The sequence below is a fragment of the Coenobita brevimanus genome, chromosome 112 (assembly GCF_032717465.1).
Source record: "Coenobita brevimanus isolate Jiangsu-jjx chromosome 112, ASM3271746v2, whole genome shotgun sequence".
NCBI lineage: Eukaryota > Metazoa > Arthropoda > Malacostraca > Decapoda > Coenobitidae > Coenobita > Coenobita brevimanus.
The window spans coordinates 8500978-8555977 of record NC_137065.1 but is presented as its reverse complement, the minus strand read 5'-3'; the positions used below and the strand labels follow the sequence as shown (position 1 = coordinate 8555977).

The window sequence follows — 55000 nt, the reverse complement described above, 5'->3', positions numbered from 1 at the left end:
CAGTCTTTCACCCTCCATCCTCTCCACATGGCCAAACCACCTCAGTGTGTTCCTCATAACGCTTCCTATCACATCCATATCCACACCACAACGCTCCTTTATATCCTCATTCGTCAGCCTGTATTTCCATGTGACTCCACAGGCTCCTATTAAATACCTCATTGGCACTGCTCTCATTCTTGACTTGTGTCCTTCCAACAACGTCCAAGCTTCACTTCCATACGTTTGAGTTGGTATCACAATACTGTCATGTAGTAACTTTTTCACTTCCATGCTTACTTCCCTGTTTCTTATCACTGCTTTCAAGGAACCAGCAACCTTTCTTCCCTGCTGTACCCTTTCAAGCACTTCACCCTCCAAACCTCCATCCTTACTCATCACACTACCCAAGTACTTAAACGTACTCACATTTTCCAATTCCTCACCATCCAATCTCGCTGTACATTCACTGACTTCACCTCTCTCAAAGACCATCACTTTACTCTTTTCTACATTCACCTTTAGATTCCGTTTCTTACACACTCTCCCAAACTCATCCACCAAGCCTTGCAGCTCCCCTTCGTCTTCACTCAACAACACAGTATCATCTGCAAACAACAGTACAGGGAGTTTCCAAACACTATTATAATTATTATATAATTATTATTATTATTAGTAGTAGTAGTAGTAGTAGTAGTAGTAGTATTGTATGGTAATGGTGATGATGACGTGCATTATTATTTGTTATTGTTGTTGTTGTCGGTGATCTTGTTGTTATTATTATTATTATTATTATTATTATTATTATTATTATTATTTATTACTTATAGTCAGAATCTTCTGATCAGTAGCAACTCCACCAACTTGTGACCTTCATTCGCTCCTCCTCCTCCTCCCACACACATGAATTCTCACTTATCAGTTAGTTTTTCATCTAACTGCCACTCTGTCTCAGATATACTCGTCTTAGTAATAAATTTAGACACATTAGCACATCTGATATTGCCAGTTACTCCTGCAATTGGCTGAATGGTAAGATAAGGCTGGTGAATTTAGGAACGTATTTCTTAAGGTAATGAGGTTAATAAGCATCTGCTGCCGTGGCGAGAATCATTTGCCTACGGTATGCGTGTGGAAGGAAGAACACATGTTTAAGTACACGGAGCAGAAGCCTGCAAGCTGGTGTTAGGTGCGGCCACACTTATTCGAAACATGTGATCGACAAGACAAAACGACGCACCGGGTTAAAGCCACAGTAGTATCTGAGTCTTAACGTTAGACGGACCCCTGAGCCTCGTTTCTTCTTGTCAGTCACATGTTTGGAGCAAGTGTGGCCGCAGACTTGGGCACACCTAGATACACATTAGACACCATTAAAGCATTCGGCAGCCCTCACACACACACACACACACACACACACACACACACACACACACACACACACACACACACACACACACACACACAATATACATTCATAACAGCAACCTGGGTCAGTCCACGTTAGGGCGAAGACCTCTCATGCTTTTCCATCCCGTCCTACTGTATTAGCTATTAGTCTGGTCCATCGAATACCAGCAAATTTCTGCATTTTATATCTCTATTTTGCTCCTTGTCTGGCTCTTCCTTTCACTCATCTCGGGCCTGCCTCTCTGTTGCCCTGGTTGTCCGTCTGTTGTCTGCTCTGCCTGGAACATGACCAGTTAATATTTCCTCCTTCTATCCCCGCCATCCATGAAGCTCTATTTTCATGTTTAAAACATTTCTTAGTTACTTTGTTAATAACTTTAATATGTCCATCTGTGTCATGGCTAAGAAACAGTCCAATTAGTTCACTTGGTTGGTCTCCATCTATCGCAGATCTCATTCATATTTTTTCTTGGTTTTTACTTGAAGCATATTGTAAAAAGTCTTCAGCTGCAAAGTCACATGTATCTTTAATGATATCATTTGTGCGATTGTCTTCACCTCCTTCTTTACCCATATTCGTTCCTCACAGGAGTATTTTTTTTTTTTTTTTTTCAGTTCTATTGCTTGGATTATCTTTATCCACTATTCCATATCCTGAACTTGATCTTCAGTCACAGTGTTACTCTTGTACACTTTTAAAATTAAAATATTCTATTTATTTCACATTTATTTAATTCATTTTTTCTCCAGTAAAATCTTTCAGATTAGACACTTGGTTTCTTTCCATCCCAATCTTCCACCTGGTTTCTTTCGACGTATAAAATTCCATGAAGTCTATTCAACCCTACACATAATATCCTTTCTGACATCTTCGTTTTCCTTTGGTTATTAATTATTTGTTCAGTTGCTTTTCCATGCCTCGTTAATAGCCAATGTTTGAACAGTGGAATTCCGTCACTTTTATTTACAATTGCATTCTGTTTTTGAAAATTAGCCCTCTTTTACCCGACCAATTTCTAACAACTACTGTAAATTTGTTTTTATTGAATTTAAGTGTACCTTTCCTATACAATGGCCATTGACTAAATTCTTCAGACGAGAGAGAGAGAGAGAGAGAGAGAGAGAGAGAGAGAGAGAGAGAGAGAAGCTGCATCAACAGTTTACCGCCTCATAAATCGCAGCACTTTAAATCATCTGACACCATCAGTTCTTCCGTAAATGACAAAATCCGTAAGTTTTGGCTTCCGAATTAGCATAGGTATTTATTAAGCTCACTAGGGTAATAACTTCTGGCGTTTATCGTTTGCATAAGGCATGCTTCTTGAAGGAAGAACACTTGTATAGTATACAGGAGCAGATCCGTCCAGGCTTCTGTTGAAGGACACTTGTATACTCATGACACACACACAGTATATATATATATATATATATATATATATATATATATATATATATATATATATATATATATATATATATATATATATATATATATATATATATATATATATGCACACATAGCAGCACCCATAGTCAGTCCACTGCAGCGCAAAGACCTCTCTCATCATTTTCCCTCCCGTCCTACAGTACTAGCTAGTAGCCTGTTCCATAGAATAGCAGCAAATATCCGTATACAAGCGAATTTCCGCATTTCATATCTTGATTTTGCTCCTTGTCTAGAACTTCCTCTCACTCATCTCGGGCCTGCCTCTCCGTTGCCTTGGTTGTCCGTCTATTGTCTGCTTTACCTGGGACAAGACCTGTTTATATTACGTACGTTTTTCCGTATCCAGCAAACGTTATTTTCATGTTTAAAAGTTTTCTTAGCAACTTTAAGATTTTAGTATGGTCAATTGTCGCTTGTCATCGAAACAGTCAAATTTGTTCACTTGTGTGGTCTGTGCTGCCATCCTATCTAGGTAAACTCTTTTGCGTATGTCTGTCAACTTGTGCCTTACCTTCTTGTTGGAAGTTTGCTGTCATTCAACCTCTTGCGAATTGAGGTGGTTGTTCCTAACCCTCTCAGTATCGATAAATTGCCTCAGTATGCTGTTTTTGTAAAGTGTTTAATGGTATGTTTAACTAGAAGATTCTGAAGCATTGTCCTCTCATAAACTCTTTTCTTCTAGGGATGCTCCACTGGTGATGTACACATTGCCTTATGATTTTTGGCCATCCTCCTTTTGGGACTGTGGTGAAACCTTTGACATTACACGAGTCATAATCGACCGAGTTTGGCAAAAACTGATGATTTCCAAAGCGCGCTTTTATGGTTTCTTACCTGTCTGTGCCTTCATCTCAGGCTTCTTTTGTGGTCGTTCTGTAGCTACTATTGTAGACTGCATATGTTCGTCCTCTAAATCTATCGATAGTGGTGTTCCTCAGTGCTCTGTGCTCACACCGGCTCTCTTCCTTATATCAATAAGTGATTTTCTAAACTTCACTTTTATCCCTGTCCACTCTCACTCAGATGGCTCCATCCTTCACATTCCTAAATGCTTGTTTCGGTGTCCGTTTCTTCAGTTCTTTAAGTAATGATGTGATGAAGCTGCGGCTCACCACTTTCTGACGACTATCATTTTTTATTCTGTATATATATCTACTTATCTATCTATCTATCTATCTATTCATCTATCTATCTATCTATCTATCTATCTATCTATCTATACATATCTATCTATCTATCTATCTATCTATATATATATATATATATATATATATATATATATCTATCTATCTATCTATCTATATATATATATATATATATATATATATATATATATATATATATATACATATACAGTATATATATACCGTACACACACACATATATATATATATATATATATATATATATATATATATATATATATATATATATATATATACAGTACAGTATCTACACCTTCTGTCCCGTTAAATTTTTCCACAGGAATATCCCTTAATATTCAGGAATACACAGCTCAGACCTTCATTGTCTCTTAATAACCTTGGGTTTTCTTTCTCTACGAGACTTGAAAAGATCATGCTACCACCCGTGCAAAATCTCCTTCTAAGGGTTTACGTGCACTAAACCGACTCCGTGTTTTCCGTACACTAGACAGTTGCTGACTTTGTATAGGGTCTTATTCGCCCGTGTATTGAGTACATCTAGCATGTTCAGCGTTGGAGTCGTTCCCCACATACCGTTCTTGTAAACTGGGTGGAATCAAAGGCTTATCGTCTATTAACAACCCTCTCTCACAGACTCCCTTCAACCTATCCCTCTTCTCAGCAGTGTTGTATCTCTATCTCTGCACCGTCGCTGCTTTGGTGTGTTTCTGAAACGTCAACTTGCACCTTTCCTCCATTATCGCAGTTCGTAGAACATTTCTGGCAGGACACTCTCACCTCTTCTCTGCCCAGCTGTCTAATGTAAGAGTAAACGATACTCAGTCATTCATGTATGCTGGAGGTCAGCTCTGGAACTGCCTTCTTCAGCCTTAATTTTCCTTTGTCTACGACCCCAGTCACATCTCAGATTAAGTGGATCTTCAATTTTGCATTGTTGTGTTTTGTTTCCCGTGTAAAGAAGAACTTTTGGGATTATTAGTCTTTCGTTGTTTCTTCCTTGCCTGAAAAAGTACGTTTTTCGATTGCTTGTATCGTAAACTTTCTCCTGGTCCATTTTAAAGAAGGGTTCTTTTTTTCTTGTTTCACGGGACATCTATCAGTGTTTTTCCATGTCTCTCCAAGCACTCCTACGTTTGTTGTACAACGACTTCGTTTCCCTCACTGTGGTAAAGCTGCAGCAGCCGACACTGATGATATTATATGTGACCGGGGAGTATCGTCAATGTCAATTGCTGCAGACTCACCATACTGACTTTCAAAATCAATGCAGAGAAAAACAGGAGAGACGACCGGACTCTTCATGCCCACTGCTCATCCCAAGATTTCGTTTCCAAAGGCGCCTACATTGTAAAAATTTCTATATTCTTGACACCTCTTTCTCCGAATATGCGCTGACTACACCAAAGTCATCTGCTGAATCGCTGCTGAAGATTAAGGACCATGGTTTGACAAAACTCGTCTCTGTGGTTTAGAAAGAGGCTGGTGCTGGTGAGGGACCCCTTCTAGTGGTGGCATGGATATAGCCGGACATCTTCGCTAACCAGTTATACGATTGTCTCTCAACTCCTTCCCTATCTAGTGAAATGAGCTTGGTAGACTGCAAGATAGTGAACTACTAGAAAAAGATTTGATTTGGTGCCTCGTATGTCCACTTCAGGCACTTAGTGTCAGGGGAACACTTTTCATCTGATCAGTAGTTAAGAAACTTCCCAGTGTGGTTGCACCTGATTAATATAGTTCCTTTGATGACTGGATTGCATAGGCTTCAGCACCAAGACAAAGCAGTGTTCTCTTGAAGGACTACCATTAAGGGTTGTGTTGAAAAGGGAATTATATATATTTACACATTTTCGTTCCATACAGTTTCAGTGGAAATGAATTCATATGATATTATTTATTACTTAAATTGCTTTTATTCAGAACTGGGTAAAAAATCATTATGATCTGTGTATTAGTCAGGTAACAAAAACAGTGTAAGATGCTGCATTGCATTTATTCACATACACTCGTTAGCGCGCGCGCACACACACACACACACACACACACACACACACACACACACACACACACGCACACAGAATGAAGATTAGTCCTGGTTCGGGTTCACGTGGGTTCAGGTCGGTTCAGCGGGTTCCATGTTATCCAACAGTTCCAAGAACTCCACCAAGCAAGCATAAGATGAAATCGATGAGCTGTGGGGGAGAGAGAGAGAGATAACTGTAGGAATTATGGATATTTTTTTCCAGGATAGAGAGATAAGTTACAGGGATTATGGGTCTTTTTCAGGTGTGTGTGTGTGTGTATGAGAGAGAGAGAGAGAGAGAGAGAGAGAGAGAGAGAGAGAGAGAGAGAGAGAGAGAGTGAGAGGTTATAGTGGTCATGGATCTTTTTTCTATGCTAGAGAGAGAGGTTACAATGGTCATGGATCTTTTTTCTATGCTAGAGAGACTGGTTATAGTTCTTTATGGACCTTTGTTTCAGATTAGGAATAAGCAATTGGGATTATGAATATTTTTTTCAGGTTAGAGAGAGAGAGAGAGAGAGAGAGAGAGAGAGAGAGAGAGAGTTTATATTGGTTATCGATTTTTTTTTTTCCCATTAAAGATAAATTAAAGAGGTTATGAATGTTTTTTTCAGTTTAGAACAAATACTATGTAACAAAGTAAAATTTCCACAAATAGTGATGAAGATCGTGAAAGAAAGCTTCGTATCTTAATACATAATCTTATTACTATATAATAACAAATATCAGATACCTTTCTCTCTCTCTCTCTCTCTCTCTCTCTCTCTCTCTCTCTCTCTCTCTCTCTCTCTCTCTCTCTCTCTCTCTCTCTCTATTTTTCTATATCTATCTGTCGTACTCACAAAGCCAAGCTTCGACAGCAGACACACGAGGACCGCCGGGAGGGTATCAAGGCCGAAGATTTGTACCAAGAGATCCAAGATGACCTCAGGTGGTGTGCCGACTGTGGCAGAGGAAGGGGAGAGGGTCGATTAGGTCAAGTGATTAGAGAAGCTGCCCGATGTTTGAAAGGACAAAGGCAGCGCAGGACAGGGCATGGTAATGAAGACGAATGCAAGGCAGAGTAATGAAGAGGAATGCAGGGCAGCATAATGAAGAGGAATGCAGGGCAGCATAATGAAGAGGAATGCAGAGCAAGATAATGAAGAGGAATGCAGGGCAGGGTAATGAAGAGGAATGCAGAGCAAAGTAATGAAGTGGAAGGCAAGGCAGGGTAATGAAGAGGAATGCAGGGCATGGTAATGAAGAGTAATGCAGGGCGGGGTAATGAAGAGGAAAGCAGGGCAGGGTAAGGAAGAGGAAGGTAGGGAAGGCCAGCATAAGGAAGGCAGGGCAGGACAAGGCATATGAGCCGTTTTAGTTGAATGTTGGAGGGGGGGTGCGACTAAGGGAGAATAAATGTTTCTCACTCTAGTTCTTTAGGAATCAGTGTGATATCTTCGTCATCGGCATCGTTATTGCCTTATCATTATCTAAATTCTACATCCCACAAGTAAAAACAAATTACCTGGAAGATTGAAAACATTTACCACACCACAGATAGAAGCAAATTTGTCTGGAGATTAAACAGATTCGCCACAGTGAACTACTTGATAAATCCAGTTTGCAAGAATAAACTGAAAATAAGTCTTCATATTAAAGGGAAGAAGTTTAGTGAATACAAGAAAAGCCGAGGTGATGTCGTCTAACAATCAGATGGAGTAGAACACTATGTAAGCTTGATCGCAAAAGATTAGGAGGAAATATAGAATTTTAGGAATCTGAGAGTGGCCAAAGCACCAGAGAGAGCTAAGGGACCTGAAGTAAGTCATAGGATAGGAGAAGAGGCATATTATGGCACTCTGAAGCATGGGGAATAAGGGGTCAGGGTAGGAAAGCAAAATGAACCTGACGGTCCTGTATTGATGCAAGCAGCGATCTTTGAATATTAGGGACAGAAAAAGGGAGGAGGTGCTGGTGACGAAATGCTCCAGGTCTGTATGTGTAGTTAGATGACAAACCAGAGTGAAAGAGGATATTGAAAGAGCTTGAAAGACTAGGGATGTGTTAAAGTAGACGTAGTGCAAAGGACTGGGCAGATCAGAGTATGTTATGATATAGCCAGTAGAGAGAAGGTGTTGTGGGAGACTGGTGACAGCATACAGCTCAGAAGTGGAATTAATGAGAGAAATGATGAGGTCTAGACGAAGAAGTAGGGACAGTGCTGAAACACATTTTTAACTATAAGTGTGATGGTCCAGGAGTGTGAGAAGCGGGCATGGCATAAAGCACATTGGAATGAAGTGGCCAAGGGTAGAACAACTCTACCAGTAATCTGTGAGGGTAAGAAGTGAAGCAGCTGGGGCAAACAGTGAATAAGAAGAGGATGAGGGTGAATTATTTTTAAGATAGCTTTACGTAGACAATTAAATAAGACAGCTGAGAAACAGAATAAGAGTGACAGAGGTTGCTTTCTCCTGCTTTCCGGCACCACCGACCTGGAATGAGTAACATTTAGTGAGAATAGAATAAAGTCATAATACTGCCAACAAAATATTATATACCAGAGTAAAACAGAATCACATAGAATAAAGCTATGGTGTTGGCGCCAGAGTAAAACAAATTGCCTAATTCTACGATATGAGAGTCAGAGTAGAACAGAATCACATAACATAGAGCTAGGGTATGAGAGCCAGGGTAAAATAGAATCACATAGCATTAAGTTAGGGTATGAGATCCATTGTAACACAAGAATCACACAATATTAAGCTAAGGTATGGGAGCCAGAATAATCACATAACATAAATCATGAGTATGAGAGCCAGATTAAAACAATCACATATCAAGCTGTGGTATGAGAGACAGGGTAAAATAGAGTATGAAAATCAGCGTAAAACAAAGTGACTATATCAAAATGAGCGTAAAACATGATAACTTTGAAAATCAGCGTAAGACAGAGTGACAATATGAAAATCAGCTTAAAACGGTTACAGTATAAAAACCAGCTTAAAATGAGTGATATTCAAATCAGCGTAAGAGAGAGTGACATTGTGAAAATCAATGTAAAACGTATGACATTAGGAAAATCAGCGTAAAACAGAGCGACATTACCGGTAATGTTAGCGAGAAGACACAGGTCCACAGTCAGATTCAACTCTGCGACGCACTCTGTCAAAATTTCTATTATAGTTGTCAGCAGGGATTCCGTGAGGTTTCCGCAGAGTATGTCAAGTTCCAGGACGCATCCCAACAAGTTGATCTCACACGCGGGTAACAGAAACGGCCCCTGACATACTATTTCGACTGTAGAAGGTTAGGAGAATATGGTTATTAGAGACGAGAAGAAAGGAGGGAGGCAACGAAGGCATGTGAAAGAGGAAGGAGGAAATAGGCAGACAGCGAAGGGAACAGAAAGGACGGAGAGAAAAGGAGAGGAAATAGCAGACAGTTGGAGTTACTGAATGCTCTCCTTCACCTATTGCTATGGCTGTGGAGGGTTAAGGGGGGTGTTAGTAGAGGGGCAGGTGAAGGAGGAGGCAAAGGAAGAACGGAAATGACTGAGACAAACAGAAAAGAACGGGAAGACAGAGAGACAGGGAGAAAGGCTCTTCATCATATGCTGCTTTGGCTGTGTGAATGGTTTACATTTTAGAGAATAGGAATATAAATCTAAGTGTATTATGTGATACAGGCTTTGGTAGAATAGACCCATCCATTACTAGTATAATAATGCAAATAAAGTAACTTCTTTATACTAAGCCTGTGACAGTAGAAGAACCTGAGTTAGAACATCCATGAAACTGTCTTTCTCCAATCTCCATAAGTGGGTATTGAGTAACTGAATGAGTGAGATGGAGCATCCTTTGGAGTATGAGTGAACCTGCATGGGGTGACGCGAGTGCGAGTGTCTGTGGAGTTAGTTAAGACTGAGGGAGTGGGAGTATATAGTAGAAACGTTCTTTCACCTGCGTTAGGTTTAGTGTGTGAATAAATGATATGTGTAAGTGAATCAGTAAATACAATACATACTTCTGAATGGATGTAGGTGTGTGTGTGTGTGTGTGTGTGTGTGTGTGTGTGTGTGTGTGTGTGTGTGTGTGTGTGTTTGTGTGTGTGTGTGTGTGTGTGTGTGTGTGTGTTAAGGTGTGTGTGTGTGTTTGTGTGTGTGTTATATCTGATATCATCTGCTACCAGCGAGTGTACGAATGCATATGTGTATGAATATACTTGTTAAAAGGAGAACCAGGGAATGAGATTGACATTCACACAGGAACCAAAATAGAACCACTAACGAATCCCAGGAAGAAGAACGTCAATGAAGACGTTGGACCCGCTGCAGGGCAGTAAACTCTGTGCCAGACTTCCTCCGGCCAGAAGACCCATTACAAAGAGGCTGAGAAGGGCCATCCGCATGGTGGTGGTGGTGGTGGTGCCTGTAGGGGAGAGTGAGAGAGTGAGTGTTGGAGTTGGGAAGGTAGGTGAAGGGAGGGAGCGTGGAGAGTGAGTGGGAAATTAATGAAAGCAATTAAGGGGAGGGAGAGTGAAGGATGTGTGAGGAGTGAGATGGTAAGTGATAAGTGGAGGGAGAGTGGACGATGAATGAGGAGTGTGTGGCAGTGGGGAAGTAGTATAGAGAGAGGGAAAATGAGGGATGGGTGAGGAATATCTTTGAGAGTCGAGAAGGAATGTAACCTGTGGGAGAATGGGGCATGAATGTGGATTGAGTGTGGAAGCGGTAAGGCAGGTAATGAAAAGGAGAGTGTGGGATGAGTGGGCAGTCAATGGGGTTGTGGTAAGGCAGGTATGGAAAGGGAGCGTGAAAGGTGAGTGGGGAGTGAGTGTGGGAATTAGAGACAGAAATTGAGGGAAGCGTGACGGAGCAGTGAAGAATTAGTAATGTTACCTGCTTATATTCTCTCTACCATTAATTTTTCCCAGATTTGCGTCTTCTTACAGCTTATTTCAAGCACATCAGTGATTGGATACGACAAAGCTTCGGCGATACATCCTTTCTTTGACTCTCGTCATATTCTAGTGTTAACTTCGTGTTGCAAATTAGCGTTCAGGATGGATACATGGAAATTTTAGGCCAAGTAAGAGAAAAACAATGCCAAGAGAACCAAGGATCAAACAACTTCCTGTATGTTTTTAAATTTCTTCGATAAAGCTGATTTCCTGTTAATAGATACTCAGGGGAAAAAGAGCAGTTTATAGAAGAAATGAAATCTGCTTAGTTTTAGCCCATCAGGTGAATTTTTCTGATTATTACGAAGAGAGAATAAGGTAAGAAAGTTATGGCAATAGATCTTGAGTGAGTGATTATCAAAGTGCCATCGATATTTTATGCCGCAAATATACACAGTACTAGTATTATCTTGATGAAGGATGTGAAAGCTGTCGGTTTTCTCTAAGTTAACATATGATTTTAGCCACTTCTATAGCACAGTTTTTCCCATAACAAAAGAAAATCAGATGGTTTTACCGCGTACTTGATAAAGAAGACTTAGTACTAGTGCGAGGGTAACCAGTTTTAATGGAGATTTTTACATTATTTCACCACGAGAAGTGCACAGTGGTGAAAAAATCTTAACAGGAAGCACGTATAAAATGGGTTGTATCTGAATCAACTTTACGAATGAGGTTACCTGATTTTTTGCTGTGGAAGGGAAGGTGAGTGGAGTGAAGTGGAGTGTTGTGGATTCCGTCTTTTATAGGGATATGAGACCGAGGATAATGTAAGGGGAGATGGAAGGGGGAATGTACAGAAGTAAATGTGAGGTAGTGGGGGGAGAATGGGGGGCGGAGGAGGGAAGAAGGAAGGAGAGAGGAGGAAAGAGGGGACGGAGAAGGGAGGGAGCGAGTTAACGGGGTGGGTGAGAACCAGAGAGGAGGAGGGAGGGAAAGGGGGAGCAGAGCATGCAAGGACCTTGAGAGAGGAAGATAATTAGGGAGAGTGAGAAGAGACTGCGATGGCGGAAAGGAGGAAAGACGGTGATAGAGAGGAGGGGAGATGGGGTAGTTAAAGGAGAGAGAGAGAGAGAGAGAGAGAGAGAGAGAGAGAAATAACTCTTTGCAAGGTGATCTGCTGTTACCATTTAAGATTTACGTTATTCCCAGACTGTTTTATCTCAGTAAGAAAAGAACTAGGAGAACAGACTTTAAATACACACACACACACACACACACACACACACACACACACACACTGTTTTATCTCAGTAAGAAAAATCTTGGAGAACAGTATTTACACACACACACACACACACACACACACACACACACACACACACACACACACACTGTTTTATCTCAGTAAGAAAAATCTTGGAGAACAGTATTTAAACACACATACACACACACACACACACACACACACACACACATACACACACACACTGTTTTATCTCAGTACGAAAAATCTTGGAGAACAGTATTTAAACACACACACACACACACACACACACACACACACACACACACACACACACACACACACACACACACACACACAGTTTTATCTCAGTAAGAAAAAAAGTTGGAGAACAGAATTGAAACACACACACACACACACACACACACACACATAGAAGGTTTAGGAAACTTAATGATAGGACATAATAGCCTCATAAAGATTTTGTGTTTGTTTTGTTCTAGGTATCTGCAGACGATTTTATATACCTTAGGAGAGACATGGATTAGATATTACATTTATTAACCTCATTACTGCCAGATTTGCCAGCTAAAGTATAAAAATAAAGACTATTCTGATGATAATGTAGTAAAATGCCTCGTCTCACCTTATACAACAATCAGTTCTTCTACAATAATATTTTCTACATTTATTCGACACATGTACTTGTGATAGGAGTGTGAGTTCTCAGTATGTAATAAGTTAACAGATACAGTTAATCAAAATAGTTTAATTACACAGGTGACAGGTCGTTTCATTGCATACGTGACAGGTGGTTTCACTTTGACTGCTGATTATTATTTTTTTTTTTAAGCCGAATAGTGAATTGTTTACTTCTTATGTGCCATAAAGTTTTTTCTTCATGCCGTACTGATTACATTTCTGGCCATGCATAACTATGGGGAGTTACTGGAAAATATGTTCATAGGTTCATTGTTTCAAAATGTAAAAAGGGAATGATGTAAAGATGATTTTTTGATACTTGATAAGACAGATACTCCGTGAAGGAACAGAACCCTGAGGAACACCACATCTGAGTGCTTTAGACGATTTGCGACACTCGACCTAAGTTGTCCATGTTATTATTATAAAAATAATTATTATTTTTAATATTATTATTATTATTGTTACTATTATTATTATTATTATTATTCTTTTATGGTGATGGTGATGTTGTGCATTATTATTATTATTTATTATTATTATTATTATAATTATTATTATTATTATTATTATTTTTATTATTATAATTATTATTATTATTATTATTATTATTTTATGATGATGGTGATGATGACGTTCATTATTATTACTATTATTATTATTATTATTATTATTATTATTATTATTATTATTTTTATTATTATTATTATTATATGGTGATGCTGATGATAACGTTCATTATTATTATTTATTGCTGTTGTTATTTTTCTTCTTCTTCTTCTTCTTCTTCTTCTTATTATTATCATTATTATTATTATTATTATTATTAAAGTTATTATTATCATACATGACAGACAGTCAGAGTCTTTCGATCAATAACAACTCCACCATCTTGTGACCTTCATTCCCTCCTCCTCCTTCTCCTCCCACACACCAGAATTCGTTCATATCACTTAGCTTTTCATATAAACCTCAATTTTTCTCAGATACACTCTCGTTACTCATAATTCTCGACACAGTAGCAAATCTGACACTACAAATCACTCCTGTAATTGGCTGAATGATAAGATAAGGCTGGTGAATTTAGGAACGTATTTCTTAAGGTAATGAGGTTAATAAGCATCTGCTGGCGTGGCGAGAATCATTTGCCTACGGTATGCGTGTGGAAGGAAGAACACATGTTTAAGTACACGGAGCAGAAGCCTGCAAGCTGGTCTTAGGTGCGGCCACACTTGTTCGACATATGTGATCGACAAGACGAAGCGAGGCACCGGGTTAAAGCCGGAACAGTATCTGCGTCTTATGGTTTCACGGACCCCTGAGCCTCGTTTCCTCTTGTCGGTCACATGTTTGGAGCAAGTGTGGTCGCCCACTAAGACACGCTTAGATACACATTTGACATCATTAAAACATTCGGCCGCCCTCACTCACACACACACACACACACACACACACACACACAAACACACACACGCACACACACACTATACACTCGTAGCAGCAGCCTGAGTCAGTCTACATCAGGGCGAAGACCTCTCACGCTTTTTCATCCCGTCCTACAGTATTAGCTATTAGTCTGGTCCATCGAATACCAGCAAATTCCCTCATTTCATATCTCTGTTTTGCTCCTTGTCTGGCTCTTCCTCTCAACCATCTCGGGCCTGCCTCTCTGTTGCCCTGTTGTCCGTCTGTTGTTTGCTCTGCCTGGGACATGACCGTTTATATTGCCTCCTTTTATACCCGCTATCCAGGAAACTTTCTTTCATGTTTAAAAGTTTTCTTGGATACTTTGTTAAAATCTTTAAAATATCCAATTGTGTCATAGCTAAGAAACAGTCCAGTTAGTTCACTTGGCTGGTGTGCATCTTTAGCAGAACTAAATCATATTTTTTGTTGATTTTTAAATTAAGCATATTGTATAAAGTTTTCACCTCCAAAGTCACATGTATCTTTAATGAGAACATTGGTGCAATCGTATTCTCCTGCTTTATTCATTTTCATTCCTCATAAGAGTTTTTTTGTTTTTTTCAATTCTATTGCTGGGATTTTCTCCGTCCACTATTTCCATATCCAGAACTTGCTTTTCAGTCACAATTTTACTCCATTACAGTTTGTAATGGTAATATCCTATTTAGTTCACACTTTTTTATTTATTTTTCGCCAGTAACATCTTTCAGAGGAGACATTTGGTTTCATCCCATCCCAAGCTTCCACCTCCTTTCTTTCGACTTACACAATTCCTTGAAGTTTATTCAACCCTGTTCATATTATCCTTTCGGACATCTTCGTTTTTCTTTTCCTATTAATTCTTGGCTCAGTTGCTTTTCCATGCCTCGTTAATAGTCAGTGTTTGAACAGTGGATTTCCAGTCACTTTTATTTATAGTTGCATTCAGTTTTTCAAAATTAGCCTTTTTGTACTCGACCACATTCTCTCAAAAACTGTAACATTGTCTTTATTGAATTTAAGTGTAATATTGCTATACAGTGGTCATTTCCTAAATTTTTCTCACGAGAGACAGACAGACAGACAGACAGGCTGACAGACAGACAGACAGACAGAGAAAGAGAGAGCATCTACAGATTACCGACTAATAACTCGCAGCACTTTAAATCATTTGACACCATCAGTTTCTCATTAATTGACGAAATTTGTAAGTTCTGGCTGCCGAATTAGCATAAGTATTTATTAAGCTCACTTGGGCAATAACTTCTGCTGGCGTTTATCGTTTGTATACGGCATGCCTCTTGAAGGAAGAACACTTGCATTGGTATACTGGAGCAGATCCTTCCAGCCTGTTGTTAAAGCAAACTTGTATATTCATCACACACACACACACACACACACACACACACACACACACACACACACACACACACACACACACACACAGTATACATACTGTACATACACATATATGTATACATGGCAGCAGCCTTAGTCAGTACACTGAACCACAATGACCTCTCTCATCATTTTCGCTCCCGTCCTTCAGTACTGGCTCTTAGCCTGCTGCATAGAATAACAGCAAATTTCCGAATACCAGCGAATTTCCGCATTTCATATCTTCATTTTCCTGCATGTCTGGCTCTTCCTCTCATCATCTCGGGCCTGCCTCACCGTTGCCTTGGTTGTCCGTCTGTTCTCTGTTCTACCTAGGACATGACCTCTGTATATTACCTACGTATTTCCGTGCTATCCAGGAAACGTTGTTTTCATGTTTATAAGTTTTCTTAGTTACTTCAAATATTTTAGTATGGTCAACTGTCGCTTAGCTTCGAAACAGTCCAATTTGTTCACTTGGGTGGTCTGTGCTGGCACCCTGTCTAGGTAAACTCTTTTGCGTCGGTCTGTAAACTTGTGCCTTACCTTCTTGCTGCAAGTTTGCTTTCATTCAACCTCTTCCAAAAAGGGGTGGTCGATCCTAACCCTCTCAGTATCGCCCAATTGCCTCAGTATTTTGTTTTTGTAGAGACTTTGAGGATATGTTTACCAAGAAGAATCTGAAACATTGTCTTCTCATAAACTTTTTTCTCCTACAGATGCTCCACTGGTGATGTACACCTTTCCTTTTGATTTGTGGCCATCCTTGTTCTGGGACTGTGGCGAAACCTTTGTCAGTGCACGTGTCATAGTCAAAGCTATCGACCGAGTTTGGCAAAAATTGTTGATTTCTAAAGCGCGCTTTCATGATTCCTTTCCTGTCTGCGCCTTCATCTCAAGCTTCCATTGTGGTCGTTCTGTAGCTGCTATTGTAGACTGCCTATGTTCGTCTTCTAAAACTATCGATAGTGATGTTCCTCAGTGCTCTATACTCACACCGGCTCTCTCAATTCTATTCATAAGTGATTTTCTGAACTGCATTTTTATCCACGTCCACTCTCACTCAGATGGCTCCATCCTTCACAATCCTACATGCTTAACCCATTTTGGTGTCCGTTTCTTCAGTTCTATGAGTAATGATGTGATGAAGCTGAGGTTCACTAATTTTTGACATGTCTATCATTTTTTATTCTCTCTCTCTCTCTCTCTCTCTCTCTCTCTCTCTCTCTCTCTCTCTCTCTCTCTCTCTCTCTCTCTCTCTCTCTCTCTCTCTCTCTCTCTCTATGTATATATATATATATATATATATATATATCTATATCTCTATATATCTATATATCTCTATATATATATATATATATATATATATATATATATCTACACCTTCTGTCCCTTTAAAATCATTAACAGAAATATCCCTTTATATTCAGCATTACACAGCTGAATCCATCATTGTCACTTAATACCCTTCGGTTTTCTTTCTCTACAAGTTTTGAATAGATCATACAACTACCTGTGCAATATCTCCTTCCAAGGGTTTACGTGCACTAAACCGACTCCGTGTTCTCGTTACACTAGACAGTTGTTGACTTTGTATAGAGGTCTTATTCACCCGTGTGTGGAGTACATCTACCATATTTCGCGCTGGAGTCGTTCCCCACATACCGTTCCTGTAAACAGGTTGGAATCAAAGGCTTATCGTCTATTAACATCCCCTCTCTCACACACTTCCTTCAACCTATCCCTCCTCTCTGCAGTGTTGTATCTCTATCTCTGCACCAACTTCACACCCTCACCCCTTCTCTGTCCAGCTGCCTAATGCAAGAGTAAACGATATTCATGAATGCAGCAGGTCAGCTCCGGAACTGCCTTCTTCAGCCTGTATTTTCCTTTGTCTGGGACCCGAGTCACATCATAGAATTAGTGGATCTTCAATTTTGCATTGCTGTGTTTTGTTCTCCGTGTAAAGTAGAGCTTTTGGGGTTTTTAGTCTGTGATTGTTTCTTCATTGCATGAAAAGTACGTTTTTCGATTGTTTGTATCGTATACTTTCGTCAGATCAATTTTAAAGAATGGTTCTATTTTTCTTCCTCCACGAGACATCTATCAGTGTTTGCTGTACAACGACTTCTTTCGCCTCAGTGTGGTAAACCCTCAGCAGCCGACACTGATGATATTATATGTGACCGGGTAGTATCGTCATTGTCAGTAGCTGCTGACTCACCACATTTTCAAAGTCCATGCAGAGAAAAACAGGAGAGACGATCCGACTCCTCATGCCCACTGCTCATCTCAAGGTTTCGTTTGGAAAGGCGCCTGATTGTAAAAATTCCTATACTCCTGACACCTCTTTCTCCGGATCAGCGCGACTACGCCAAAGTCATCTGGTGCATCGCTGCCGAAGATTAAGGACCATGGTTTGACGGACCTCCTCTTTGTTGTTTAGAAAGAGGCTGGTGGTTGTGAGGGATCCCTTCAAGTGGTGGCATCGATATAGCCGGGAATCTTCGCTAACCGGTTATACGAACGTCTCTCACCTCGTTCCCTATCCAGTGAAAAGAACCTGGTAGACTGCAAGATAGTGAACTACATAGAAAAAGACAAGTTGGTGCCTCGTATGTCCAATTCAGGCACTTAGTGGAACACTTTTCATCTGAGCCCTACTAAAGAATCTTCTAAGTGTGGTTGCACCTGATTAGTGTAGTTCCTTTGATGACTGCAATGCTCAGGCTTCAGCACCAAGAGAACGCAGTGTTCCCTTGGAGAACTATCATTAAGGGTTATGTTGAAAATGGAATTATATATAAAATTATACATTACCGTTCCTTATATTTCTCTTGAAATGAATTCATATGATACTTTTTATCACTTAAATTACCTTAATTCAGTAAGGAGTAAAAAACAATTATAATCTGTGTATTAGTCAGGTAATAAAAACAATGTAAGATGCTGCTTTGGATTTATTCACATACACACTCGTGCTCGCTCCCACACACAAACACGCACATGTACACAGAATGGAGATTGGTCCTGGTTCCGGGTCTCTTTGGTTTAAATAGGTTCAGCGGGTTCCATGTTATCCCACAATTCCAAGAACTCCACCAAGCAAGCATGTGATGAATTCAATGAGCTGTGGGGGAAGAGAGAGAGAGAGAGAGAGAGAGAGTTACAATGGTTATGGATCATTTTTTCAGGATAGAGAGATAAGTTATAGGGCTTACAGATTTTTTTCAGGAGATAAAAAAGAGAGAGAGAGAGAGAGAGAGAGAGACAGAGACAGAGACAGAGACAGAGACAGAGACAGACAGACAGACAGACAGACAGACAGACAGACAGAGACAGAGGTTACAGAGGTGATGGATCTTTTATTGATGTTCGAGAAAGAGATGTTTTAATTTTTTATGGAACATTTTTTCAGGTTAGAGAGGGATAAGTTATTGAGTTCTGGATATTTTTTTCAGGTTAGAGAGAGAGAGAGAGAGAGAGAGAGAGAGAGAGAGAGAGAGAGAGAGAGAGAGAGAAGAAGCAGGCATTATACATGTTTTTTTTTTTTCACGTAAGAGATATTTTATAGAGGTTATGGATTTTTTTTTTTTTTTTTTTTTTTTAGAACAACCACGATGTAACACTTAAAGTAAAATTTCCACAGGAGTGATAAGGATCATGAAAGTAAGTTTCGTATCTTCATACATATGTTTTTAGTATAAAATAAAAAGTATCAGATAATAACTCTCTCTCTCTCTCTCTCTCTCTCTCTCTCTCTCTCTCTCTCTCTCTCTCTCTCTCTCTCTCTCTCTCTATCCCCGTCAATTTTTCTATATCTATCTGTCGTACTCACAAAGCCAAGCTTCGACAGCAGACACAGGAGGACCGCCACGAGGCTTTCAAGGCCAAGGATTTGTAGCAAGATATCCACGATCACCTCAGGTGGTGTGCCGACTGCGGTAGAGGAAGGGGAGAGGGTCGATTAGGTCAAGTAATTACAGAACCTGCCTGGTGTTTGAAGGGACGCATGGCAGAACAGGACAGGGCAGGGTAATGAAGGAGGAATGCAGGGCAAGGTAATGTAGAGGAAGGCAGGGAAGGGTACTGTAGAGGAAGGAAGGGAAGTTTAATGTAGAGGAAGGCAGGGAAGGGTAATGTAGAGGAAGGCAGGGAAGGGACGCATAATTTAGAGGAAGGCAGGACAGGGCAAAGCAGGTGAGCAGTGTGAGGGAATGTTGGAGGGGGGTTTGACTGAGAAAGAATATATCTTTCTCACTCTTGTTCTTTAGGAATCAGTGTAATGTCTTTGTTATCGACATCATTATCGTCTTATCATTATCTGAACTCTACATCCTTCATGTATAAACAAAATAGATAGGAAGATTTAAAAGATTTACTACACCACATATAAAAACAAATTCGCAGGAAGATTAAAAAGATTTCCCACACCACAAATAAAGACCAATTTACCTGAAGATTAAACAGATTCGCCATACTGAACTACTTGGTGAATAGGCCGAAAATAAGTCTTCATATTAAATGGAAGAAGTTTAGCGAATACAAGAAAAGCCGAGGTGATGACATGAAACAAACACATGGAGTAGAACGCTGTGTAAATCTGATCGCTCAAGAGTCGGAGGAAATATAGTATTGTATGAATTTACAAAGTGGCCAAAACACCAGACAGAACTATGGGACCTCAAGTAAGACGTAGGATAGGAGAAGAGGCATATTAGGGCACTGTGAAGCATGGGGAAGTAGGACAGCAAAGTGACCCTGACGATCCTGAATTGATGCATGCATCTATCTTTGAATACTTGGGACCGAATAAGGGTCGAAGTGCTGTGATAAAGTGCTACAGGTCAGTATGTGGAGTCAGATGACTTAGCAGAGTGAAAGAGGATATTGAAAGAGTTTGAAAGACAAGGGACGCGTTAAAGTAGACGTAGTGAAATGGAATGGGCATATCAGGCTATGTTTTGATATAGCCAATTGAGAGAAGGTGTGGTGGGAGATTAATGACAGTATGCAGATTAGAAGTGGAGTTAATGAGGGAAATGATGAGGTCTAGACGTTGCAGGAAGGATAGTACTGAAATATATTTTTCACTAGAGATGTGACTGAGTGTGAGGAGCGTGTATGGTATAAAGCAATTTGGAATAAACTGACTCAGGGGAGAACAACTCTACCAGTAACCTGTGAGGGCAAGAAATGAAGCAGCTGGGGTAAACCGTGAATAAGGAGGGGATGAGAGTGAAGTAATTTTAAGATAGCTTTACATAGACCATTAATTTAGACAGCTGAGAAACAGAATGAGAGTGACTGAGGTTGCTTACTCCTGCTTTCCGGCACCACCAACCTGGAATGAGTAACATGTTATAATAAAGTCATAGTACTGTCAATAAAATTAAATAAACCAACGTAAAACAGAATCACAAAATAACAGAATGATATCGGCGCAAGAAGAAAACAAAATCGCTTAAGTCAAGGATATGATAGTCAGAGAAAAACAGAATCGCATAACATAAAGCTAGGATATGACAGCCAGAGTAAAATAGAATCACAATGCATTAAGTTAGGGTATTAGTGCCAGTTTAAAACAGAATCACACAACATAAAGCTAAGGTATGGGAGCTAGAGTAACAACCTAAAGAATGGGTATGAGAGCCAGATTAAAACAATCAAATAACATAAAGCTGTGGTATGAGAGACAGGGTAAAACAGAGTATGAAAATCAGCGTAACACAGAATGACTATATCAAAATGAGCGTAAAACAGGAACAATATAAAAATCAGCGTAAGAGAGAGTGTCTGTGATTATCAGCTTAAAACAGTGATAGTATAAAAATCAGCTTAAAATGAGTAACATTATGAGAATCAGCGTAAGAGTGAGTGCATTGTGAAAATCAGTGTACAAACGAGTGACAATATGAAAATCAGCGTTAAATAGAATGACATGTCGGGTAAAATTAGCGAGAAGGTCCAAGTTCACTTCCAGTTTCAAGTCTGCGATGTAGTCTGTCAAAGTTCCGATTATTGTGTCCAGCAGGTCTTGGATGAGGTCTACGGAGAATATGTCAAGTACCAGGATGCAGCCTAACACGTTGACCTGGCACACGGGTAACAGAAGCGGCCCCTGACATAATACTCTGACTGTAGAGGGTTGGGAGAATGTGGTTATTAGAGGCAGGGAGAAAAGAGGGAAGAAGGGAAAGCATCTGAAAGAGGGAGGAGAAAAGAGGGAGACAGAGAAGAAGAAAGGAGAAAAAGGGAGAGGAATGGGTAGACAGTTGGAGGTAGTGAATGCTCTCCTTCACATATTGCTTTGGCTGTGGAGGGTTAAGGAGATTGTTACTGGAGGCGCAGGTGAAGGAGGAGGTAGAGGAAGAACGGAAAAGACTGAGATAAACGGAAAAGAACGGGGAGGCAGAGAGAGAGGAAGAAAGGTTCTTAATCATATGCTGCTTTGGCTGTGTTAATTGTTTAGGCTTCAGAGCATAGGAATATAAATCCAAGTGTATTATGTAATGGTGGTTCTGGTAGATTCGACACATTCGTTACTAGTAAAATAATGCTAATAGAGTAGCTTCTTTACGGTAAGCTTGTGACAGTAGGAGAATGAACCTGAGATAGAACGTTTCCGAAACTGTCTCTCTCCAATATCTATAAATTGATTTAGAGTTAATGAGTGAGTTAGATGGAGCATCCTTTGGAGTATGAGTGAACCTGCATGGGGTAAAGCGAGTGCGAGTGTCTGTGGGAGTTAGTTAAGACTGAGAGAGTTAGAGTATATAGTAGGAACGTTCTTTCACCTGCGTTAGGTTTAATGCCAGTGTGAATGGTTTCTCTAAGTGAAACAGTAAGTACAATAAATACTTTTGGAGCGATGTAGGAGTGTCTCTGTGTGTGTGTGTGTGTGTGTGTGTGTGTGTTATATCTGATACCATATGTTGCCAGCGAGTGTCCGAATGAATGTGTGAGTGAATATGCATGTTAAAAGGAGAACGAGCGAATGAGAGTAATATTCAGACGCCAACCAAAATACAGGGGGAGACGGTGGCTCAATCGGTGGAGAGGTGGCTTCCGGTCCTACCGGACCAAGGTTCAAATCCCCGCTGGTGCAGGGAACAGTTTAAGGATTTGAATTTCATTAAAGCAGAGTTTACCGATCTACCAGAGGACCCGCCGACATGTAAAAATACCCCCGCTAATACCAATACAGCAGTCCTGTATGAGACAGCCCTAGCATGTGTTCAATATGGACGGTGGGTGTTAGCGCCGAAGTGGTGACATGTATATGTGTACGATATGTAGGAGGACTACTGGCCCTTGGGAGCAGGATGAGTAACCTATGCCCAGAATCGAGCACATAAAAAAAAAAAAAAAAAAGCCACTAACCAATCTCGGGAATAACAGCTTCAGTGAAGACGTTGGACCCACTGCAGAACAGTAAACTCTGTGCCAGACTTCCTCCGGCCAGAATACCAATTACAAAGAGGCTGAGAAGGGCCATCCGCATGGTGGTGGTGGTGGTGGTGGTGATGGTGGTGGTGCCTGTTGGGGAGAGCGAGAGAGTGAGTGTGTAAGTGGGGAAGGTAGGTGAAACGAGGGAGCGTGGAGAGTGAGTGGAAAATTAATGAAAGTAATTATGGGGAGGGAGAGTTATGGATGTGTGAGGACTGAGATGGGAAGTGGTAAGAGTACTGAGATTGGGCGATGAATAGAGAGAGAGAGTGTGTGTTTGTGTGTGTGTGTGTGTGTGTGTGTGTGGGTGTGGGGAAGCAAAGTTGGAGGGAAAATGGGGGATGAGTGAGGAATGTCTTTTAGAGTCGGGAAGGGATATACAGAGGGGAAGAATTGACGTGAGTGGGGAATGAGTATGGAAGTGGTATGGTAGGTAAGGGGACGGAGAGTGAGGATTGAGTTGGCAGTGAGTGGGGGAGTGGTAAGGCAGGTATGGGAAGGGAGCGTGAGGGATCAATGGAGAGTAAGTGTGGGAATGGAAACGGAATCTGAGGGAAGCGTGAGCGAGGAGTGGAGAATTTGTAAAGTTACGTGCTTATATTCCTTTTAACCTTAATTTGTCCCAGATTTACGCGTTTTTGCAGCTTATATCATGCACCTCAGTCGTAGGATAAGACAAAGCCTAGGCGTTACGTCAGTCGTAGGATAAGGCAAAGTCTAGGCGTTAATCCTTTCTTTGACTAACCTCATATTCTAGTTTTAACCCCGTACTGCAAATCAGCATTCACGATGGAGAGATGGCAATTTTAGGCCAAGTTAGAGAAAAATAATGCCAAGAGAACCAAGGATCAAACAACTCTCGGTATATATTTTAATTTACTCGATCAAGTTATTTTCCTATTTAAAGATACAGAGCGAAAAAAAAAAAAAAGGCTGTTTATACAAGAAATGAAATCTGCTTAGCATTAGCCCACCAGTTGAACTTTTCTGATTATTACCAAGAGGGAATAAGGTAATAAAATTATGGCTATAGATCATGAGTGAATGGTTATAAAGTGTCATCTAGATTTTATGTCGGAAATTTACACAATGGTAGTAACTTATTTTGCTCTAAGATGTGAAAGATGTCGGTTTTCTCAAAGTTAATCAGGGATTTTAGCCAATTCTGTAGCAGAGTTTTTCCCAAAAGTAAAGATAATCACATGGATTTACGGCGTACTTAATAACAAACTCTTAGTAGCAGTGAGAGGGTAACAAGTTTTAAAAGAGATTTTTACATTGTTTCATCACAAGATGTGCCCAGAGGTGAAGAAATGTTAAGTGGTAGCACGTATAAAATGGATTGTATGTGAATTAACTGAGGGGAGAATGGAGGACGGTAGAGGGAAGAAAGAAGGAGAGAGGAGGAAAGAGAGGATGGAGAAGGAAGGGAGTGAGTTAAGGAGGTGGGGAGACAAAGAGAGAGGAGGAGGAATGGGGGAGCAGAGCATTGCAAGGACCTTGAGAAAGGAAGGAGGATACTTCGGGAGAGCGAGAAGAGGCTGGGATGGAGGAGAGGAGGAAAGACGGTGATAGAGAGGAGGGGAAGATGGGTAGTGGAGGGAGAGAGAGAGAGAGAGAGAGAGACCTCTTGGCAAGGTGATCTTCTGTTACCAGATAAGATTTACGTTGTTCCCAGACTGTTTTATCTCGGAAAGAAAAAAACATTGAGAACAGAATTCAAACACACACACACACACACACACACACACACACACACACACACACACAGAAAGTTTAGGAAACTGAATTATAGGAAATAATAGTCTCATAAAAAAATTGGGTTTGTTTTGTTCTAGGTATCTGCAGACGATTTTATATACCTTAGGAGAGACATGGATTAGATCTTGCATTTATTAACCTCATTACTGCCAGATTTCCCAACTAAAGTATAAAAATAAAGACTATTCTTATGAAAAATGTAGTAAAATACCTCGTCTCACCTTATACATGAATCAGTTCTTTTACCGTGATATTTTCCGCATTACTCTACACATGTATTTGTGATAGGAGTGTGAGTTCTCAAAATATAGTAAGGTAATAGATACAGTTAATCAGAATAGTTTAATTACATAGGTGACAGGTGGTTTCATTAAATAAGTGACACGTAGTTTCGCTTTGACTGTTGCTTATCATCTTTTTAGCTGAATATTTCAGAGTGAATTGTTTACTTCTTATGTGGCACAAAGTTTTTTCTTCATCCCGTACTGATTACATTTCTGGCCATGGATAACTATGGGGAGTTACTTGAAAATATGTTCATTGGTTCATTGTTTCAAAATGTCAAGAGGGAAGGATGTAAAGATTTTTTAGACTTGATGCATAAGAGAGAGACTCCGTGAAGGAACAGAACCCTAAGGAACACCACACCTGAGTGCTTTAGAAGATTTGTGACACTCGACCACATTTGTCTTTATTATTATTATTATTATTGTTATTATTATTATTATTATTATTATTATTATTATTATTATTATTATCCATCCATCCATCATCCAGTCCTACGTTACCCCATGAGGGGTGTAGGTGCCCAGGGCTAGGCAGCTGGTCCAGAAATTTTATATGAGTGATACTATTATTATTATTATTATTATTATTATTATTATTATTATTATTGTTATTATTATTATTATTATTACCATTATTATTATTATTATTTTATTATTTTGAATTTTTTTCATTATTTTATTATTATAATGATGATTAGGCTATGATGATGATAGTGATGATGATGTGTATTTGTTTATTATTATTATTTTCATTATCCATCCATACATCCATCATCCAATCCTATGTTGCCTCATGACGAGCTTAGGAGCCCGGGGCTAGAGAAGTTGGTCCTGACAAAAGTATCAGTATGATGAGGGTGATGATGATTGCTTGCTGTCTGATTTTTAATATTATTATTATAATTGTTGTTGATATTATGATCATTTTTATTATTATTATTATTATTATTATTATTATTGCTATTATTTTTATTATATTTGTTATTATTATTATTAATATTATTATTATTATAATTTTTATTATTATTATTATTGTTATTATTATTTAATATTATTATAATTATTATTATTAGTAGTAGTATTAGTATTAGTATTAGTATTATATGTTGATAGTGATGATGACGTGCATTATTATTTGTTGTTGTTGTTGTTGTTGTCGTTGTTCTTGTTGTTGTTATTATTATTATTATTATTATTATTATTATTATTATTATTATTACTTATAGTCAGAGTCTTCTGATCAGTAGCAACTCCACCAACTTGTGACCTTCATTCGCTCCTCCTCCTCCTCCCACACACATGAATTCTCGCTTATCACTTAGTTTTTCATCTAACTGCCACTCTGTCCCAGATATACTCGTCTTAGTAATAATCCAGACACATTAGCACATCTGACATTGCCAATTACTCCTGCAATTGGCTGAATGGGAAGATAAGGCTGGTGAATTTAGGAACGTATTTCTTAAGGTAATGAGGTTAATAAGCATCTGCTAGCGTGGCGTGAATCATTTGCCTACGGTATGCGTGTGGAAGAAAGAACACATGCTTAAGTACATGGAGCAGAATCCTGCAAGCTGGTCTTAGGTGCGGCCACACTTGTTCGAAACATGTGATCGACAAGACGAAACGACGCACCGGGTTAAAGCCACAGTAGTATCTGAGTCTTAACGTTAGACGGACCCCTGAGCCTCGTTTCTTCTTGTCAGTCACATGCTTGGAGCAAGTGTGGCCGCCCACTTAGGCACACCTAGATACACATTAGACACCATTAAACCATTCGGCCGCCCTCACACACACACACACACACACACACACACACACACACACACACACACAATATACACTCATAGCAGCAGCCTGAGTCAGTCCACTTCAGGGTGAAGACCTCTCATGCTTTTCCATCCCGTCCTACAGTATTAGCTATTAGTCTGGTCCATCGAATACCAGCAAATTTCTGCATTTTATATCTCTATTTTGCTCCTTGTCTTGCTCTTCCTTTCACTCATCTCGGGCCTGCCTCTCTGTTGCCCTGGTTGTCCGTCTGTTGTCTGCTCTGCCTGGAACATGACCTGTTTATATTTCCTCCTTCTATCCCCGCCATCCAGGAAACTCTTTTTTTCATATTTAAAACATTTCTTAGTTACTATGTTAATAACTTTAATATGTCCATCTGTGTCATGGCTAAGAAACAGTCCAATTAGTTCACTTGGCTGGTCTCCATCTATAGCAGATCTCATTCATATTTTTCTTGGTTTTTACTTGAAGCATATATTAAAAAGTCTTCAGCTGCAAAGTCACATGTATCTTTAATGAGATCATTTGTGCGATTGTCTTCACCTCCTTCTTTACCCATATTCGTTCCTCACAGGAGTATTTTTTTTTTTCAGTTCTATTGCTTGGATAATTTTTATCCACTATTCCATATCCTGAACTTGATCTTCAGTCACAGTGTTACTCTTGTACAGTTTAAAATTAAAATATTCTATTTATTTCACATTTATTTAATTTATTTTTTCTCCAGTAATATCTTTCAGATGAGACATTTGGTTTCTTCCCATCCCAATCTTCCACCTGGTTTCTTTCGACTTATAAAATTCCTTGAAGTCTATTCAACCCTACCCATAATATCCTTTCTGACATCTTCGTTTTCCTTTGGTTATTAATTATTTGCTCTGTTGCTTTTCTATGCCTCGTTAATAGCCAATGTTTGAACAGTGGAATTCCGTCAGTTTTATTTACAATTGCATTCTGTTTTTTTGAAAATTAGCCGTCTTTTACCCGACCAATTTCTAGCAACTACTGTAAAATTGTTTTTATTGAATTTAAGTGTAATATTGCTATACAATGGTCTTTGACTAAAATCTTCAGACGAGAGAGAGAGAGAGAGAGAGAGAGAGAGAGAGAGAGAGAGAGAGAGAGAGAGAGAGAGAGAGAGAGAGAGAGTGCATCAACAGTTACCCGCCTCATAAATCGCAGCACTTTAAATCATCTGACACCACCAGTTCTTCCGTAAATGACAAAATCCATAAGTTTTGGCTGTCGAATTAGCATAGGTATTTATTAAGCTCACTAGGGTAATAACTTCTGGCGTATATCGTTTGCATAAGGCATGCTTATTGAAGGAAGAACACTTGTATAGTATACAGAAGCAGATCCTTCCAGGCTTCTGTTGAAAGACACTTGTACACACACACACACACACACACACACACACACACACACAGTATACATACAGTACATACATATATACATAGCAGCAGCATTAGTCAGTCCACCGCAGCGCAAAGACCTCTCTCATCATTTTCCCTCCCGTCCTACAGTATTGGCTAGTAGCCTGTTCCATAGAATAGCAGCAAATATCCGTATACATGCGAATTTCCGCATTTCATATCTTGATTTTGCTACTTGTCTAGAACTTGCTCTCACTCATCTCGGGCCTGCCTCTCCGTTGCCTTGGTTGTCCGTCTGTTGTCTGCTCTACCGGGGACAAGACCTGTTTATATTACGTACGTTTTTCCGTATCCAGCAAACGTTATTTTCATGTTTAAAAGTTTTCTTAGCAACTTTAAGATTTTAGTATGGTCAACTGTCGCTTAGCTTCGAAACAGTCCAATTTGTTCACTTGTGTGGTCTGTGCTGCCACCCTGTCTAGGTAAACTCCATTGCGTATGTCTGTCAACTTGTGCCTTACCTTCTTGCTGGAAGTTTGCTATCATTCAACCTCTTCCGAATTGGGGTGGTCATTCCTAACCCTCTCAGTATCAATAAATTGTCTCAGTATGCTGTTTTTGTAAAGTGTTTAATGGTATGGTTAACTAGAAGATTCTGAAGCATTGTCCTCTCATAAACTCTTATCCTCTTGGGATGCTCCACTGGTGATGTACACATTGCCTTATGATTTTTGGCCATCCTCCTTTTGGGACTGTGGTGAAACCTTTGACATTGCACGAGTCATAATCAAAGCTAGCGACCGAGTTTGGCAAAAACTGATGATTTCCAAAGCGCGCTTTTATGGTTTCTTACCTGTCTGTGCCTTCATCTCAGGCTTCTTTTGTGGTTGTTCTGTAGCTACTATTGTAGACTGCGTATGTTCGTCCTCTAAATCTATCGATAGTGGTGTTCCTCAGTGCTCTGTGCTCACACCGGCTCACTTTCTTATATCCATAAGTGAATTTCTAAACTTCACTTTTATCCCTGTCCACTCTCACTCAGATGGCTCCATCCTTCACATTCCTAAATGCTTGTTTCGGTGTCCGTTTCTTCAGTTCTTTAAGTAATGATGTGATGAAGCTCCGGCTCACCACTTTCTGACTTGACTATCATTTTTTATTCTGTATATATATGTTTATCTATCTATCTATCTGTCTGTTATGATGTGGCAGGGGTAAACCAGTTCTGCTGTCGGGCCCTGCTGTGGATGTCACTGCTTGCATTGCGCAGTTGACCCTTGTGCGGTGTGATGCGGTGAGGATCTGTCCGTTCTCCCCTTTGGGGCTAAGATGCGAATGAATGTGTTTGAATGGATGAGTAAATGGAGAGTGAGTCGTCCTGTCTCGGCTACCTCCCTTTCCTTGGGGGAAGCAGCCTAGGTATGTAGTAGTAGTAGTAGATCTATCTATCTATTAATCTATCTATCTATCCATCTATCTATACATATATCTATCTATCTATCTATCTATATATATATATCTATCTATCTATATATATATATATATATATATATATATATATATATATATATATATATATATATATATATATATACAGGGTGTAACGCGACGTATGACAAAAACTTACACCAATGATCTATCATGAAATTTTGAGTAAATTTTGTTCTATAACATACACTCTCTGCGACCCCAGTTCAGTACCCAGCATTCGGCTTTTAAGTGTTAAAGTTTGGTGGGTAGCATGCGCCATTGGGTGGGAGATTCGCAGGGCGACGGGAGACGAGTATTATTAGCTCATACTGTACTGTACATAAAAATACCATTTCCTATCAGTACACACGAGTTTTAAGAAGAAACTTTATGTAATCTATTGATTTTTTAACATCGTCATGCATTTCTGCAATTCTTTTGCACAAATCGACTGTAAATTAAGGATTAAATTCAAATTTTATGGCTTGTGAGGGGAGAAGGGAGGGAGGGATGAGAGGGGCTGGTGTGTTGTGCCAGTTATGTAATGTGTGGTTTGTAGGATATTGCTAGCAGCATTTTCGTAACACCCACAGCTCTTTCAGTGGAAAAACGTTATTGTAATCATACTACCACCCGTGCAAAATCTCCTTCTAAGGGTTTACGTGCACTAAACCGACTCCTTGTTTTCGGTATACTAGACAGTTGTTGACTTTACATCTAGCATGTCCAGCGTTGGAGTCGTTCCCAACATACCGTTCTTGTAAACTGGGTGGAATCAAAGTCTTATCGTCTATTAATAACCCTCTCTCACAGACTCCCTTCAACCTATCCCTCTTCTCAGCAGTGTTGTATCTCTATCTCTGCACCGTCGCTGCTTTGGTGTGTTTCTGAAACGTCAACTTGCACCCTTCCTCCATTATCGCAGCGCGTAGAACATTTCTGGCAGCACACTCTTACCTCTTCTCTGCCCAGCTGTCTAATGTAAGAGTAAACGATACTCAGTCATTCATGTAGCCTATGCTGGAGGTCAGCTCTGGAACTGCCTTCTTCAGCCTTTATTTTCCTTTGTCTACGACCCCGGTCACATCTCAGATTAAGTGGATCTTCAGTTTTGCATTGTTGTGTTTTGTTTCCCGTGTAAAGAAGAAATTTTGGTATTATTAGTCTTTCGTTGTTTCTTCCTTGCCTGAAAAAGTACGTTTTTCGATTGCTTGTATCGTAAACTTTCTCCTGGTCCATTTTAAAGAAGGGTTCTTTTTTTCTTGTTTCACGGGACATCTATCAGTGTTTTACCATGTCTCTCCGAACACTCCTATGTTTGTTGTACAACGACTTCGTTTCCCTCACTGTGGTAAAGCTGCAGCAGCCGACACTGATAATATTATATGTGACCGGGGAGTATCGTCAATGTCAATTGCTGCAAACTCACCATACTGACTTTCAAAATCAATGCAGAGAAAAACAGGAGAGACGACCGGACTCTTCATGCCGACTGCTCATCCCAAGATTTCGTTTCCAAAGGCGCCTATATTGTAAAAATTCCTATATTCTTGACACTTCTTTCTCCGAATATGCGCTGACTACACCAAATTCATCTGCTGAATCGCTGCTGAAGATTAAGGACCATGGTTTGACAAAACTCGTCTCTGTGGTTTAGAAAGAGGCTGGTGCTGGTGAGGGACCCCTTCTAGTGGTGGCATGGATATAGCCGGACATCTTCGCTAACCGGTTATACGATTGTCTCTCAACTCCTTCCCTATCTAGTGAAATGAGCTTGGTAGACTGCAAGATAGTGAACTGCTAGAAAAAGATTTGATTTGGTGCCTCGTATGTCCACTTCAGGCACTTAGTGTCAGGGGAACACTTTTCATCTGATCAGTAGTTAAGAAACTTCCCAGTGTGGTTGCACCTTATTAGTATAGTTCCTTTGATGACTGGATTGCATAGGCTTCAGCACCAAGACAAAGCAGTGTTCTCTTGAAGGACTACCATTAAGGGTTGTGTTGAAAAGGGAATTATATATATTTACACATTATCGTTTCATACAGTTCCAGTGGAAATGAATTCATATGATGTTATTTATTACTTAAATTGCTTTTATTCAGAACTAGGTAAAAAATCATTATGATGTGTGGATTAGTCAGGTAACAAAAACAATGTAAGATGCTGCATTGGATTTATTCACATACACTCGTTAGCGCGCGCACACACACACACACACGCACACAGAATGAAGATTAGTCTTGGTTCGGGTTCACGTGGGTTCAGGTCGGTTCAGCGGGTTCCATGTTATCCAACAGTTCCAAGAACTCCACCAAGCAAGCATAAGATGAAATCGATGAGCTGTGGGGGAGAGAGAAAGAGAGAGATAACTGTAAGAATTATGGATATTTTTTTCCAGGATAGAGAGATAAGTTACAGGGATTATGGTTTTTTTTCAGGTGTGTGTGTGTGTATGAGAGAGAGAGAGAGATATATTACAGTGGTCATGGATCTTTTTTCTATGCTAGAGAGAGAGGTTACAATGGTCATGGATCTTTTTTCTATGCTAGAGAGACTTGTTATAGTTCCTTATGGACCTTTGTTTCAGATTAGGAATAAGCAATTGGGATTATGAATATTTTTTTCAGGTTGAGAGAGAGAGAGAGAGAGAGAGAGAGAGAGAGAGAGTTTATATTGGTTATCGATTTTTTTTTTCACATTAAAGATAAATTAAAGAGGTTATGAATGTTTTTATCAGTTTAGAACAAATACTATGTAACAAAGTAAAATTTCCACAAACAGTGATGATGATCGTGAAAGTAAGCTTCGTATCTTAATACATAATCTTATTACTATATAATAACAAATATCAGATACCTTTCTCTCTCTCTCTCTCTCTCTCTCTCTCTCTCTCTCTCTCTCTCTCTCTCTCTCTCTCTCTCTCTCTCTCTCTCTCTCTCTCTCTCAATTTTTCTTTATCTAACTGTCGTACTCACAAAGCCAAGCTTCGACAGCAGACACACGAGGACCGCCGGGAGGGTATCAAGGCCGAAGATTTGTACCAAGAGATCCAAGATGACATCAGGTGGTGTGCCAACTGTGGCAGAGGAAGGGGAGAGGGTCGATTAGGTCAAGTGATTAGAGAAGCTGCCCGATGTTTGAAAGGACAAAGGCAGCGCAGGACAGGGCATGGTAATGAAGACGAATGCAAGGCAGAGTAATGAAGAGGAATGCAGGGCAACATAATGAAGAGGAATGCAGGGCAGCATAATGAAGAGGAATGCAGAGCAAGATAATGAAGAGGAATGCAGGGCAGGGTAATAAAGAGGAATGCAGAGCAAAGTAATGGAGAGGAATGCAAGGCAGGGTAATGAAGAGGAATGCAGGGCATGGTAATAAAGAGTAATGCAGGGCGGGATAATGAAGAGGAAAGCAAGGCAGGGTAAGGAAGAGGAAGGTAGGGAAGGGCAGCATAAGGAAGGCAGGGCAGGACAAGGCATATGAGCCGTTTTAGGGGAATGTTGGGGGGGGGGGTGCGACTAAGGGAGAATAAATGTTTCTCACTCTAGTTCTTTAGGAATCAGTGTGATATCTTCGTCATCGGCATCGTTATTGTCTTATCATTATCTAAATTCTACATCCCACAAGTAAAAACAAATTACCTGGAAGATTGAAAACATTTACCACACCACAGATAGAAGCAAATTTGTCTGGAGATTAAACAGATTCGCCACAGTGAACTACTTGATAAATCCAGTTTGCAAGAATGAACTGAAAATAAGTCTTCATATTAAAGGGAAGAAGTTTAGTGAATACAAGAAAAGCCGAGGTGATGTCGTCTAACAATCAGATGGAGTAGAACACTGTAAGCTTGATCGCAAAAGATTAGGAGGAAATATAGTATTTTAGGAAGCTGAAAGTGGCCAAAGCACCAGAGAGAGCTAAGGGACCTGAAGTAAGTCATAGGATAGGAGAAGAGGCATATTATGGCACTCTGAAGCATGGGGAATAAGGGGTCAGGGTAGGAAAGCAAAATGACCCTGACGGTCCTGTATTGATGCAAGCAGCGATCTTTGAATATTAGGGACAGAAAAAGGGAGGAGGTGCTGGTGATGAAATGCTCCAGGTCTGTATGTGTAGTTAGATGACAAACCAGAGTGAAAGAGGATATTGAGAGAGCTTGAAAGACCAGGGATGTGTTAAAGTAGACGTAGTGCAAAGGAATGGGCAGATCAGAGTATGTTATCATATGGCCAATAGAGAGAAGGTGTTGTGTGAGAGTGGTGACAGCATACAGCTCAGAAGTGGAGTTAATGAGAGAAATGATGAGGTCTAGACGAAGAAGTAGGGACAGTGCTGAAACACATTTTTAACTATAAGTGTGATGGTCCAGCAGTGTGAGAAGCGGGCATGCCATAAAGCAAATTGGAATGAAGTGGCCAAGAGTAGAACAAGTCTACCAGTAATCTTTGAGGGTAAGAAGTGAAGCAGCTGGGGTAAACCGTGAATAAGAAGAGGATGAGGGTGAATTATTTTTAAGATAGCTTTACGTAGACAATTAAATAAGACAGCTGAGAAACAGAATAAGAGTGACAGAGGTTGCTTTCTCCTGCTTTCCGGCACCACCGACCTGGAATGAGTAACATTTAGTGAGAATAGAATAAAGTCATAATACTGCCAACAAAATATTATATACCAGAGTAAAACAGAATCACATAGAATAAAGCTATGGTGTTGGCGCCAGAGTAAAACAAAATTGCCTAAGTCTACGATATGAGAGTCAGAGTAGAACAGAATCACATAACATGGAGCTAGGGTATGAGAGCCAGGGTAAAATAGAATCACATATCATTAAGTTAGGGTATGAGAGCCATTGTAACACAAGAATCACACAATCTTAAGCTAAGGTATGGGAGCCAGAATAATCACATAACATAAATCATGAGTATGAGAGCCAGATTAAAACAATCACATATCAAGCTGTGGTATGAGAGACAGGGTAAAATAGAGTATGAAAATCAGCGTAAAACAAAGTGACTATATCAAAATGATCGTAAAACAGGATAACTTTGAAAATCAGCGTAAGACAGAGTGACAATATGAAAATCAGCTTAAAACGGTTACAGTATAAAAACCAGCTTAAAATGAGTGATATTCAAATCAGCGTAAGAGAGAGTGACATTGTGAAAATCAGTGTAAAACGTATGACAGTAGGAAAATCAGCGTAAAACAGAGCGACATTACCGGTAATGTTAGCGAGAAGACACAGGTCCACAGTCAGATCCAACTCTGCGACGCACTCTGTCAAAATTTCTATTATATTTGTCAGCAGGGAATCCGTGAGGTTTCCGCAGAGTATGTCAAGTTCCAGGACGCATCCCAACAAGTTGATCTGGCACGCGGGTAACAGCAGCGGCCCCTGACATACTATTCCGACTGTAGATGGTTGGGAGAATATGGTTATTAGAGACGAGAAGAAAGGAGGGAGGCAACGAAGGCATCTGAAAGAGGAAGGAGGAAATAGACAGACAGCGAAGGGAACAGAAAAGACTGAGAGAAAAGGAGAGGAAATAGCAGACAGTTGGAGTTAGTGAATGCTCTCCTTCACCTATTGCTATGGCTGTGGAGGGTTAAGGGGGGTGTTAGTAGAGGGGCAGGTGAAGGAGGAGGCAAAGGAAGAACGGAAATGACTGAGACAAACAGAAAAGAACGGGAAGACAGAGAGAGAGGGAGAAAGGCTCTTCATCATATGCTGCTTTGGCTGTGTGAATGGTTTACATGTTAGAGAAGAGGAATATAAATCTATGTGTATTATTTGATACAGGCTTTGGCAGAATAGACCCATCCATTACTAGTATAATTATGCAAATAAAGTAATTTCTTTATAGTAAGCCTGTGACAGTAGAAGAAAGAACCTGAGTTAGAACATCCATGAAACTATCTTTCTCCAATATCCATAAGTGGGTATTGAGTGACTGAATGAGTGAGATGGAGCATCCTTTGGAGTATGAGTGAACCTGCATGGGGTGACGCGAGTCCGAGTGTCTGTGGAGTTAGTTAAGACTGAGGGAGTGAGAGTATATAGTAGAAACGTTCTTTCACCTGCGTTAGGTTTAGTGTATGAATGAATGATATGTGTATGTGAACCAGTAAATACAATACATACTTCTGAATGGATGTAGGTGTGTGTGTGTGTGTGTGTGTGTTTAGGTGTGGTGTGTGTTTGTGTGTCTGTGTGTTATATCTGATATCATCTGCTACCAGCGACTGTACGAATGCATATGTGTGTGAATATACTTGTTAAAAGAAGAACCAAGGAATGAGATTGACATTCACACAGGAACCAAAATAGAACTACTAACGAATCCCAGGAAGAAGAACGTCAATGAAGACGTTGGACCCGCTGCAGGGCAGTAAACTCTGTGCCAGACTTCCTCCGGCCAGAAGACCCATTACAAAAAGGCTGAGAAGGGCCATCCTCATGGTGGTGGTGGTGGTGGTGCCTGTAGGGGAGAGTGAGAGAGTGAGTGTGGGAGTTGGGAAGGTAGGTGAAGGGAGGGAGCGTGGAGAGTGAGTGGGAAATTAATGAAAGTAATTAATGGGAGGAAAAGTGAAGGGTGTGTGAGGAGTGAGATGGTAAGTGATAAGTGGAGGGAGAGTGGACGATGAATGGGGAGTGTGTGGCAGTGGGGAAGCAGTATAGAGAGAGGGAAAATGAGGGATGGGTGAGGAATATCTTTGAGAGTCGAGAAGGAATGTAACCTGTGGGAGAATGGGGCATGAATGTGGATTGAGTGTGGAAGTGGTAAGGCAGGTAATGAAAAGGAGAGTGTGGGATGAGTGGGCAGTCAATGGGGAAGTGGTAATGCTGGTATGGAAAGAGAGCGTGAAGGGTGAGTGGGGAGTGAGTGTGGGAATTAGAGACGGAAACTGAGGGAAGCGTGACGGAGCAGTGAAGAATTAGTATTGTTACCTGCTTATATTCTCTCTACCATTAATTTTTCCCAGATTTGCGTCTTCATACAGCTTATTTCACGCACATCAGTGATTGGATACGACAAAGCTTCGCCGATACATCCTTTCTTTGACTCTCGTCATATTCTAGTGTTAACTTCGTGTTGCAAATTAGCGTTCAGGATGGATACATGGAAATTTTAGGCCAAGTAAGAGAAAAACAATGCCAAGAGAACCAAGGATCAAACAACTTCATGTATGTTTTTAAATTTCTTCGATAAAGCTGATTTCCTGTTAATAGATACTCAGGGGAAAAAGAGCAGTTTATAGAAGAAATGAAATCTGCTTAGTTTTAGCCCATCAGGTGAATTTTTCTGATTATTACGAAGAGAGAATAAGGTAAGAAAGTTATGGCTATAGATCTTGAGTGAGTGATTATCAAAGTGCCATCGATATTTTATGCCGCAAATATACACAGTACTAGTATTATCTTGCTCAAGGATGTGAAAGCTGTCGGTTTTCTCTAAGTTAACATATGATTTTAGCCACTTCTATAGCACAGTTTTTCCCATAACAAAAGAAAATCAGATGGTTTTACCGCGTACTTGATAAAGAAGACTTAGTAGTAGTGAGAGGGTAACCAGTTTTAATGGAGATTTTTACATTATTTCACCACGAGAAGTGCACAGTGGTGAAGAAATCTTAACAGGAAGCACGTATAAAATGGGTTGTATCTGAATCAACTTTACGAATGAGGTTACCTGATTTTTTGCTGTGGAAGGGAAGGTGAGTGGAGTGAAGTGGAGTGTTGTGGATTCCGTCTTTTATAGGGATATGAGACCGAGGAGAATGTAAGGGGAGATGGAAGGGGGAATGTACAGAAGTAAAGGTGAGGTAGTGAGGGGAGAATGGGGGGAGGAGGAGGGAAGAAGGAAGGAGAGAGGAGGAAAGAGGGGACGGAGAAGGGAGGGAGCGAGTTAACGGGGTGGGTGAGAACGAGAGAGGAGGAGGGAGGGAAAGGGGGAGCAGAGCATGCAAGGACCTTGAGAGAGGAAGATAATTAGGGAGAGTGAGAAGAGACTGCGATGGCGGAAAGGAAGAAAGACGGTGATTGAGAGGAGGGGAAGATGGGGTAGTGAAAGGAGAGAGAGAGAGAGAGAGAGAGAGAGAGAGAGAGAGAGAGAGAGAGAAATAACTCTTTGCAAGGTGATCTGCTGTTACTATTTAAGATTTACGTTGTTCCCAGACTGTTTTATCTCAGTAAGAAAAGAACTAGGAGAACAGACTTTAAATACACACACACACACGCACACACACACACACACACACACACACACACACACACACACACACACACACACACAAACACATACATACACACACACACACACTGTTTTATCTCAGTAAGAAAAATCTTGGAGAACAGTATTTACACACACACACACACACACACACACACACACACACACACACACACACACACACACACACTGTTTTATCTCAGTAAGAAAAGAACTAGGAGAACACACTTTAAATACACACACACACACTCACACACACACACACACACATAAACACACACTGTTTTATCTCAGTAAGAAAAATCTTGGAGAACAGTATATAAACACACATACACACACACACACACACACACACACACACACACACACACACACACACACACACACACAGTTTTATCTCAGTAAGAAAAATCTTGCAGAACAGTATTTAAACACACACACACACACACACACACACACACATAGAAGCTTTAGGAAACTTAATGATAAGACATAATAGCCTCATAAAGATTTTGTGTTTGTTTTGTTCTAGGTATCTGCAGACGATTTTATATACCTTAGGAGAGACATGGATTAGATATTACATTTATTAACCTCATTACTGCCAGATTTGCCAGCTAAAGTATAAAAATAAAGACAATTCTGATGATAATGTAGTAAAATGCCTCGTCTCATCTTATACAACAATCAGTTCTTCTACAATAATATTTTCTACATTTATTCGACACATGTACTTGGGATAGGAGTGTGAGTTCTCAGTATGTAATAAGTTAACAGATACAGTTAATCAAAATACTTTAATTACACAGGTGACAGGTGGTTTCATTACATACGTGACAGGTGGTTTCACTTTGACTGTTGATTATTTTTTTTTTGGCCGAATACTTCTGAGTGAATTGTTTACTTCTTATGTGCCATAAAGTTTTTTCTTCATGCCGTACTGGTTACATTTCTGGCCATGCATAACTATCGGGAGTTACTGGAAAATATGTTCATAGGTTCATTGTTTCAAAATGTAAGGAGGGAATGATGTAAAGATGATTTTTTGATACTTGATAAGAGAGAGACTCCGTGAAGGAACAGAACCCTGAGGAACACCACACCTGAGTGCTATAGACGATTTGCGACACTCAACCTAAGTTGTCGTCGTTATTATTATAAAAATAATAATAGTTATTATTATTTTTATTATTATTATTATTATTATTAATATTATTATTAGTATTATTTTATGATGATGGTGATGTCGTGCATTATTTATTATTATTATTATTATTATTATTATTATTATAATTATAATTATTATTATTATTTTTATTATTATTTTATGTTGATGGTGATGATGACGTTCATTATTACTATTATTATTATTATTATTATTATTATTTTTATTATTATTATTATATGGTAATGCTGATGATAACGTTCATTATTATTATTTATTGCTGTTGTTATTTTTCTTCTTCTTCTTCTTCTTCTTCTTCTTCTTCTTATTATTATTATTATTATATGGTAATGCTGATGATAATGTTCATTATTATTATTTATTGCTGTTGTTGTTGTTATTCTTATTATTATTTTTCTTCTTCTTCTTCTTCTTCTTATTATTATTATTATTATTAAAGTTATTATTATCATACATGACTTACAGTCAGAGTCTTTCGATCAATAACAACTCCACCAACTTGTGACCTTCATTCCCTCCTACTTCTCCTCCCACACACCAGAATTCGTTCTTATCACTTAGTTTTTCATATAAACCTCAATCTTTCTAAGATACACTCTCGTTACTCATAATTCTCGAAACAGTAGCACATCTGACACTGCCAATTACTCCTGTAATTGGCTAATGGTAAGATAAGGCTGGTGAATTTAGGAACGTATTTCTTAAGGTAATGAGGTTAATAAGCATCTGCTGCCGTGGCGAGAATCATTTGCCTACGGTATGCGTGTGGAAGGAAGAACACATGTTTAAGTACACGGAGCAGAAGCCTGCAAGCTGGTCTTAGGTGCGGCCACACTTGTTCGAAATATGTGATCGACAAGACGAAGCGACGCACCGGGTTAAAGCCGGAACAGTATCTGCGTCTTATGGTTGCACGGACCCCTGAGCCTCGTTTCCTCTTGTCGGTCACATGTTTGGAGCAAGTGTGGTCGCCCACTAAGACACGCTTAGATACACATTAGACATCATTAAAACATTCGGCCGCCCTCACTGACACAGACACACACACACACACACACACACACACACACACACACACACACACACACACACACACACACACACACACACTCATAGCAGCAGCCTGAGTCAGTCCACTTCAGGGCGAAGACCTCTCATGCTTTTCGATCCCGTCCTACAGTATTAGCTATTAGTCTGGTCCATCGAATACCAGCAAATTCCCGCATTTCATATCTCTATTTTGCTCCTTGTTTGGCTCTTCCTCTCAACCATCTCGGGCCTGCCTCTCTGTTGCCCTGTTGTCCGTCTGTTGTTTGCTCTGCCTGGGACATGACCGTTTATATTGCCTCCTTTTATACCCGCTATCCAGGAAACTTTCTTTCATGTTTAAAAGTTTTCTTAGATACTTTGTTAAAATCTTTAAAATATTCAATTGTCTCATAGCTAAGAAACAGTCCAGTTAGTTCACTTGGCTGGTCTGCATCTTTTGCAGAACTAAATCATATTTTTTGTTGATTTTTAAATTAAGCATATTGTAAAAAGTCTTCACCTCCAAAGTCACATGTATCTTTAATGAGAACATTGGTGCAGTCGTATTCTCCATCTTTATCCATTTTCATTCCTCATAAGTTTTTTTTTTTTTTTTTTTTTTTTCAATTCTATTGCTGGGATTTTCTCCGTCCACTATTTCCATATCCAGAACTTGCTTTTCAGTCACAATTTTACTCTATTACAGTTTGTAATGAAAATATCCTATTTAGTTCACATTTTTTTATTTATTTTTCGCCAGTAACATCTTTCAGAGGAGTCATTTGGTTTCATCCCATCCCAAACTTCCACCTCCTTTCTTCCGACTTACACAATTCCTTGAAGTTTATTCAACCCTGTTCATATTATCCTTTCGGACATCTTCGTTTTTCTTTTCCTATTAATTCTTGGCTCAGTTGCTTTTCCATGCCTCGTTAATAGTCACTGTTTGAACAGTGGATATCCAGTCACTATTATTTATAGTTGCATTCAGTTTTTCAAAATTAGCCTTCTTGTACTCGACCACATTCTCTCAAAAACTGTAACATTGTCTTTATTGAATTTAAGTGTAATATTGCTATACAGTGGTCATTTCCTAAATTTTTCTCACGAGAGAGAGAGAGAGAGAGAGAGAGAGAGAGAGAGACAGACAGACAGACAGACAGACAGACAGAGACAGAGATATACAGACAGACAGACAGACAGACAGATAAAGAGAGAGCATCTACAGATTACCTACTAATAACTCGCAGCACTTTAAATCATTTGACACCATCAGTTTTTCCTTAACTGACGAAATTTGTAAATTCTGGCTGCCGAATTAGAAAAAGTATTTATTAAGCTGACGTGGGCAATAACTTCTGCTGGCGTGTATCGTTTGTATACGGCATGCCTCTTGAAGGAAGAACACTTGTATAGGTATACTGGAGCAGATCCTTCCAGCCTGTTGTTTAAGCAAACTTGTATATTCATCACACACACACACACACACACACACACACACACACACACACACACACACACACACAGTATACATACTGTACATACACATATATACATACATGGCAGCAGCCTTAGTCAGTACACTGCACCACACTGACCTCTCTCATCATTTTCCCTCCCGTCCTTCAGTATTGGCTCTTAGCCTGCTGCATAGAATAGCAGCAAATTTCCGAATACCAGCGAATTTCCGCATTTCATATCTTCATTTTCCTACTTGTCCGGCTCTTCCTCTCACTCATCTCGGGTCTGCCTCACCGTTGCCTTGGTTGTCCGTCTGTTCTCTGCTCTACCTAGGACATGACCTCTGTATATTACCTACGTATTTCCGTGCTACCCAGGAATCGCTGTTTTCATGATTATAAGTTTTCTTAGTTACTTCAAATATTTTAATATGGTCAACTGTCGCTTAGCTTCGAAACAGTCCAATTTGTTCACTTGGGTGGTCTGTGCTGGCACCCTGTCTAGGTAAACTCTTTTGCGCCGGTCTGTAAACTTGTGCCTTACCTTCTTGCTGGAAGTTTGCTTTCATTCAACCTCTTCCAAAAAGGGGTGGTCGCTTCTAACCCTCTCAGTATCGCCCAATTGCCTCAGTATCTTGTTTTTCTTGAGACTTTGAGGATATGTTTAACAAGAAGATTCTGAAACATTGTCTTCTCATAAACTTTTTCCTTCTACAGATGCTCCACTGGTAATGTACACCTTTCCTTTTGATTTTTGGCCATCCTTGTTCTGGGACTGTGGCGAAACCTTTGTCATTGCACGTGTCATAGTCAAAGCTATCGACCGAATTTGGCAAAAATTGTTGATTTTCAAAGCGAGCTTTTAAGATTCCTTTCCTGTCTGCGCCTTCATCTCAAGCATCTATTGTGGCCGTTCTGTAGCTGCTGTTGTAGACTGCCTATGTTCGTCTTCTAAAACTATCGATAGTGATGTTCCTCAGTGCTCTGTACTCACACCGGCTCTTTAATTTCAATTCATAAGTGATTTTCTGAACTGCATTTTTATCCACGTCCACTCTCACTCAGATGGCTCCATCCTTCACAATCCTACATGCTTAACCCATTTCGGTGTCCGTTTCTTCAGTTTTATGAGTAATGATGTGATGAAGCTGAGGTTCACTAATTTTTGACTTGTCAATCATTTTTTATTCTCTCTCTCTCTCTCTCTCTCTCTCTCTCTATATATATATATATATATATATATATATATATATATATATATATATATATATATATATATATATATATATATATATATATATATATATATATATATATATATATATATATATATATATATATATAGAATATCTACACCTTCTGTCCCTTTAAAATCATTAACAGAAATATCCCTTTAAATTCAGCAATACACAGCTGAATCCACCATTGTCTCTTAGTACCCTTCGGTTTTCTTTCTCTAAAAGTTTTGAATAGATCATACTACTACCTGTGCAAAATCTCCTTCCAAGAGTTTACGTGCACTAAACCGACTCCGTGTTTTCGTTACACTAGACAGTTGTTGACTTTGTATAGAGGTCTTATTCACCCGTGTGTGGAGTACATCTACCATATTTGGCGCTAGAGTGGTTCCCCACATACCGTTCCTGTAAACAGGTTGGAATCAAAGGCTTATCGTCTGTTAACATCCCCTCTCTCACAAACTTCCTTCAACCTATCCCTCCTCTCTGCAGTGTTGTATCTCTATCTCCGCACCATCTTCACACTCTCACCCCTTCTCTGTCCAGCTGCCTAATGCAAGAGTAAACGATATTCATGAATGCAGCAGGTCAGCTCCGGAACTGCCTTCTTCAGCCTGTATTTTCCTTTGTCAAGGACCCGAGTCACATCATAGAATTAGTGGATCTTCAATTTTGCATTGCTGTTTTTTGTTCTCCGTGTAAAGTAGAGCTTTTGGGGTTTTTAGTCTGCGATTGTTTCTTCATTGCATGAAAAAGTACGTTATTCAATTGTTTGTATCGTATACTTTCGTCTGATCAATTTTAAAGAATGGCTCTTTTTTTCTTGTTCCACGAGACATCTATCAGTGTTTGCTGTACAACGACTTCTTTTGCCTCAGTGTGGTAAACCCGCAGCAGCCGACACTGATGATATTATATGTGACCGGGTAGTATCGTCATTGTCAGTAGCTGACGACTCACCACATTTTCAAAGTCCATGCAGAGAAAAACAGGAGAGACGATCCGACTCCTCATGCCCACTGCTCATCCCAAGGTTTCATTTGCAAAGGCGCCTGATTGTAAAAATTCCTATACTCCTGACACCTCTTTCTCCGGATATGCGCGACTACTCCAAAGTCATCTGGTGCATCGCTGCCGAAGATTAAGGACCATGGTTTGACGGAACTCGTCTTTGTTGTTTAGAAAGAGGCTGGTGGTTGTGAGGGATCCCTTCAAGTGGTGGCATCGATATAGCCGGGAATCTTTGCTAACCGGTTATACGAACGTCTCTCACCTCTTTCCCTATCCAGTGAAAAGAACCTGGTAGACTGCAAGATAGTGAGCTACATAGAAAAAGACGAGTTGGTGCCTCGTATGTCCAATTCAGGCACTTTGTGGAACACTTTTCATCTAATCCCTAGTAAAGAAACTTCTAAGTGTGGTTGCACCTGATTAGTGTAGTTCCTTTGATGACTGTAATGCTCAGGCTTCTGCACCAAGAGAACGCAGTGTTCCCTTGGAGAACTATCATTAAGGGTTATGTTGAAAATGGAATTATAGATAAAATGATACATTACCGTTCCTTATATTTCTCTGGGAAATGAATTCATATGGTACTTTTTATCACTTAAATTACCTTAATTCAGAAAGGAGTAAAAAATAATTATGATCTGTGTATTAGTAAGGTAATAAAAACAATGTAAGATGCTGCTTTGGATTTATTCACATACACACTCGTGCTCGCTCCCACACACAAACACGCACATGTACACAGAATGGAGATTGGTCCTGGTTCCGGTTCTCTTTGGTTTAAGTAGGTTCAGCGGGTTCCATGTGATCGCACAATTCCAAGAACTCCACCAAGCAAGCATGTGATGAATTCAATGAGCTGTGGGGGGAGAGAGAGAGAGAGAGAGAGAGAGAGAGAGAGAGAGAGTTACAAGGGCTATGGATGATTTTTTCAGGATAGAGAGATAAGTTATAGGGCTTACAGATTTTTTTCAGGAGAGAAAGAGAGAGAGAGAGAGAGAGAGACAGAGACAGAGACAGAGACAGACAGACAGACAGACAGACAGAGACAGAAATAGAGGTTACAGAGGTGATGGATCTTTTTTTGATGTTAGAGAAAGAGATGTTTTAATTTTTTATGGAACATTTTTTCAGGTTAGAAACGGATAAATTATTGAGTTCTGGATATTATTTTCAAGTTAGAGAGAGAGAGAGAGAGAGAGAGAGAGAGAGAGAGAGAGAGAGAGAAAGAAGAAGCACGCATTATACATGTTTTTTTCACGTAAGAGATATTTTATAGAGGTTATGGATTTTTTTTTTTTTAGAACAACCACGATGTAACACTTAAAATAAAATTTCCACATGAGTGATAAGGATCATGAAAGTAAGTTTCGTATCTTGATACATATGTTTTTACTATATAATAAAAAGTATCAGATAATAACTCTCTCTCTCTCTCTCTCTCTCTCTCTCTCTCTCTCTCTCTCTCTCTCTCTCTCTCTCTCTCTCTCTCTCTCTATCCCCGTCAATTTTTCTATATCTATCTGTCGTACTCACAAAGCCAAGCTTCGACAGAAGACACAGGAGGACCGCCACGAGGCTTTCAAGGCCAAGGATTTGTAGCAAGATATCCACGATCACCTCAGGTGGTGTGCCGCCTGTGGTAGAGGAAGGGAAGAGGGTCGATTAGGTCAAGTAATTACAGAACCTGCCTGGTGTTTGAAGGGACGCATGGCAGAACAGGACAGTGCAGGGTAATGAAGGAGGAATGCAGGGCAGGGTAATGTAGAGGAAGGCAGGGAAGGGTAATGTAGAGGAAGGAAGGGAAGTTTAATGTAGAGGAAGGCAGGGAAGGGTAATGTAGAGGAAGGCAGGGAAGGGACGCATAATTTAGAGGAAGGCAGGGCAGGGCAAAGCAGGTGAGCAGTGTGAGGGAATGTTGGAGGGGGGTTTGACTGAGAGAGAATATATCTTTCTCACTCTTGTTCTTTAGGAATCAGTGTAATGTCTTTGTTATCAACATCATTATCGTCTTTTCATTATCTGAACTCTACATCCCTCATATTAAAACAAAATAGCCAGAAGATTTAAAAGATTTACTACACCACAAATAAAAACAAATTAGCAGGAAGATTAAAAAGATTTCCCACACCACAAATAAAGACCAATTTACCTGAAGATTAAACAGATTCGCCATACTGAACTACTTGGTGAATAAGCCGAAAATAAGTCTTCATATTAAATGGAAGAAGTTTAGCGAATACAAGAAAAACCGAGGTGATGACATGAAACAAACACATGGAGTAGAACGCTATGTAAATCTGATCGCTCAAGAGTCGGAGGAAATATAGTATTGTAGGAATTTACAAAGTGGCCAAAGCACCATCCAGAACTATGGGACCTCAAGTAAAACGTAGGATAGGGGAAGAGGCATATTAGGGCACTGTGAAGCATGGGGAAGTAGGACAGCAAAGTGACCCTGACGATCCTGAATTGATGCATGCATCTATCTTTGAATACTTGGGACCGAATAAGGGTCGAAGTGCTGTGATAAAGTGCTGCCGGTCAGTATGTGGAGTTAGATGACTTAGCAGAGTGAAAGAGGATATTGAAAGAGTTTGAAAGACAAGGGACGCGTTAAAGTAGACGTAGTGAAATGGAATGGGCATATCAGGCTATGTTATGATAAAGCCACTTGAGAGAAGGTGTGGTGGGAGATTAATGACAGTATGCAGATTAGAAGTGAAGTTAATGAGGGAAATGATGAGGTCTAGACGTAGCAGGAAGGATAGTACTGAAATATATTTTTCACTAGAGATGTGACTGAGTGTGAGAAGTGTGTATGGTATAAAGCAAATTGGAATAAAGTGGCTCAGGGGAGAACAACTTTACCAGTAACCTGTGAGGGTAAAAAATGAAGCAGCTGGGATAAACCGTGAATAAGGAGGGGATGAGAGTGAAGTAATTTTAAGATAGCTTTACATAGACCATTAATTTAGGCAGTTGAGAAACAGAATGAGAGTGACTGAGGTTGCTTACTCCTGCTTTCCGGCACCACCGACATGGAATGAGTAACATGTTAAAATAAAGTCATAGTACTGTCAACAAAATAAAATAAACCAACGTAAAACAGAATCACAAAATAACGGAATGATATCGGCGCAAGAAGAAAACACAATCGCTTAAGTCAAGGATATGATAGTCAGAGAATAACAGAATCGCATAACATAAAGCTAGGATATGACAGCCAGAGTAAAATAGAATCACAATGCATTAAGTTAGGGTATTAGTGCCAGTTTAAAACAGAATCACACAACATTAAGCTAAGGTATGGGAGCTAGAGTAACAACCTAAAGAATGGGTATGAGAGCCAGATTAAAACAATCAAATAACATAAAGCTGTGGTATGAGAGACAGGGTAAAACAGAGTATGAAAATCAGCGTAACACAGAATGACTATATCAAAATGAGCGTAAAACAGGAACAATATAAAAATCAGCGTAAGGCAGAGTGTCTGTGATTATCAGCTTAAACAGTGATAGTATAAAAATCAGCTTAAAATGAGTAACATTATGAGAATCAGCGTAAGAGAGAGTGCATTGTGAAAATCAGTGTACAAGCGAGTGACAATATGAAAATCAGCGTTAAATAGAATGACATGACGGGTAATATTAGCGAGAAGGTCCAAGTTCACTTCCAGTTTCAACTCTGCGATGTAGTCTGTCAAAGTTCCGATTATTGTGTCCAGCAGGTCTTGGATGAGGTCTACGGAGAATATGTCAAGTTCCAGGATGCAGCCTAACACGTTGACCTGGCACGCGGGGAACAGAAGCGGCCCCTGACATAATACTCTGACTGTAGAGGGTTGGGAGAATGTGGTTATTAGAGGCAGGGAGAAAAGAGGGAAGCAGGGAAAGCATCTGAAAGAGGGAGGAGAAAAGAGGGAGACAGAGAAGGAGAAAGGAGAAAAAGGGAGAGGAATGGGTAGACAGTTGGAGGTAGTGAACGCTCTCCTTCACATATTGCTTTGGCTGTGGAGGGTTAAGGAGATTGTTACTGGAGGCGCAGGTGAAGGAGGAGGTAGAGGAAGAACGGAAAAGACTGAGATAAACGGAAAAGAACGGGGAGGCAGAGAGAGAGGAAGAAAGGTTCTTAATCATATGCTGCTTTGGCTGTGTTAATTGTTTAGACTTCAGAGCATAGGAATATAAATCCAAGTGTATTATGTAATGGTGTTCTGGTAGATTCGACACATTCGTTATTAGTAAAATAACGCAAATAGAGTAACTTCTTTATAGTAAGCTTGTGACAGTAGGAGAATGAACCTGAGTTAGAACGTCTCCGAAACTGTCTCTCTCCAATATCTATAAACTGATTTAGAGTTAATGAGTGAGTTAGATGGAGCATCCTTTGGAGTATAAGTGAACCTGCATGGGGTGAAGCGAGTGCGAGTGTCTGTGGGAGTTAGTTAAGACTGAGAGAGTTAGAGTATATAGTAGGAACGTTCTTTCACCTGCGTTAGGTTTAATGCCAGTGTGAATGGTTTCTCTAAGTGAAACAGTAAGTACAATAAATACTTTTAGAGCGATGTAGGAGTGTGTGTGTTTGTGTGTGTGTGTGTGTGTGTGTGTGTGTGTGTGTGTGTGTGTGTGTTATATCTGATACCAAGTTTGCCAGCGAGTGTCCGAATGAATGTGTGAGTGAATATGCATGTTAAAAGGAGAACCAGCGAATGAGAGTAACATTCAGACGCCAACCAAAAAACAGGGGGAGGCGGTGGCTCAATCGGTAGAGAGGTGGCTTCCGGTCCTACCGGACCAAGGTTCAAATCCCCGTTGGTGCAGGGAACAGTTTAAGTATTTGAATTTCATTACGGCAGAGTTTACCGATCTACCAGAAGACCCGCCAACATGTAAAAATACCCCCGCTAATACCAATACAGCAGTCCTGTATGAGACAGCTCTAGCATGTATTCAATATGGACGGTGGGTGTTAGCGCCGAAGTGGTGACATGTAGAGGTCAACGATATGTAGGAGAACTTTTGGGCCTTGGGAGCAGGCTGAGAAGCCTATGCCCAGAGTCGAGCACATAAAAAAAAAAAAAAAAAAAGCCACTAATCAGTCTCGGGAATAACAGCTTCAGTGAAGACGTTGGACCCACTGCAGAACAGTAAACTCTGTGCCAGACTTCCTCCGGCCAGAATACCAATTACAAAGAGGCTGAGAAGGGCCATCCGCATGGTGGTGGTGGTGGTGGTGGTGGTGCCTGTTGGGGAGAGCGAGAGAGTGAGTGTTTAAGTGGGGAAGGTAGGTGAAACGAGGGAGCGTAGAGAGTGAGTGGAAAATTAATGAAAGTAATTATGGGGAGGGAGAGTTATGGATGTGTGAGGAGTGAAATGGGAAGTGGTAAGAGTAGTGAGATTGGGCGATGAATAGAGAGAGTATGTGTGTGTGGGGGGGGGGGGAAAGCAAAGTAGGAGGGAAAAGGGGAGATGAGTGAGGAATGTCTTTTAGAGTCGGGAAGGGATGTACAAAGGGGAAGAATTGACGTGAGTGGGGAATGAGTATGGAAGTGGTATGGCAGGTAAGGGGACGGAGAGTGAGGATTGAGTTGGCAGTGAGTGGGGGAGTGGTAAGGCAGGTATGGGAAGGGAGCGTGAGGGATCAATGGAGAGTAAGTGTGGGAATGGAAACAGAATCTGAGGGAAGCATGAGCGAGGAGTGGAGAATTTGTTAAGTTACGTGCTTATATTCCTTTTAACCTTAATTTGTCCCAGATTTACGTGTTTTTGCAGCTTATTTCATGCACCTCAGTCGTAGGATAAGACAAAGCCTCGGCGTTACGTCAGTCGTAGGATAAGGCAAAGTCTAGGCGTTAATCCTTTCTTTGACTAACCTCATATTCTAGTTTTAACCCCGTACTGCAAATCAGCATTCACGATGGAGAGATGGCAATTTTAGGCCAAGTTAGAGAAAAATAATGCCAAGAGAACCAAGGATCAAACAACTCTCGGTATATATTTTTATTTACTCGATCAAGTTATTTTCCTATTTAAAGATACAGAGCGAAAAAAAAAAAAAAAAGCTGTTTATACAAGAAATGAAATCTGCTTAGCATTAGCCCAACAGTTGAACTTTTCTGATTATTACCAAGAGGGAATAAGGTAATAAAATTATGGCTATAGATCATGAGTGAATGGCTATAAAGTGTCATCTAGATTTTATGCCGGAAATTTACACAATGGTAGTAACTTATTTCGCTCTAAGATGTGAAAGATGTCGGTTTTCTCAAAGTTAATCAGGGATTTTAGCCAATTCTGTAGCAGAGTTTTTCCCAAAAGTAAAGATAATCACATGGATTTACGGCGTACTTAATAACAAACTCTTAGTAGCAGTGAGAGGGTAACAAGTTTTAAAAGAGATTTTTACATTGTTTCATCACAAGATGTGCCCAGAGGTGAAGAAATGTTAAGTGGTAGCAAGTATAAAATGGATTGTATGTGAATTAACTGAGGGGAGAATGGAGGACGGTAGAGGGAAGAAAGAATGAGAGAGGAGGAAAGAGAGGATGGAGAAGGGAGGGAGTGAGTTAAGGAGGTGGGATGACAAAGAGAGAGGAGGAGGAATGGGGAAGCAGAGCATGCAAGGACCTTGAGAAAGGAAGAAGGATAATTAGGGAGAGTGAGAAGAGGCTGGGATGGAGGAGAGGAAGAAAGACGGTGATAGAGAGGAGGGGAAGATGGGTAGTGGAGGGAGAGAGAGAGAGAGAGAGAGAGAGAGAGAGAGAGAGAGACCTCCTGGCAAGGTGATCTTCTGTTACCAGATAAGATTTACGTTGTTCAAAGACTGTTTTATCTCGGAAAGAAAAACAAACATGGAGAACATAAGTCAAACACTCACACACACACACACACACACACACACACACACACACACACACACTCACTGTTTTATCTCAGTACGAAAATAAAACTTGGAGAACAGAATTTAAACGCACACACACACACACACACACACACACACACACACACACACACACACACACACACACACACACACTGTTTTATCTCAGTACGAAAATAAAACTTGGAGAACAGAATTTAAACACACACACACACACACACACACACACACACACACACACACACACACACACACACACACACAGAAAGTTTAGGAAACTTAATGATAGGAAATAATACTCATAAAAAAATTGTGTTTGTTTTGTTCTAGGTATCTGCAGACGATTTTATTTAACTTAGGAGAGACATTGATTAGATCTTGCATTTATTAACCTCATTACTGCCAGATTTCCCAACTAAAGTATGAAAATAAAGACTATTCTGATGAATAATGTAGTAAAATACCTCGTCTCACCTTATACATGAATCAGTTCTTTTACCATAATCCCCATTTATTCTACACATGTATTTGTGATAGGAGCGTGAGTTCTCAGTATGTAATAAGTTAACAGATACAGTTAATCAGAATAGTTTAATTACACAGGTGACAGGTGGTTTTATTACATACGTGAGAGGTGGTATCACTTTGACTGTTCTTTATTATTTTTTTTTAGCCGAATATTTCTGAGTGAATTGTTTACTTCTTATGTGACATAAAGTTTTTTTTTCATGCCGTACTGATTACATTTCTGGCCATGGATAACTATGGGGAGTTACTGGAAAATATGTTCATTGGTTCATTGTTTCAAAATGTAAAGAGGGAATGATGTAAAGATGATTTTTTGATACTTGATAAGACAGAGACTCTGTGAAGGAACAGAACCCTGAGGAACACCACACCTGAGTGTTTTAGACGATTTGCGACACTCGACCTAAGTTGCCCTCGTTATTATTATAAAAATAATTATTATTATTATTTGTAATATTATTATTATTATTATTATTATTATTATTATTATTTTATGAGTGATGGTGATGTCGTGCATTATTTATTATTATTATTATTATTTTATGTTGATGGTGATGATGACGTTCATTATTATTATTATTATTATTATCATTATTATTATTATTATTATTATTATTATCATTATTATTATTATTATTATTATTATTATTGTTATTATATGGTGATGCTGATGATAACTTTCATTATTATTATTTATTGCTGTTGTTATTGTTCTTCTCCTTCTTCTTATTATTATTATTATTATTATTATTATTATTATTATTATCATTATTAAAGTTATTATTATAATACATGACTTACAGTCAGAGTCTTTCGATCAATAACATCTCCACCATCTTGTGACCTTCATTCCCTCCTCCTCCTTCTCCTCCCACACACTAGAAATCGTTCTTATCACTTAGTTTTTCATATAAACCTCAATTTTTCTCAGATACACTCTCGTTACTCATAATTCTCGACACAGTAGCATATCTGACACTACCAATCACTCCCGTAATTGGCTGAATGGTAAGATAAGGCTGGTGAATTTAGGAACGTATTTCTTAAGGTAATGAGGTTAATAATCATCTGCTGGCGTGGCGTGAATCATTTCCCTACGGTATGCGTGTGGAAGGAAGAACACATGTTTAAGTACACGGAGCAGAAGTCTGCAATCTGGTCTTAGGTCCGGCCACACTTGTTCGAAATATGTGATCGACAAGACGAAGCGACGCACCGGGTTAAAGCCGGAACAGTATCTGCGTCTTATGGTTGCACGGATCCCTGAGCCTCGTTTCATCTTGTCGGTCACATGTTTGGAGCAAGTGTGGTCGCCCACTAAGACACGCTTAGATACACATTAGACATCATTAAAACATTCGGCCGCCCTCACTCACACACACACACACACACACACACACACACACACACACACACACACACACTATACACTCATAGCAGCAGCCTGAGTCAGTCCACTTCAGGGCGAAGGCCTCTCACGCTTTTTCATCCCGTCCTACAATATTAGCTATCAGTCTGGTCCATCGAATACCAGCAAGTTCCCTCATTTCATATCTCTATTTTGCTCCTTGTCTGGCTCTTCCTCTCAACCATCTCGGGCCTGCCTCTCTGTTGCCCTGTTGTCCGTCTGTTGTTTGCTCTGCCTGGGACATGACCGTTTATATTGCCTCCTTTTATACCCGCTATCCAGGAAACTTTCTTTCATGTTTAAAAGTTTTCTTAGATACTTTGTTAAAATCTTTAAAATATTCAATTGTCTCATAGCTAAGAAACAGTCCAGTTAGTTCACTTGGCTGGTCTGCATCTTTTGCAGAACTAAATCATATTTTTTGTTGATTTTTAAATTAAGCATATTGTAAAAAGTCTTCACCTCCAAAGTCACATGTATCTTTAATGAGAACATTGGTGCAGTATATTCTCCTGCTTTATCCATTTTCATTCCTCATAAGTTTTTTTTTTTTTTTTTTTCAATTCTATTGCTGGGATTTTCTCCGTCCACTATTTCCATATCCAGAACTTGCTTTTCAGTCACAATTTTACTCTATTACAGTTTGTAATGAAAATATCCTATTTAGTTCACGTTTTTTTATTTATTTTTCGCCAGTAACATCTTTCAGAGGAGACATTTGGTTTCATCCCATCCCAAACTTCCACCTCCTTTCTTCCGACTTACACAATTCCTTGAAGTTTATTCAACCCTGTTCATATTATCCTTTCGGACATCTTCGTTTTTCTTTTCCTATTAATTCTTGGCTCAGTTGCTTTTCCATGCCTCGTTAATAGTCAGTGTTTGAACAGTGGATTTCCAGTCACTTTTATTTATAGTTGCATTCAGTTTTTCAAAATTAGCCTTTTTGTACTCGACCACATTCTCTCAAAAACTGTAACATTGTCTTTATTGAATTTAAGTGTAATATTGCTATACAGTGGTCATTTCCTAAATTTTTCTCACGAGAGAGAGAGAGAGAGAGAGAGAGAGAGAGAGAGAGAGAGAGAGAGAGAGAGAGAGAGACAGACAGACAGACAGACAGACAGAGAGACAGAGACAGAGAGACAGAGATATACAGAGAGACAGAGATATACAGACAGACAGACAGACAGACAGAGAAAGAGAGACCATCTACAGATTACCGACTAATAACTCGCAGCACTTTAAATCATTTACCACCATCAGTTTTTCCTTAACTGACGAAATTTGTAAATTCTGGCTGCCGAATTAGAAAAAGTATTTATTAAGCTGACGTGGGCAATAACTTCTGCTGGCGTGTATCGTTTGTATACGGCATGCTCTTGAAGGAAGAACACGTGTATAGGTATACTGGAGCAGATCCTTAAAGCCTGTTGTTAAAGCAAACTTGTATATTCATCACACACACACACACACACACACACACACACACACACAGTATACATACTGTACATACACATATATGTATACATGGCAGCAGCCTTAGTCAGTACACTGCACCACAATGACCTCTCTCATCATTTTCCCTCCCGTCCTTCAGTACTGGCTCTTAGCCTGCTGCATAGAATAACAGCAAATTTCCGAATACCAGCGAATTTCCGCATTTCATATCTTCCTTTTCCTACTTGTCTGGCTCTTCCTCTCACTCATCTCGGGCCTGCCTCACCGTTGCCTTGGTTGTCCGTCTGTTCTCTGTTCTGCCTAGGTCATGACTTCTGTATATTACCAACGTATTTCCGTGCTACCCAGGAATCCCTGTTTTCATGATTATAAGTTTTCTTAGTTACTTCAAATATTTTAATATGGTCAACTGTCGCTTAGCTTCGAAACAGTCCAATTTGTTCACTTGGGTGGTCTGTGCTGGTACCCTGTCTAGGTAAACTCTTTTGCGCCGGTCTGTAAACTTGTGCCTTACCTTCTTGCTGGAAGTTTGCTTTCATTCAACCTCTTCCAAAAAGGGGTGGTCGCTTCTAACCCTCTCAGTATCGCCCAATTGCCTCAGTATCTTGATTTTGTAGAGACTTTGAGGATATGTTTAACAAGAAGATTCTGAAACATTGTCTTCTCATAAACTTTTTCCTTCTACAGATGCTCCACTGGTAATGTACACCTTTCCTTTTGATTTTTGGCCATCCTTGTTCTGGGAC

The 55000-nt window shown here is 39.8% G+C and overlaps 1 long non-coding RNA gene across 1 annotated transcript; it reads right to left on the bottom strand.

Annotated features, from left to right (window-relative positions):
• Positions 1–18768: 18768 nt before the first annotated feature.
• Positions 18769–47649, bottom strand: LOC145417993 (uncharacterized). The gene is made up of 3 exons (XR_013900620.1): positions 47618–47649; positions 32796–32896; positions 18769–18810 (listed from the first exon to the last, which is right to left on the bottom strand). It is a non-coding gene; the product is annotated as an uncharacterized LOC145417993 (long non-coding RNA).
• Between the last annotated feature and the right edge of the window lie 7351 nt (positions 47650–55000).